A 60,000-nucleotide genomic window follows, 5' to 3' on the forward strand; every position below is an offset into this window, starting at 1 on the left:
AAAGGTTATGGTCCCGGATACGGGTGGCTGAAATGAGCTTCCTCCACAGGGTTGTTGGACTCAGCCTCAGAAATAAGATGAGGAGCCTTGGAGGAGAAGGTGGCTTGGCATCCGGTAAGGAAGCCCCCTGGGAGCCTCCCTTTGGAACTGTACCGGGCAGGGCTAACTGGAGAGACCCCGGGGCCGACCAAGGAGCGGCTAGAGGGCTTATATCTCTCAGCTGGCATGGGAACGCCTTTGGAATGCCCTGGGCTAGGGCTGCGGGAAGTTGCTCTGGAAAAGGTCGTTATTGGCCACTCTGCTAAGTCTGCTGCTTCCATGGCCCGGACCTGGATAAGTGGCAATAAATTGGACACAACAAGGGGAAACTGTTACCAGATCTTCCCCAAAGGGTTCCGTTTTGAAGCCGAAAATAATCTATCCTGCCAATAAATTCAAGGGGGAGCCAAGTGTAAGGATTTGCCGTTTTTCGGTGGAACAGAAAGTCTTTAAAGTTTGGGAGAGGAAAAAGAACATGGAACCTCGAGGGCTGCGGGGTTGGATCAGGTCAAGTTCATGCTGTCTGTGAGACTAGGAGACCCCCCCCGTCAATGTCAATGAAGGGTTGAAAGAAGGCGCATAGTTGCGCTGACGTGTAAGAGCTCAACTTCATTCTCTTGATGTGTCAGCTTGCTTTGTGGCTGCCTGACCTCTCAGCATTGCTTTCTATCAGGGAAATAAAGCATAAAAAACAGAACTAAAAGAGACGTGGGGTTCTTTTCATTGAATTTGCTCTTAATTAGACAAAGCATCTTCAGGAACAACATGAACATTTTCAGACCGTTGGCTTCAAGGACAAATGCAACACACACTCTCACACACACACACACACACACACACACACACACACAAACACACACACACACACACACACAAACACACACACACACACATGAGCAGACAAAACATCTACACAAACCCGAGAAACTCCCAAGTCAATATCTGAATACTAATCTCATTCCCAATACTAATCTAAATTTTTCTTCCAATTTATTTCCGGCTTCCAAGAGCTCAATTATTTCAGTGAAGAGGCACGCCAGAGGCCAGCCGGGGCCTATTGTTCACGGGGGCCATTCATCACAGCAAGAAGGCAATGAAAAGCCACAGGGGACTTGGAGGACAACTGTAAATCTGGTCGGACCTTGTCAGTCACTAGGATGGGTAAAATGCTGAGAAACGCATTCTGTTGCCTCAGTACTTGTACTCTGTGCAATGACAATGAGTTTAATCTAATCTTATCTAAATCAGCCTGGGCCCCTTGTCCTGACTGTCCTAGCAAAGAATGCATCGAATGGTAAAATGGACTGCATTTACATAGCGCCATTCTCGCCTCTCAGGCCACTTAAAGTGCTTTACATGTTACACGCCTCGCATCCATGGCAGCGGCAGCCATGCAAGGAGACAACCAGTTCGTCGGGAACTGATAGGGGTTCAGTTTGTTGCTCAAGGACACCTCGGCAAATCAGCCTGGAGGATTAGACCATCAACCCTCCAGTTGCCAGACAACCGCTCTACATCCGAAGCCGCTGCCGCCCTGTTCGATTTGAGAATAGGCTCGAGTTTTAGGCAAGTGGAAAAACACTCTTTAGCTATTAATCTACTCAACCCTGTTTCCTTTGAGATGCATTTTTAGAAAGTTTGTTTTGTTCTTGAAAATACAGAAACCTAAGTTGTCAAAGTGGTCTTTTCGTCAACCAATACCAGATCACCAGGTCTATATAACTTTAGATAAACATACACATATATTTTGTTTTTGTTTTATATAAAGGCCCCATCAGCGGCTGCGAACACTTGGTAGGTTAGGGTATATTTTAATGTAGCTGTTGGTGCAAGATCAGTCTTCATTTCCATTCATTTGGTGTGGCATACCTCTCCTGATTGAAATATCAGACTAACCTACAGTACAGAACGCTGAATGTTCTGCTAAGTAACTGGCAAGGGTTTCAAGTGTTTTTTCCTGGTACTTGCACTGAAACAGAGTGAAATGGAATGTTCACAGAGGAACACATTTAAAACCAATTTACCAATCTGATTATCATTTTTTTTGGTCCCGTTTCTTAGCCAATTGCGAAACGCAGATTCATTTTTGACTGAAAAAACAGTCACGATACTCGTCCCAGATTTCTGGCCAATTTTTATCCGTCAGCCAGGGCATGAACCTCACAGCGCTTTAAAATTGTGGGGTTTATAAAAAAAAAAATGTGAAGAATTAAAAGGAAAATGATCCAAACCATGTCTGGAACACTAGTGTTGCCCCTTGCTGAAAAAAGCAATAAACACGCGTTTTATTCCATGACAGCATTCCTGTTCTGCTCAACCTTTGGCATAAGAATGTTAGCACGCTGGAGTCATGTTCTGGCAAAGTGGCTCTCGAGTTGTTGATTGCAGCCCTCTTGTTTACGGCTCAAGAATCCCAAATGGTCATTATCAGACAATGGGCAGACTCTTCAAAGAAGCATTACACAGAGTCAGAATCCTGCCGCCTGCCAACTTAATGAAATAAGTGCTTGCAGGGGAGGGCGGTAGTGGATGGCTGAAATGCGGAATGCTCAAGCCCTGAACATATCAACAGACCCATGAAATAAATGTTCTTATTTTGTCCTTGTTTTAGTACTTTATTAAAAAAAACAGTTTGGAGGCCGTTCGTAGTCACTTGCAAACCAGACATACTAAGGACGCTGATCAGTTAGTAGTTTTAGATAAGGGTGTTTTGAAACAAGAAGGAATGTTTGGAAGCAGATAACTTTAAGCACCTGTTCAATATTCAGCACTCTGCTCTCCGCCTCATAAAGATATTAATTGGACCCATCCATTGGATAAAGAAGATTTGATTTGACAGCCAAATGGAACATGTAAGGGTGGCTGAATTATTTTGGAAAAACGCTATAGTCCCCTCTAACCCACCCGGCCCTTTTTTATATATTAGAACATACTGCATAGTTACAGGCTTTGTTACAATTTGTATCTGAGAACTCATGTGAACCAATATTTGGGAATCACCGACCTGAGCCGCATCCTTGTCATCTTATCGTCAGTGTCAGATACACATACCTCTGCAATATGCACAACTGGGTGCATTTTCTTACTTTGTAATCGTGTGCACGTGCGGATGGGAATTTCTTAATGCACGTAAGTCAATGCCCGTCTAACTTGTGATTGTAAAAACCCCCCGAAAGACAGCCTCCGCATACCACCCCGGAGAGAATGAAATGTTCCTACTTTGCGTGCACTGACTGACGGCGTCAAACTAGCCGATCAGATAGAGAAAAATTAGAGGACACGTAAGACCTTAGTAAACACTCTCAGAGCAAGGATGACTGGAATGCACCTCCTCTTGTCCAACAGTGGAGAAGGGTGTGGGTGTAATTATCCAAAAAATACTTGATCTCACTCCAACAAAATAACACGGTAATTACAGCTGACAGGGTTCAGTGCAGATGCGTGTGTTTGTGCAGAGGTGGTTCGAGGTTGTCCTTAAATGTTGGTTTTCATTTGCATGGGTTCAATTCTCTCTCCCAGACTTTGTGTTTGAGACCTCAAAATCTCAACTCTCAACTCATATCCTCTGATTGAGACAGCGTATCTATGTTCCGAGGGACATATATTCTGACAATGCAGGTTTGGGAAATAATGGGGCCTCCTTATGGCTCAAGCGTATACAGAAAGCGTGTGTACAATATAGGTTAAGCGCCTGCAGTGACCAGGGTTCGGATAAGGCCTGTGGTCATTTGTTGTTTGTCTCTCCTCTCTTGTCACCACATTTCCTGCTCTCTACAATAAAGAAAAAACTTCCCAAAAAATGTAAAAAAAAAAAAAAGAAAAAAAAGAAAATGACCATGTTCCCTCAATCCTATTTTCCCTCAACATAAGAAGAAGAATGGTCACACTTCTTGTATATTAACAAAATTTCATGATCGGATAGTACTAGGGTACTCACCGCTGCTACTGCCTGATATCTAAGGCAAACCATGTGCCAAATTCATCCGCTTCAACTGTGCCAAGTTTCAACCGTCAACCCTCTTGTCATCATTGGCATCAATTATCTTCAACAGACAGCTTTTGCTTCTAGTCCATTGAGCCATAAAGGCGAAATGGGTCCCGACTGGGAAAGGAATATTAAGTGCCAACGATATAATGACACACAATGTCAAAAGATTTTGCGACATTTCCTATGAGCGACTTGATCATAAAACACAACGAGTGACATCTCGGCTACTTTTGGGAGCCTCTGTGAAAATGCTCAGTGTTAAGATGTATGATATATTTGCAGGTCACGGCAGCAGGGAGACGAGTCAAAGTAAGTGGCTGACAAAGACCCAAAGCCCCAAAGCTATGAGCATTAGAACAACCTACCTGTCTTATGATCAGGGCACATGAGGGAATGCACTTTCTTTGACGGCCTCTCTAGAAGCCAAAAACCACTTACCTTTGAATTGAGATGACACAAACCAGCAAGAATAGCTGAAAACCTTTTGAATGTTGGCTGTGCATTCCATTAACTTTTTTGTACTAACGTCAACATGAAGGGCTGTAATGACGGTAGAAAAAATGGGGAAGGCGGAAGAATCTCAACTAAGGTTCTGAACAGCATCCAAAACAACAAATGTTGGAATAATTCCACACGACATGCAGCAGCTTGAGCTATTACTGCGTTTTGCTCTCTAAAACCTTGTGGCGTTCAAGAACTGAAACGCGTAGCTCTTTTTGTGAGAAGCAACTCAGAACTTTCCTCTAACGCCGCTAAACAAGGGCCCGGGAGAGGGAGAGAAAGACAGACAGACAGACAGACAGACAGACAGAGACAGAAAGAGAGAGATAAACAACGCTCTAGAAAGCTGGTTATTAGAGCATGTTGGTCTGGTTCGCTGGTGCCCAGTTCTCTTAATAACAGGCCTCTATCAGTCTGCATCTCTCTCTCTCTCTCGCTCCTCTCAACCGGTCAGTCTGGCTTTTCAGAAAACTACTGAGGTGAAACAGATATGAGCATAATTGGGAATTTACCAACACGCACAAATCTCCAGGCGGCCACACCTGTCCATCTTGCTCTTCTTTATTTGAATATAACTCAGGTTTGTTTGTGATTTCACTCTTCATGATGTCCCCGACAATGGCATCTTGGTGCCTAGACTTTTTTTGCAAAGGGATTAGACCAAAGTGTGAACAATGGGAGATTTGTTTAATAAAAACAACAGTTCACCTCAAAGAGATGAAGGCCCTGTCCACACGTATGTGGATATTTTGGGAAAACATAGTATTTTATCTGTGTTTTGACCCCCCGTCAACATGAAAACGGCAGAATGTCACTGGAAAACAAATATTTAGTTGCGTTGTGTTGTTCTCCATGTCTCCATTAAAAGTCTCTAACTTTAGGAATGGTGTCTGTGGCAGTTTTGCTTCCCCCACACCACCTGAGTGGCGTATTCAGGACCCTCCGGCACAGAGACACAGACAATGACAAAAAAAAAATGCAAGATTATTGTGAAGTGGGGCCTTGATAAAACAAGCCCCGGAGCAGATGGGCAGCATGTCATGACAAGGGCTCCTCTCCTGAGTGTGTGTGTGGAGATGGGGGTTTTACCTGTTGCTCATTAGACCAACCAAGGAGCAACAGCCACACTGATCCTGGGCCCAGTTACCTAGACCAAAGACAGGTGTGGCTGCTCAAACTGCACCACAAACCCCAACACCAAATTGAGGCCAGGGTGAATCCCTGGCCAAGAATCCCTGGCCAATGCCTACACCCCCCCCCCCCCCCCCAAGCAGAGACAAAAAAATAGATGCCTGGACTCTCACACAGGGTTTCCATTTCAAAGGATATCGACTCTGACACAGGGTGACCATACTGTACCTAAACAGGACAGACTGACACAGGGTTCCGTGACCGCAAGCCAACAAAAAGTCCAAAGAAATATAACTGGTCCCCTTCCAGGGGAACTGGTTCCCTGGACCAGCACGGTCCAGAGGCGACAATCCCCCAGTCCGACAATGCATACTTCCATCCTCCCTTTGGGATCGTGGGGCCTCAAGCTGCAGTGCTGGCTGGTGGAGGTGTAGCCGGGCGGAGGAATTTTTCTAAAATACACTGGAGGGTTTTTTCATTGTAATGTACAAGACTACAACTCTATACCAATTGCAGGGCTCAACATTAACTTTTTGAGGCACTTGTCCTTCCGACAACGAAATTCCCCTTTCACTTGGACAGGCACAAAAGTCACTTGTCCGGGGAAAAATTATCCAAACAGTGTGAACCTGTAAATGATTGCATTTATGAATTTTATTCAAGTGGCTATATGTAACGATTTCTTCAACAAATCATTTTTATATTCATTTAGATTGTATATAACAATAGGCAACCTAGAGTGATCCCAATGAATGTTCAGAAGTGACCATAAGTGACTTGCTGTAGCTATTTAATTTTTCTCATTAAGGACCGGTATTCGAAATGCCATATGGCTATTTTAGTTTCTATTTGAGCCATTTTGTTGTTCTTTAGGGCTGCCTTATCTTTAGAGCTAACTTATCACACACACATATAGTATTGGGTGATATAGCCAAAAATGTTATTACAATAAAAAAATTGCATACATGTATTCGAGTAGGAGCTAAAAAAAGTCCCTCAAAAATGGCATTTTAAGAATTACGATCGCTTCAAGTTTTTGCTGTGCGGAAACAAAGAAAATGAATGTTTCATTGGGTTAAGTCGGGTTTCATTTTGATCAATCCACAGAGGGCCTTTCCATTTAGGGTGTGTTCAAGATATTGTTGTTTAATTGAGTGTATGATTTAGAATTTTCTATTCAACAAGTTAATGACAGCAAATCATCTTTTTGGTTGAGTGCGTTTTCCTGTGTGAGTGACTGTAATTTGTAATTGGAAACATTTGCGTCCCACTGCGTGTTTCTAAAACCTCCATGTGCCGCCAAATTTGTTAAAAAAGGTTTCTGGAAGGAAAATTTGATTTTTCCAGATTCATGTTCCTTTGTGTATTTTCAAAACTGAGTTTGATTTATAAATAGTAGATAAATGTTAAACCGTCAAGTTAAATATACAGAAATATACAGTATAATATATATTGATTACATGGGGAAACACAGTTCACTTCAGCGTCTCGGTAAAGCGCCGATCGATCATTTCCTTTAAAGCGACCGTCCAGGTGAAGATCATCCCTCTATATTCCATGTGATGTGAAGTCACAAAGTTGAAACAGTTTTCATAGAGTTCCGCTTTTAAATCGTACTCGTTTTACACACACCCGGATACATTATTGTGTAGGCCGTGTAACCCACAAAGAAGAAAAACTGACGTCACTTTCGTAAAGAGAAGAAGAGAAGCCTTAGGTTTCACTTGTCTGTGAAAACTTTCATCTCTGTGTTGTTATGGATTACGAGAAGCGGGTGGCAGAAGCTCTAATTCAGATCGCGGACCTTAATCTGACCAGTGCGATAGATCCAAGTCAGTGTAAGCAGCTCATACTGGACTACATTTTCCACGATGATAGTCAGTTCTCCGACAGCGATGCCGAGAACGACAGTGATGCTGATTCTGATATCGCCGTTATCCCAGACTTGGAGAACATTTCAAACAGCGGATTTCTACCTGAATGTGGCGTTGAAACATAATATTTTCAAGAACCCCTGGAGGAGACAGACGATACGCCCGTTGTTGTTCCAACGGAAAAAAGTTGATGACGTGATGAAGTCCGTTGAGGTTGGTGATGCAGATTATGAACAAGTAGCAATGGACAAGATTCTCAAGTTTACCTGCACATGCGACCAGGGACGAAAAAAAAATGGCAGGCGTGGCCAGGAATAATGTAAAAAGAAACATTCAACGTACTCTATAAACACAAGAACAATGCAGAGATTGCCCCATTAAGGGTGTCAAGTGACCATGTGGCTTTGTTGGTCCTCCACCCATTTGCATTCTGGGAGCTGTCTGAATGAAGCCACTTTGAAGGTGATTATCTCAGAAGCACAGTTTTCCACACCCTCATCATAAACAAGCCATAGCTTTAAAAATATTTGCTTGATTCGCACAAGTGACACCTATTTTTGAAGCTCTGATTCTCCACTTTCAAATGATGTGAAAAAATAAAAAAGTCAAATGGTAGCAAATCTACCTAAAACCTGCAGTGGGTCACAATTGGTACCACTCCCAATCGAAAAGAACATCAACATACTTGCTTGCACTCACACTCACACACACACACACACACACACACACACACACACACACACACACCTCCAAAATGACATTAACACATATGGAAGTTTACTTCATTCCTGCACACAAGGAACTGAGGCCTCCATCTGTAGACTTGTATCCCCCCAAAAATGAGGGCCAATCCAAGAAGCCAGCGATCCAAGCATTGTCTTGAAATTGGAGCAATACCTTGTTTTCATTTTTATTTTATTTAATTTAAATAATCACTTTCCAGTGGCGGAGGAAGCTACTCAGAGCTTTTACATAAGGCGATATGTACAAATACACTCACAAAAAAATATGACGTTTCTACTTTAGTAAAAGTGTACTAACCCAATTAAATGTACTTGGCACATTTGCAGATGAGAACTCAACTTATCCAGATGTCTTTCCTTTGATAGATGTAAATATAAATCCTGATTTAAAGAATATACATGGATATAAATCCATATTTTCAAAACTTAATGTATATGAATATTGATCCAGTTAAAAAAAAAAACAATGTAGTAAAAAGTATAGATATTTGCATTGATATGTCATGGAGTAAAAGTCAAAAGTCCTTGAAGCTGAATAAGATTAAGTACAGATACTTGACAAATGTACTTTTAAGTACTGAAGTACTTGTACTTTACACCACTGTGCCACCACTTTACGCCATTGCTTTCCATGTCCTTTCATTGTTGATGTGTGTGGTTAGGGTTAGGGTTATCTCTAACCTTCTAGTGGCTGGCAAACAAAAGCTGGACACGGGGGAGCAGGCTGGGCAGGGTTATCAATATCAAACATAGAAGATATTATCAAGAAAGCGACCAGCGAGTTTTGGTCATATGAACCACCACCGAATAAATATTGACTTTTGATTTTCTATCTCTTCTGTCATTTCCATTTATCCATTTGACAGATTTCAAAACTCATATGCAAGGAGTCCACGTCAGCTCAAGTTGACCAAACTGACTAAATAGATACCGACACTGACCCCAACTAGCGACACTGCTTTATCAAATTCAATCATGGCTGCCTTTCACATCTTTCCGTTCTTGCCTGGAAAGGAAATAGAGAGGAGAACATGCTTTACATTGCAGATACATTGAGTGTCTGCTTCTTAAAACGTCCTGGCTAAAAAGAAGGATTTTGCGATCTTGCAGATTATCAGTATAAATGCTAAATGGGAGTAGTGCAGTACATGGATTATTACACTGATTGATTGGTTGTGCACTGTTCCAACAAGTCTGTGACAGCCACACCTGCCTTTACCAATTAATTCCCGTTCAACGATATTGGAGAATTCTCACTGTGCGGTCGGTGAGGTTAATCTGGCCACTACAGGAAAACAAACAGAGTATTAAAGATATTTATTCTGCAGAATAAAGAGAAAGATTCAGAGCTGCTTCAAAGCAGTGGTCTCGATCGGTCTGCCTCTACATCACTTGAAGAGGCTTTTATACTGATGTGAGGTTGTGTCCTATTCCGAGACTAGCCATTACAAAAATGGCCTTTTTACGAGCTAGAAAAAAAGTGATAACAAATACAATTTTCATTTACAGGACTATGCCCCCTCATCATATCCCTGGGTGTTTCTCTCAATGGTTTAAAAGTCAAACTCAGGACACAGGTACCATGTAACTATGCCATAAAACAAACCACAATGCTCTATCGAGCCCCCTTGGGGTTATCCCTAGCTCCACACCAGGTTGGGTGAAGATGGAATGTGATCTGGTAAACCCTAACTAACCTTTTTACTACAGCAGGCATTGTTGGAAAAACAGTCTCTTCATATAAACTCTGAGAGGCTCAAAAACCCCAAGGCAATGTGTTTTAAAAGCTATGTAACATACAAAAAAGTATGTATGTATGTATGTTTAATTTAAACATGAAATGCACATTAGTATGGGTGTGCACATAAGTAATGCCTATACAACAGTACTGCTCATTTAAATTAACAAAAAAAATAGTAATAGTAGATTAGTTAACACCATTCCTCATCACGTGCTGGCTCTTTAAGACCGAGGTGTAACATTAAGAACGCTCCTCCCAACAAGCCACTCCTATTGCATTGAATATTTTATAAACTTCTTACATGATCAGTTGTCCATAGACCAACACCAAACCAGAACAAAGACCCTGTGATTAAAACACATAAAACACCGGTAAGGGAAAATAATTGCATGTGTTCATTTTTAGCGGTTGAATGAGTGTGTGTTGAGTGTTGAGTGTGTTGGCTGTTGAATGAGAGTAACAAAAAGCCGGTTCCTCTGCTTTTTTTTTTAGAAAGAAAAAGGAGCTTTTGTGCTTTGGAGTATTTATCTTAGAAAATGTGTTTTCACTGTTTCACATTTTATCTCTACTTACTTACTGCTTATCATCTGATGTCAATTTCCAAAAGGCAGGACTGAACGGAGTGTATTTTTATGGCTATGTGGTGGTTTTCTCGCCCTCTCTTAATTGAATATGCCAAACAGTCCCAGGTATCTGAACAAAGAAGGAAACCCAGGCTGAGGCTTCTGCAGCCACAAATAGACACCTCTGGCTGTTGACCTTTGGATTCAAGAACGCTCTCCAACTGCTCAACCTTACACCCCCTGGGGCCCGACATGTTAGTCCCCATGTGAAAAATGCACCAGCTCAATGCGCTGCTTTTAAGCAGATGCCTTTGATCTTCACCTCGTGCTTGAAAATGAACTTCGGTTCTGGAAAAGCATGGCCTTTGATTTTGCCCTTGGCTAGCGTGAACCCAGTCAAGTTGCCCCTGTATTGTCGTTGAATTGGAACGTTTGGATCTGGAAATCTGAAGCAAGAAATAATAGTTTGGCCGACAGCGCCTTGTTGTTTATTGTTAATAAACAAAAGAGAGACCTTTGACTCAACCATTGTCACCTGTTTGTCTTGAAGGCTTCGCTGACGGTGTACGGCTGGCTTAAGTAAAAATGTTGCTTTGGAGAAAAACTTTTGCTAAATCACACAATGTAATGTAACATAATGTGAAAGAAACAAACATAATGTGAAATTCATCTCTCCATTCTAGCTTGATGTGCAATAACTCTGTCCAACATAGGTCAACAAGTCGGTCAATGACCTTGTGCACCAATTGCACCAAGCTGGTGCACAGCAGGAGAGGTAACCTCTCATTGCTGTGCTGATGTTTTTGTGTTGGGATGTGACTTTTACAGTAATAATAATAATAATAATAACAATAATAATAATATTTAAATAGCACCTTTAAAAACAGAGTTTACAAAGGGCTTTGACAGAGAAATAAAAGCAGAGTGTTGATCATGAGATTAAAAGGCAGAGGGACATTTATAAAAAGTAATTCAATTAATGAAATTGTAAAAGCAGACAAAGAGACAAAAAAAGAAATAAATAGATACAATATGATAATGAGAAATATAAATAAAATGAAAAAATGTATAAATAAATAAATAAATAAATAAATAGAAAATACAATTGTGTAGTGCAGTGAGGGGAGATCGCGGAATGACTCGGAGGAGTTGTCCCAGTGGCAAAACAAGAACGTGTTTTATTATACCAACTCTTAAACAACTCCTGACGATTTCACTTACCCATCAACCCCCGTTCCCCCTGGACCCTCACCTCATTTCCTCCCCCTTCACCCCGGGGCACCCTACGATATGCAGTCCACTATTACCCCCCCGGACGCTACACTAGATAAAGAAAGGGGGCGACATCACATGAAAGCAGATCTATAAAGATGGGTTTTGAGAAATGACTTAAAAGAAGTCACTGACTTTATTAGCCGAATCTCCCGAGGCAGGTCGTTCCAAAGTCCAGGGGCCCTGACACAAAAGGCACGGTCACCTCTAATTTTAAGTCTAGACTTTGGAACAGCCAGTAGGGTCCAGCCTGAGGATCTGAGGCTGTGCACTGGCTCATAGGGGGTCAACATATCTGTTATGTAGCTTAGAGTCAGGCCCAGACGTGCTTTAAAAGTCATCAGTAAGATCTTAAAATCGATTAAGAACCGATTAGGGAGCCAATGGACAGAAGCCTGGATTGGGGTGATGTGACGTCGTCTTTTGGAACGGGTAAGAAGCCGAGCTGCTGCGTTCTGAACTAGTTGGAGGCGAGAGAGAGAATTCTGGTTGATGCCAGAAAGCAGGGAGTTACAGTGCTCTAGTCGTGAGAAAATTAGGGTGTGGATTTATTTTTCCAGGTCGCAGTGTAATAGAATTGGTTTGATTCTTGAAATTCTTCCTAGCTGATGGAAGCAGAACTGGACGATTTTTAAAATTTGTTGTTCAAAGTTTAGATCAGAGTCAAACAGTACTCCCAAGTTTCTGCCAACAGACTTCACATTTGAGGACAGAGTGCCAAGGCTCAATTTGACTGGTAGAATTTGGGGGAGTCAACAGTATGATTTCTGATTTTGAATTATTGAGTTGAAGAAAATTCTGCGCCATCCAACGGTTGATATCATTGAGACAATCTACAACAGCAGCTAGGCTGTTAGGGTCACCAGGTCTCAGAGGAAGGTATATCTGTGTGTCGCCTGCGTAGCAATGAAAAGAGACATTGTGTCTTTGGATAATTTGGCCAAGAGGCAGCAGGTAGATTGAAAATAAAATTGGACCTAAAATGGAACCTTGCAGTACACCACAGGTAATTTGAGCTGTAGAGGATTTACCGTTAGGAGGTGAATGCGTTGCAGGAGGGCAGTGTGAATCCAATATTTATGGAAAGTAGACGGGATCCTTCATGGTTTGGATTGAGGTGATTGTCCTTAAAAAGTTCCAGTTTGTTGTAGAATTTGTCCATGTAGGGGATGCCTCTGTTGCAGCAGTAGCCCTTCAGCCAGATATGCAGCGGCCGCAATCGGCTGAACTTTTCAAGTTACATTTCGCAGACGCTTTTATCCAAAGCGACTTACAATTACTCAAACACCGATGGACGCAGCCATCAGGAGCAATTATGGGTTAAGTGTCTTGCTCAAGGACACTACAGTATTCTAGCAGGAGGAGCCTGGGATGGAACTCTCAACCTTGAGATTACTAGACGACCAGCTCTACCTCCTGAGGTATCTAGCCCCAAGTTTGCACACACAAGATAACAATAGGTTCCTTGTCACACATTCTGTAGAACGAGGAACCTAATAATAATAATAATATTATACATTTAATAATAAATAATAATAATAACATGAATATCATTAATAATAACAATAATAACAATATTAACAAGAATATGAATATGAATATGAATATGAATAGTAATATTATTGTTGTTATTACTATGATTATTATTATTATTATTATCATTATTATTATTATTATTAATAATAATAATAATAATAATAATAATAATAATAATAATAATAATAATAATAATAATAATCATAGTTGCAAGCAAGTACATTTATACTTTACTCAATGAACTGGTGCACAAATGTAAGAAAAGCATTAACCGTGTTTACTATAATTGCAACAGCATTGAGCGCAACAGACATGTGAAGTACTGTAAAGGAATAATTGTCAACCTTATGTCTATGAATTAGCCACAGTGGTGATATGTCTATAACATCCACAATACCTGACAATGTCCATTTCACTGCAGCCAGCTTTACAAGGCCAAGCATACGTTTGCCCCCCACTGACCATTTCTTGACGTCCATGAATGGCTGAAGAATTACAGGAAGCCAGGTGGGGAGCATATGAGGGATCTAAAGCTGAAAAAATGCTAATGCAATTTGTATAAGTAACAGTCATTTCATTTTCTAATCATTTCCCTGACAGGATTTGATCTACAACTGGTTATTTGTTGAGCAACTGAATACTATTTATTGTAGCATTTATAGGCTCAGTTTTCCCTATAAGTAGTACAATAAAAATGTAGTTTGTGGAAACTTTAAATCTAAAAAATCATAGTAAATTTTTAAGAAATTAGGATGTTTACATGGAATTGTCTGGTAAGTTTCGAAATCAATTAACCAGTTACGCAATCTCCTTTCTCGGAACTGATCAACAGCAATCTTGATCTTTGTTTTATAACTTTTGGCCACAGTCTAATCTTGATCCGTGCTTTTATGAGTGAGAGTACAGAGGCTTATAATCCAAAGAAGAGAGGGACAAGCCACCATGGCAGAAGGAATACAGATCCGGGGTGCTTGAAACTTTTTTTGTGGAATCCTAAAGGTTAACTGGAAGAAACCATCAAAGCTTGCGGGACTAGGAGGAGAACTGACTACAGAGTAAGTATTCCTGAGATTCCTGAGAATGGGCCCGAGGTTCCCCACCCTTGCCTTAGGCCCTTAGCTTTTGTACTTTCAGGACTGAAATTCAATATCAATTCATACGCCTGAGGTGGGGGAGTGCCAAACTGATGAAAAAAATTACTTTGTTGAAGTAATGGTCTGTCATGGTCCTGATTGGATCCTCTTCTTATTTCAATTTGGGTTGTTTTATTGTGCATCTTGGCACTTGTAATAGGTCGAAAATTGGCATGGGAAACAACATATTTAAAATATAAAATATTTGTTTCATAATGCCTGTGCGCTACTACAGGGTGATGTCATTTTTGTGACAGAATCTGTTTTTTATATGTGGTCCCTATTTAGCTACATTAAGGCTTTGTACCACATGCCAAAATTGACCACAGGTTGTTTCCAGACGGCTTTCCCTAAGTCAACTCTAGTGCTGAGGCAGCGGCTTCGATTTTGGCAAGCGCCCCTTGTGTAGTCCATCGACACCATGAAGCAGGAATTGGCAGCGTGCCACGTTTGATGGCTGTGAGGAATGTTAATAATAATAATAATAATAATAACTGGGATTTATATAGTGCCTTTCAGGAACCCAAGGACACTTTACAATGGAAAATCAAAAAACAAAAAACAAAAAACAAACAAGGCAGGGTAGATAATAAGACAAGACAGGGTAGAAAATTCGAAAAAAGATAAATAACAGAAAAAAGAAAACATAAAAGGGCAGTAGGCCTCATTGAAGAGGTTGGTTTTAGCAGGCTTTTGAAGGTGACCAGGGATGCAGGGGATGGAGAGCAGACCCGTGTCCGAGGACCGCAGCTTCGGGGACGGGGCATAGGGGTGGAGGAGGTCAGCTAGGTACTGCAGGGCGAGGGCCTGGAGGGATTTGTAGGTTAAAAGGGTTTTATAGGAGATACAGGATTTGACAGGGAGCCAGTGGAGATTGATGAGGGTGGGGGTGGTGTGCTGCCAGGGCTTGGTGCCGGTGAGAACTCTGGCAGCAGAGTTTTGAACATACTGGAGCCTGTCCATGGCATTGCTTGGAACCCCGGACAGAACTCCATTGCAGTAGTCCAGAAGGGAGGTGATGAAAGCGTGGATTAATGTTTCAGCCACGGACTCTGACAGTGTTGGGTGGAGTCTGGAGATGTTCTTGAGTTGGAAGAAGGCAGATTTGGTAATGGATTTGATGTGTGAGTGGAATGAAAGGGATGAATCGAAGATGATGCCTAGGTTGCGTACTTTAGAGGATGGGAAGATGGAGCAGCCATCAACAACCAAAACGAGATCCCCAACCTTCCTGAGCAGTGCCTTGGGAGCCACAACCATGAGTTTAGTTTTGTTATTGTTGAGTTTGAGCGTGTTGACATCCTGACTTTGATGTCGTGGAGGCAGTTTAGAAGAGAATGAGGGGGGAGGCGGGAGGATGGTTTTGTGCTGAGCTATAGCTGGGTGTCATCTGTGTAGGTATGGAGGCACAGATCGTGGTGGCGTATGATCTGACCAAGGGGGAGCATGTAAATGGTGAAGAGGAGGGGCCCAAGCATGGAGCCATGAGGCACGCCTTGGTCAACTGGGCCAGGGGAGGACCAGGAGTCTCCGATAGAGACAAACTGCTTCCTGTTGGTGAGGTAGTATTGGAACCAGGAGAGTGCAGTACCGGAGAGGCCAAGGTAGCCAGATAGACGGTTGAGCAGGATAGTGTGGGAGACTGTGTCAAAGGCAGCTGAGAGGTCAAGGAGGATGAAGATACTGATGTAGCCTGCATCAGCAGCAATGAGGGCGGTCTCTGTGCTGTGGTGGGTTCTGAATTCGGATTGAAAGGGTTTGTGAAGCTCATGGTTGGACATGTGCTGTTTGAGTTGAGTGGTTGGGGTTGTCCTGGTCATGACTAGGTTTCTATATGATTGGTGTGATTGAGGCCATTTTGAAGCTGGTGGGAACCGTGCCGGATTTCAAGGAGGCGTTAATGATGGCCACCATGACAAGGGAGAGGAAGGGAAGGCAAGCCTTGACAGGAGAGATTCATGAGTTCCAATGCAGAGTATTTTGAGAGCACCATCTCCGCAACAGGTGAGTGCCTACCTCAGGTTGCGGCGCTAGCGGTGCTAGTGGCGCTGGCTAGTGGGGAGGGCTAGCAGCGAGATGACAGGGCGGGAGCTGACAAGGCAGCAAGACGCTGATCAAGTTTCAGCTGAAAAACAATAGAATAAGTGGCCTCAGGTAGTTGCAGCAGTGGGCCAAAACAGAAGTAGCGATGGCCAAAAGTTCGGGGAGATGAGAAACAATGAAACAGACAAGTAAACACGCAGGTGAAAAGCGGCAACAAAACATGCCACTGACATCTCAACGCATGCGCAGACAAAGATGCTTTCTATTGTGCCATGTGCCATGTGTTGTCAATCAACACCATGAAGCAGGAATTGACAGCGTGCTGCATTTGATGGCTGTGGGGAATGTACTCAATTGACATTCAATCTGTCAATTCAACTATCAGCCTTGTCCTTTATTTTGTTCTCCATAAATCAACCGTGAAAGATTAAACCTATTGATACAATGATTTGAGCAGCATAACACTGTTTATATTCAGAAATACCATTACACTCAGTAATTCTACAGGTCGAAGATTATAATTATAACGAGTACGTGATGGAAGAGGACCAGGACCGTAACAATCCGGCGAAGAGGAATAAGGCAGACTTAGCTACCGATACAGATGATCTCATTGATCTAACTCCCAGCGCTGTAGAGGTTAGTGTCTTGGATGATATAAACAAGAAGCTGGACATGCTTGATCCACTCCTCCGAGACATTTCAGAGATCAAAGCCAGCCTTCATTTATCGCACTGCACGGTCTGCAAGATGCAAAAAGACAATGTAGATCTAAAAACCTCTGTGAAGAGTCTCATAAGATATGGACATAGAGATGGAGGTTGTAAAAGAAGAAAATAAAATAATGAGAGACTCTATCCTGGATATCCAATCAAGAAGTATGCGGATCATCTTTTCTGGGATCCCAGAGAACAACACTGAGACCCCAGAAAATATGTTGAAAGACTTCCTCCACACCGCCCTAAACTCCCCACGGACACCGTGAAGCAGATCACCTTTCACCGGGTTCACCACGTTGGGAACCGTCCCCACTCAATCATTGCTAAGTTTGAACACTTCAAGCACAAGGAGCTGGTTAAAAACAAAGGACGGGTCTGAAAGGAACCATGGCGGGTGTGAACGATCAATTCACCCTGGAGATCAACAACCGAAAGAAGGTGCTGTACCCCATCCTGAAGGGGAGCCGACAGAAGGGTAAACGGGTATCGCTGGTTGTTGATAAACAATAGTAAAGAGACGGTCTGTTATTCCAAGACTCCACCACCACACCCTGGTTATCCTGATAATTCTAATATGCAAATTAGCACCCTATCTTTGTCAAGATTGTAAATACTGCTCACTCTCATCATCTCATCTTCCTAATCCCTCCCTCCCTACTACTCTCATCACTCTCACCTTCTATTGACTCACTCACTACATGTACAGTATGTCTGACTCTGCAATGTTCTATGTTCATCTTTGTCTATTTGTTATTTGTTTGTGTAGATATGTATACCTACAAACTTCCTGTAATACTAGGACAGTAAAAAGGAGCGTAAAGGAGAAAAACTCAGACTTATCTGTGGGAAAACGGGAAAACATGGGCACAGTAGTATAGCTATTGCTTTGGATGCACTGTGTTGTTGCATGGGAAAACTACAAATCCATATCCAACAACCCCTAACTAACCTCAATGACACCCATTACATTTGTTAGTTGGAATATGAGAGGTTTGGGCTCACCAGCGAAACGTCGCAAAATCCTAAGTCACCTCACCAGGATGAACCCCAGTTTCTGTCTACTGCGAGAAACTCACCTCACTGCATCTGAGCATCTCAAACTCAAAGGGAAATGGGTTAATCAGATGTTTTCTGCATTGTATAACTAAAAAAAAAGAGGTATTTCTATATTGATCAATAAAAGTACCCCATGTCAGAATAAAACCACAATACCAGACACAGAAGGGCATCACATAATGATTAATGGAATATGAGGAAACATCAAATTTACCTGACACCTGGAGGGCTGGAGGGCATTGGGCCCCCTGCCGGCTGGGTTTGAGGGGTGGTTTGTGGGGCAGACAGGCGGTTCGGGCAGGGTGTTGGTCTGTCGGTGCAGGACCTGGCTCTGAACATAGGAACCAAGTTGATGATCTGTGTATGAATGGGTGAATGAACTGGAAAGGGCGCTACATCAAATGCAGTCCATTTGGTACTATTGGGAAAGATCAAAGCAAAGATGAATTATCATATGAATCTTAAAAACATGTTTTATCTGTGTTTCAGATTTTGACGATTTTTTTTTTATTTTTTTTAATTTAAACAGATAACACATTTTTTCCCATACAGACCTCATATTTTTTGGCTGATCACAGCCATAACAAAAGTGTGTAGGATAGATGCAGTGGCGTGCACAGGGCATTTTAGAGGCAGGGGCGAAAATCGGAAAAAGGCACTTTTCACCCGTTGAAGGGGGGGAAGGGATCACCTATGTGAGCTGAAGACATTTTGATCGTTTTAAACACCTGAAACACCATTTCCTGCAATCTACAGCCTTCAAATATAGTTTTGAAGCGTTGAGGGGGTTAGATGAGGGTGTAACAATCCTTTGAGGGAAAGGTTTTGACAGGATACCCGAGATTGTGATTTTCTGCTCGGAACAAGGAACCGGGGAGGTCCCGCAAGTACTAGATACCTTCAAGGAATTTGTATCTGGTTGTATTCGCATTGCACTGGAACTCTGATGTGAAGTTAGTCAACGGGGTTTCAGGGTAAGTTCCGTGTTGTATTTACTCCATAACTTTCACTGGTTTTCACATTATCAGTACACTAAAATCTGTTTCTGAACAAATTTGAGCGGAGATAAAAGCAACGCAGTTGCTGGATCTTCACTCACATTAGATCTTCATGACGTCATTTCAAAGTTCATTCCGACTTTCGTAAGGTACGGGCTCGCATCGGGACAATGCGCAAGAATTACATGACACACGTTCAATTAACGTCGGAAAAATAAAATAAATACATGTACAAAAGAAAAATACATTTTTTATTGTTTTTTATTTTTAATGGCTATTTATACATATATATACATACACAAATGTAGTTGTGCGACCAAAGGCGCACACCACTGGGTAGATGTCTCCATTAAAGCAGTTACACTTTTTACAAACTTGATGTTACTTAAGCAAAAAGAAAAAGGAAGGAAGCGTTACATACACTCTGCAGTCGTTCTGGGGGAAAGACGGCGAAAGGGGGTCCTTCCACAATAGCAACCACTGTGTGTTAGTGACCAAGTGCCCCAGATGCCAGACACCAATGAAAGTGTCCATAAAGCATGCTGCAGTGGTGCATTGCTATGCCTGGCCTGAGTTACACGCTATGGCACCTCATTTACAGCCACTATAGGTTTGTCAGTGCAGCACAATGGCCACTGTATAGGGCACCCCGAAACCTGACATTTTATTTGCCCCCCTGGAAAGCAGACAACAGTCTGTGTTTGACATAAGGATATGAGGGCTGTGTGTGTGTGTGTGTGTGTGTGTGTGTGTGTGTGTGTGTGTGTGTGTGTGTGTGTGTGTGTGTGTGTGTGTGTGTGTATGTATGTCTGTCTGTATGGTGAGGAATTTAGGCAATGTGTATGATCGCAAAAGGTTTTACTACTTCCTGACTCTTGACCCTCTTTGGACCCTATTGGCCTTTCCTGTTAAAAAATAAATCCACACTAAAACAGAATATACGTTGTTCTTGTGATAATTGACAGTCTCCTCATGAGCCAACAACCGCTACGACTAAGACTCTACCGCTAAGTTCTAACAATCAAACACAGTGTATTCTGATTCAGGGCTTCCAAGCAAACATTCCAATGAAAAATGTGTTTTGAGATATTTAAATAACCGTGTACATCAGCCCTTGGGGGGAACACAAGCCATTTCTCCATGGGACTGAATGTGATTTACGCTCCCAGAAGTGTAGTCTAATCGTGCTGTTTCTCTTTCCAACAGAATGTTATTTTCTGAATGAAGTCCATGGCGTGGCAAGGAGGAGCCTGGATTATTTTTTACTATGACCATAAAGGATCAACCAAAAGAGCCCAGGCACACCCCGTTAAACTTGTTGCAAACAGGCTATTTGGCTGAGAATTGCTCGGCTACTCAAAGGTTAGGTTCCCTATTTTTCAACCCAGGCTTTATTACAATGTTAGTTCCTATTATTGTTCATACCGCAACCTCACTCAACGCTTTACTATTGGAAAGAGTTACCACATAAATGCAGTCCGTCGTCAGAAAAGTTTAAGGCCACAGCTTTCAAAAACTGTCTGACTTCTAACTCATTCGGCTTCATGGGTTCACCAAAAGGCATTAAAGTGAAATCCACAAGATCGCCTGTGCTGGGTGGATTACTCTGCAAGTTCCAGAATCCCATTCTAAACTGCAACTTTTTTTTGTTGCCAATATCTGAGGGTGCTCTTCTTTTTTTTGTGAATGTTCATCCATACCTGACCAATCGAAGCAGCACGTGGAGCACATGCCTTTTCTTAAAAAATACTATCTTTAAAAAAGTACCAAATATTGGATTTTTTTTTCTTAAAAAAAAAATATAAACACATAAATATATTTCAATTAATAAATACAAATAAATAAATTAATTAAAATATTTGATTTTTTTTTTTTATCAAAATAATCTCATTACATATTTTCACTTCGTATTTAAGTGAAATACGTGATACGACATAAGTCGTACTTAACTTCATTTTTAACTTGTGTGCATTTCACTTTGGTAACTGCCCTTCGAAAAGCTCTCACCAAACTGACCCATCTGTAACCGAATACCTAACCATAACCATTTCTGGCATCATAACTAGACTTAACTACTTCTTATTACTTCTTCGACCACTTGGCATAAAGTTAAAGGTGGTTACATTCAGTTATGATATGCTCCCTCTTTCAACCCCCCAATTGGTGTATTATTGATGGGAAAGGCAGACCCCTCTACCAACAATGGAAAACATCATACAGAGCAAAACACAAATACATTGAAGGGCTGTTTCTTAAAAAGTCATATAGATTTGGCAATGAATTTGCAATGTGGTATTGTCAGCTGTAAAATATATCATTTCAGGTAGCGTAAGTGGCATTAGTAATGTAATAGTAGGGTTGGTTTTCTGGCGAGTGGATCACTCCTATAAATAAGGCGCCGGGCGGAAATGGACAACTTTTGAGCGGTTGGTATAACGATTTGTTGAACGTGATCGAATCAGAAAATCTGAAAGCAGAAAAGGAAATGCCTAACTAAATATTAAGATAAGCGGAGGAAATGTATTCAATAACTACGACGATTTATGCTCCAATTCCAAAACTATTTTTACACGTTGACATATCAATGATGAACTCGTCATTTTCCAAGCAGATTTTAATGCATCGACTTATCAGCAATGAAGAACTTTTTTGAATATACATGATGTTGGTTTTTGTTTTGCTGAATAATTCTCCCTACGCTGGATATATATATATATATATATATATATAAAGTACAGTATTCTCTGATCTTAACACCTTGATCTATTTTGAAGCCTGTTACAAAATGTACAAGATCGACTTTATAACACTCGACGTGTTTCGGAACACGCTCCGAGCCCGTTCCCCTCGCGTAGAGCTCCACGGGCGGCTTGGGACTCCTTCTCTTCCTCGGCTGCGTGTGGCGTTTGAACTGGCGCAAACCATTAGAGCTGCGAAACGAGGTGGGGGGGGGAGGGGGCGCGACACCAGTCAGCGGGGGACGCGGAGGAGACAACACCTTTGCCGGTCAGACGAGGTAGGCGCATCGACTTGTAATCGATTGTATTTTGGGATGGGGGGCGCGTCGGCAGAGATGCACAGTTTGGCGGAGCGCGGGTTGAGGGGCAAACACCCTCGATTTATTTATAGAGGTCTGCGTGTTTGGTGGCCACGCCTCTCTCACGACATACGCGCTACTCTAACGGAAACCTTTGTGGCAATGATGGCGTCCTGCCTCGCAATCGCCGGCCGTCGCAGAGTCCCTGGGCTTGCGTGTGTGGTGTAGCTCTACGGCGCTGCCTCGACGGCCATCCCTGCGTGGAGAGGCTGCTCCGCCGTGGACGAGTCGGCGCCCGCACCACGTGACCGTGGCGCCGTCGCGGTGCGCAGGAGCGGATGAAAGGTTCGATTCTTGTTTTCCGATTCGGCGCTCGACGAGTCGCTCGGTAAAACGTTAAAAAAGAAAGGGGGGGAAAAAAAAAAAAAAGAGCCGTTCGTTTCTTTCCGAGCGTTCGTTCGTTGGGTCGAGCTGGTATTAACACGGGGGGGGTTCGGTGAGTGATGGGAGGGTGAAGCCCCGCGCTCTCAAAATGATTTATTTGGATGGGAGGCTGTTGGTTTTTCCACTCTTGTTTTTGCGGTCACTCGTTGCGCCCAGTGAGTCGACCCCCTTCGCTCATCCGGTCACCGGATCAAGACCCGAGGAACTTGTTGCTGGGCGGTTGCCCAGAGCGTGCGTGGGGTCGCGGCGTAGCTTCTGGTTCGCCAAACTGAGATGTCGACTCGGTGATCACCTGTGTGTGTGTGTGGGGCCTGCCCTGAGTCCTGAACAAAACAAACGCAAAACGATTTTGCTGGAGTCGCTCCAGTCATTTAAAAGTTCGCGCGGAACGAATCGTTCCGCAACTGTAGCAGTAGATTGTGCAAGCAGCAAGAATAAATAGAAACACAATGAGTCCACTCTGTGTTTTCTTTTTGGTTGTTGTTTGTCCTGAAGTTGAATAAAGTGTCTTAAAATAAATATAGAGCCGCTGAGGCGCTTATACCTGAAAATCCTCCTCATCCTGTCCAAAAAAGGATATGAATGCAAACAAATATTATGTACAGAAAATCTCCATGAGACAGTTACAGTCCTGTGTGTAGCTGCAGTTATGCTGCATACAATTGCAATTGTACGGTGTATTTTTGTCATTTTTGTGCGGTAAAGCCCAGAATGCAATGAATACATCCTCACACAAGTGTTAAGTATTGAAAAATGTCTCGCAACTGCTCCGGCAAGAATAGAGGAAGCTCTAACATTCTGTTCTGGAAGTAGATGTGACCGCCCCCCATCTGCACCAACAACACTCCCAAAACGATGCAGCACTTTGAACGCACCGCCTCGTAGTCTGAGATCCGTTTGACGTGGTTCAAGACAAAGCCAGTCCCAAAATGATGAGATAGGGGAAACCGGTCTCCAAAAACAAGTCGACTGTCTCTGGCGTCGCCACGGCTGATGGGCTGCAGTGTGATATTGCAAAACATGCAACGTCACACTGCAGGCAATGTTTGTGTGTGTGTGTGTGTGTGTGTGTGTGTGTGTGTGTGTGTGTGTGTGTGTGTGTGTGTGTGTGTGTAAGTTCTGAAAAGGGATAACATAATTGTGTCCTTGTCTTCAATGGACATGTGATTCTGGCACTTAGACATTGTTCATTTAGAAAATAGACCTTGAGGGGGCTGTCCTGCCCAGATAACAGACACACTCCCACGCATTCCCGAGAACTGCATCACAGATAAGTGTGCAACCCAACTGTCAATTATGACAGTACAAGCCGAGTGAGTTCTACAGCCCCAACAGCTGAAATTTGAGCTTCATTCTTTCTCCTTGACTGGTTTGATTTGCTGTCTTTGTGCGTGTGTGTGTGTGTGTGTGTGTGCGCGCGTGCGTGTGTGTTTATTGCCTTGTCATGTCATACCGTCTCTCGCTTCCTTCAAGTCGTATGTCCTTTTCATCCATGGGTGTATTTTTGTGCCTGCCCAAACTAGACATGGCCAACGTGAGGGCTCCGGACCAGGGTGTCATGCTGCTGAATGGATCCCAGCTAAGCAAGCCTTCAGCGGGGAAGGAGGACCAGGGGGTGGGCCTGCAGGCTCGAGGTCAGTGGGCCAGCAAGGCAGAGTTCCTCCTGGCTGTCGCCGGACAGATCATTGGCTTGGGCAACGTCTGGAGGTTTCCTTACCTCTGCTACAAGAACGGGGGAGGTAAGGCTTAAAGCGGACCTATTACGCTCCCTTTCACCAAGTTAATAAAGGGTCTCTGAATTACCCAAAATGTGCTTTTGAAGTTCTTTTGTGAAAATACCACTCATCTTATGCATTTGAGCAATCCTAACATGCGTCCATTCCACCCTGTCTGAAAACGGGTGTTTCAGTGACGGGGCAACCCTCCCGAGGTCCCTAGTTCTCTGAGCCAATGGTGTTTAGCAATGCCTTCCAGATTCTGTTGTATTTACTCAGTAACTTTTACTGATTTCACTTTATCAGTCCACCACACAAACAAAATGTAAGCCCACAGTCTCCTGTTTTTCTTTTTTTCGGAGTTTACACACATATCCTCTCATTTGCTACTGTTGATTTAGCTCAAATGACATCCATTCCCCTGTGAGCTTCCATTTGTTAGATTTTGGTAAAGAAGCATTATTGTATGTGTGTGTGTGTGTGTGTGTGTGTGTGCGTGTGTGCGTGTGTGCGTGTGTGCGTGCGTGCGTGTGTGCGTGCGTGCGTGCGTGCGTGCGTGCGTGCGTGCGTGCGTGCGTGCGTGTTTTCAGGTGTGTTCTTCGTGCCCTACCTGTTGTTCCTGGTGCTCTGCGGGATTCCCCTGTTCTTGCTGGAGACCTCACTGGGACAGTTCTCCAGCTTGGGGGGCGTAAGTGCTTGGAGAGCCATTTGTCCTCTGTTTGGAGGTAAGACACCTCCAACTCCCCTCTTTATTCGACTTTTATTGCCGCTTTACTGGTTAAACGGTCTGTTCTAATACAATGCTGTTATAGTCACTACGGCCACTCAAGCTGCTTTGCAAATAAAAGGATAGTCCAGTTTTGGGGAGAATTTGCGCAGAAGCTAGGCTAGTTGATTTCCCCTGCCGCCTTGCATTTAGCTAGCGCAGTTAAAATGGCCGTCAATACTCTATCTCAAATTTCCCCCAAAATTGGATTATCCCTTTTATGACTCATTCATGTACCTCCATACACATATCATACATGCCAACAACAAAAGGCAGCCATGCAAGGCACCATCCAGCTAGTCAAGTGCAGTGACACTTACCACGACGATAGGCACACTATGGAGTCGTACGGCTTGATAAATAATATACTGGATACAGCATGATAAATTATTGTAATTGTTGAATGCTTGATTTGATGTGGCCCTGTGTGTAAACCTCATATAAAGTGTTCTACGGCATAATGCATGATACCTTGCTAATCCTGGCCTTGAGGCATGCAGCAGTGCTGAAAGAACATTTTTTGATGCCTGTGGCTGTGACGGGCCCGTAACCAATACCTTACCTGAATTACAACACTGTGAAGCAACAAGCAGCGACCCAAACTGGTTGTCGTTGTATTCCTCAAACAGTCTCTAAACCCAAAAATGCTAAGTGTAACTAAAAATCAACGGTGGCAGGACAGTCTCAAAACCTTTAAAACAAATAAAAGGGTGCTCGTTAAAGTAATAAGAAGAGATCCATGGAATTATGTATTGATTTCACCCCCGGGAAATATAACTACATACACATGCAAATCAACTCTGTTTACATGTTCCCACATCTAAGCACACATTTGCAAATCTCCTGTTTACACATTTCCAAATCGAAATTGGTCCAAATATGGCATGGTTGGTTGTGTCACGGTTGACCAGTGGAGCAGCGGGGTCAACGCACTTCATATTGAGGGCACGTATTGAGTGTTCATCGGTCTCTCCACAATGGTATGTCTCTCTGTGTCTCTAGGTCTGGGTTACGCCAGCCAGGTGATGATCCTGCATGCCTGTGTCTACTACATCGTCATCCTGGCCTGGGCGTTGTTCTACCTGGTGTACAGCTTCCAAACAACGCTGCCCTGGGCGCACTGCAACAACACGTGGAACACCGGTCAGTAAACCGCCCGGGGCAAGAAGAAGAAGAACTGAGAGCCAGTTACAGAGAACGAGTGAACTGAATGTGTGGGTTTAAGAGCAGAGTGGACCCAGCCAGGTCCTCGGTTGAAGCACAGTCTGCCGATCAAACTTCACTGAGACTGTACAAAAGACTATTTTCTAGCAATAGTCACCTCGGTTGTTGGGGGCGGTCTGGCAACGACTCTGGGAAGTGAATACAACAAATGCAAATTTTGCAGATGATTCTCATGTTTAAACTTCACGTTTTGAGTCAAACACTTTTTTTTTTTTTTAGTGGACAAAACAACCACTACAAGAAACCAGGAGGGAATGAGGGGTTAGCCTGCAGGGCTAGTTCTGTCAGACAACTCAACGGCGCCACATGCTTCCACACCCTTACGGGCCGGCCTATTCAAGCAGCCGATCCCTTTTTCTCTTCCTGCTTTGCTTGCGTTGCTTCCCTTCCTCCACCTCCCCTGCATGCACTTGACGGGCTGTACTCGTCTATCCAATGTGGGGGTTTCCAGCTCTCGCTCCAATACTTCTGGCTTATTAAGTATGTTTGCTGTACACCTCCATCGGTAGTGATGAGTAGTATAGCTCAGACGCCCAAACTCAAACTATGCTATATAAATAAATATAATTTCGAATTTAATCTAAGAGTGGTCTGTCAGAAATTCTTTTAGGTCTCGGCATGTGATAGGTATTAGCTAACAAGGCGTGGGCAAAAATATTTGCACCGTTGCACATTTAAAAAAACAACCACAAAACAAAACCATACAAATGTCTCCCTTAAATAAGTTGAGGTTGACAAAAGTAATTGGTCTCCGCAATTCTTTATTTCACTGATAATAGTACAGAAACTTTGTTTTTGATTCAGAACATATCCCTTTAAAAGATAAAATAAACAGAAATGTTGCTGACAAAATGATTGACACCCTAGATGTAACATTTGGAGAAAAAAACTGCTGTTAAGTACTTCCTGTAGACTTTAATTAGATTCCTACTCCTCTCTACTGGCAGTTTGGCCCACTCTTCTTTTGCAAACTGCTCTAGTTCTCTCAGATTTGAAGCGCGCCTTCTTCCAACTGCTGTTTTCAGATCTCTCCACGGGTGTCCAATGGGATTTTGATCTGGACTCATTGCTGGCCATTTTAGAACAGTCCAGCTCTTGGTTTTCTCGAGGACCCACAACCTTCGACAGAGACACAGCTGTGTGACACTGGGTGGAAAGTTGCGCTCCAAAACACCTTGGTAACCTCCCGATTTTGTGATGCCACGCACAGATTCGAGGCACCCAGTACCAAAGGCAGCAAAGCAACCCCATAACATCAGTGAACCTCCTCCATGTTTTGACTGTTGGGACAATTTTTGTTTCTTTGAAGGCGTTTTTGCGATTTACCCAAAGGCTCTAATTTGGTCTCATCTGTCCACAGGACATTCTCCCAGAAGGATTATTGATTGTTCAGGTGTGTTTTGGCAAACGCCATCCGCGTTTTTTTGTGTCTCTCTCTGGGCAGTGTGGTCCTCCTGGGTCTCCTACCACAGAACCCCCCCCTTTCATTGAGTTGGCGACGGGTGGTGCAAGTTGAAACGGTTGTACCTTGTGTCTGAAGGTCAGCTTGAATCTGTTTTGCAGTTGTCCGAGGTCAACTCCTCTTCCAGGGAGGTTGGCTACAGTGCCATGGGCCTTGATCCTCTTGAAAACATTGCGCACGGTGGACACGGGAACACCAACGTCTCTGGAGATGGACTTTTAGTCTTCAGATTGTCCTTGGCTACAATCTTCTGTCCGTCCACCTCAGACAATTTTCTGCTTGTTTTTCTTTTCTCCGTGTTTAGTGTGGTACACGCAGTGACACAAAGCAGCACAGTGAGTACTCTGCTCCATTTCATCTTGTATAAGTGATTATTAGATTGCAGGAGTTCACGGTGAATCACCTGCTTGAAATCCAATTATTTCTTGCAACTTCTAAAAAGGTGCCAATAATATGGTCCAGGCCATTTTTGGTTCAGTATTTTTTTCAGCTTTTTTATTTTTTTCCTCTGCACACCAAATAAATACATATTTGGATACCCAAAGATGTTGTGTTGGTTGGGGGAAAATGCAAGGGTGCCAATATTTAAGTTATTGCCACTTTTTGATGTACAGGAACTTAATGAGGAAGCATTTAGGCTAGGAACCTTCTGGAATGGGAACCTTAGCAGTCCCTACAAGAAGTCTTGGTTGCTTTCTGTTACAGGAAAACAAACTGTATTAAAGATATTTATTCTGCAGAATAAAAAGAAAGATTCAGTGCTGCTCCAAAGCAGTGTTCTGACCAGTCTGCCCCTACTACTGACGAAGAGGGCTTCATACCGATGAAAGGTTGCCCCCTCAGTTGCCGCCTCAGTCATCAATTGATCGAATCAAATCAATGATGAGAGCTCATACAATGGTTTAACAGTCAAACTCAGGTCACATGTACCATCTAACTATGCCATCAACCAAACACACAATGCTCTGTCAAGTTACCCTCATCTCCACGCAAGGTTGAGTGAAGGAGGAATGTGATCTGGTATTTTCAATACGACAATAGGCATTGTTTGGATGACAGTCTCTTCATATAAACTTAAAGAAAGTCATTAAAACCCAGAGGCAATGTGTTTTTAAAAGCTTCATAACATACAAAAGGCTATTGTCCGATATAAAACATGTAAAACATCATTCAAAGAACCAGGGAGAGCATGCAAATCATATGACGCCAAACGTGCGGCCGGTTCGAAGCTCATCTCTGCAACGCTCTGGTTGCATCGGTTGCTGTTTTCCCAACTTCTTGGCTCTCTGTATTATTCCTTTTCGGTTGTGGAGCTCGCCGATTCTCGCATAGCTTGCGTTTGACCAATTGCGTTGTTCCGTACTACGAAATGGTTTCCGTTCCCCGGAACGGTACCACATTGGGGGTGCTACTAAGGACTATCCAAGTGGAACCAATTTCAGAAACCAGGGTTCTTCTGTGGAGAAAGTTCCTAGGTACCGGGAACCAAGTTCAAGGTTCCTAAAATGGTCCCTGCAATTGAAGATGGTCTTATAGCGCGGTTCAAGTTTAAATTGTGTTGTAATCCAAATAGTCAACGCTTATTGTACTAGTGGACTATTTTGGGGCATCCAGAATAATGGTGTTATTTTGATAATGTTGTTCAGACTTTTTGAACTAAATATGTTTTTTTGGAGACATAAGATAACGCTTTAACACACTATTAATCCCTGGGCCGAAATGCAGGCGGCAAAAGCAGTGCAGTCGAGAAAGAGAAATTGAAACGAGACACAAACACAAAGTTAGCGTGAAGTGGCGCATGTTCTATAACCTGGAGAGGACTTCATCTCAAATGTAAGATTTGTTTAGATTGGTGCTTATGGCTATTTCAATAATAAAAAAATGAATATCATGTCAGTTCTTTATTTAATAGTTGACATGGCATGACTTGTGTGTGTTATCAGTGGTCACAGTCATTTGTCAGAAAAACACAACACCAGGCCATGCACTGTTTTCTGTGTGTATATTGTGTCAACTAGTGTGTGTGTGTGTGTGTGTGTGTGTGTGTGTGTGTGTGCGTGTGTGCACGTTTGTGTGTGTGTGTGTGTGTGTTGTCCAATTGCAGAAGCGTGCATCCTGTTTGACCGCCAAAACCTCACAGCCAACGGGACCGGACTGCCAGAGAATGCTACCTCTCCTGTAATAGAGTTTTGGGAGTGAGTGTAACTCTCTTGCCAGGCTTGTTCTGGTGTTTTGTTTTGGTATTTTTTATCTTTATGCTGGGTGCTCCTGTTTTTTTTTAGTTTTTTTTTGAAAATTGGCTTTTTGTCCAAAAATAGTTCCGAATGTTGCTCGAGTGAAAACAACACATATCTTATACTCACCCTTATTCTTGTACTTTTTCTCCTCGATAACAGCGTTTGAGATGCCAGAAAGTGTTATTTCCTCAATTTTCACAGGAGCTAGGCGAGTGGATCCCCTCCGCAGCCATGCATTGAGCTAACACAGATAGCAAGCAGCCTGTCAGTGTCTTGGCGCTGGACACGCAGGGGGCCAAACTGGTTTTGACCTTCTGGTCTGAATCTGGATAAGAAAGCAAATTTGTGTGTGTGTGTGTGTGTGTGTGTGTGTGTGTGTGTGTGTGTGTGTGTGTGTGTGTGTGTGTGTGTGTGTGCGTGTGCGTGTGCGTTCAGGCGCGAGGTGCTCAATCTGTCGGACAATTTGGACAAGCTCGGCCCCGTCAGCTGGAGACTGGTTCTGTGTCTGGCCGCGGTCTGGCTCGTGTGCTACTTCTGCATCTGGAAGGGAGTCAAGTCCACCGGCAAGGTGAGAGCGGGACATTTGACCTGTGAGCTACTTTAAAAATACGGGGCAGTATAACATTTATTTGCTCGTAACGTCTGACTTCTTCCCGGCGCGCCGTCAGAACAACAATTGAACAGGAAGTGCACATGACAAACACCTACCGTGCCTCTTGCTTTTGCAGTGTCGATAAAGTTTATTGCGGGTTGAACTGTCACCAGCTAGGATTGTTTTTCAACTGGGCTTTTTCCTGAATAAATGGAAGATCCGAGCGAAAATCTCAAAAGCTCATTTAGCTTAGTTAGCTTAGTTGAGGTCTCGTTGGAACCGGGACGTCACAGACATTTTGTGGTTCAAGTTTCAGCCATTTAGATCCACATACCAAGCAGGAATTACTGGGAAACAAAAATGTTATTTCTAAAACATCCGGTCGGGTGGTAGAGAGGGATGGGTTTGTGGAGTCAGACGCTTTTGTGACGCCATCTAAAAATGGATTTATAAATTATAAATCGAATCTATAAATGATTGTATAAATCATTATATGAATATATATATTGTATGAATATGTATATATTTTATAAATTACATACTGCACATATTGTCTGTGTACCATTTAAAAAACAAAAAACAAAAAAAAAAAGCCCTTGGACCGACTTTACCATAAAACACCCCCCCTCCCCCCCCCTACCCCCACCCCCACCCCCACGCTTTGTAGGTGGTGTACCTGACGGCCACCTTCCCCTACCTCATGCTCCTCGTGCTGCTGGTCCGCGGTGCCACGCTGCCAGGGGCCTCAGAGGGCATCATCTACTACCTTAAACCCAACCACACCCGCCTGGCCGACCCGCAGGTACTCAGCCTCTTAAAGCCATGTCTGATCTCACGCAAAGAAGCACCTATGTGCAACCAATAAATATACATGTTAAGCAAACCACACACACACACACACACACACACACACACACACACACACACACACACACACACACACACACACACACACACAAAGACAGAATCATTGGATACAGGTTGGAGGTCTTCAGGGGTCCAAAAGGTTTTACCTGACCCCAAAACGTTGCCCAACTGTCACCAACTGTTACCCCAACCCAAGACACACATGTCCAACGCAAATCGTCCTCAGAGCAACAAGACCCGACCCCGATCCTGAACGGGCCCAACTGGGACCCGATTCCAAAAGGACCTTAACAGCCTGATGGAGAGAGAGTTGGTGAAGCACTCGACATCTGTTTGTTTCGAGCCCTCGTCGGGGTTATTATGTCGCTGGAGTAGCATTTCTGAACGGGCGCGGCTCGATGAAAGAATTTGAAATGTGACATATTATTTCGTAAAAGCTGTCGTAGCACGCAAATACAGCACGGTAACGGAACCCGGGCCACTTACACTACTCACAAAAAGTTAGGGATATTTGGCTTTCGGGTGAAATTTATGGAAAATGTAAAAAGTTCACGCTACAGTGATATTATATCATGAGAATAGGGCTTTTAAGTAGAAGCATGCAATGGTGATTTCCTCATCTCAAACAATTTATTGAAACAAAAGCCAACAACAGTTGTGGGTTTACCACAACAAAAAATGTCAATGTCTCAATAACTTGTCATGATGCCTTGAGCATCAATTACAGATTGACAACGACGTCTCACGCTGTTCACAAGTCGACTTATTGTCTGCTGAGGCCTGGCCCCCCACTCTTCTTGAAGGGCGGCCCTCAGGTCATTGAGTTTCTGGGGTACAGAGTTACGAGCCTCTACACGGCGACTCAGCTGATCCCATAGGTTTTCTATGGGATTCAGGTCTGGAGAAAGTGCAGGCCACTCCATTTGAGGTGCCCCAGTCTCCAGCAGCCGTTCCCTAATGATGCCACCTCCATGAGCTGGAGCATTGTCGTCCATGAAGATGAAATGAGGCCTGTGTTGTTCACGCAGGGGCACAATGACTCTTCTCTGACTCTTCCAGTCTCTGTATCTCTGTCGCAAGCTGCTGATGACACTCTGTGACACTCTAAGCTCAGTGGCCACTTCCCTCTGAGAACATCCTGTTTGAAACCTCGCTATGGCGAGGTGCTGTTGATCAGTTGTTAGGTGTCGTCTTGGTCTCATGATGTCAAAATGTGAACAGCATGATGAAGAGGACTGTTTAAATACCGATTCTAATTGAACCAGGAAATGTATTGGTCGATTCATGGATCAAACACCTGTTGTGAATTTTGCCGTTCAGCTCCTTGTTAGAGAACAACAAGTTGTGCAAAAAGTACTGAAATATTGAACAGTTGGACATGTGCATTCAAAAGTTTAGAGAAGGTCAAATTAAGTTCACCTGTAAACGTTATGTGCATTTTAGGTTCATCCTGAAATTTCACCCGAAAGCCGAATATCCCTAACTTTTTATGAGTAGTGTATTTAAAAATTAACCTGCCGAGTAAATGTTTTCAGCACCGTGATGAGTCCATGGATAGATGGATAAATCGACCCGGTGGTTTTCACACTCAGCGGTTCATGAGTGTCGGCCGACAAACAGACTAGTTCCCCAAGTGGCGTGTTACAACGCATTATGTCATAATGGCGCATTGTGATTACTTGCCAAAATGTAATAAATTTGACCTTTATTATGTAATACCACGTTACGGGTTTTATAATAACTTGCCGCATTTTGTTATAAACGCCTTAAACGCAATACATAGTAAGCGTTTGTGTACTCTAACATAATGTACTGGTTTTTGCCAATCAAGTACTCAAGTGTGACACTTGATGTCAATGAAGGCATCAGTTTTGGTGTGTCATCGCATTGCTTATGAAAATATGACGTACTTTATGACAACTAAAGTTCTGACGCCCACAATACGTAATAACCACCTCGTTATGTAATTGGTTCATGTAAAGTGTGGCAAAATGTATTACTTATTGTGCGTTAGCAATGTGTGTCACATGTGTCACGCTATTACAATGTAACAACATAATTATTATTATGTTGTTACGTTGTTACACGAGTAGTTCCATGCTTTCCGTTTATTTGCGTTTTTGTGGATTACCCTCTCCCGCTCTGTCCGCCGCGGATCGGATGGCGCCGAAATTGTATTGTTCCTATTTGTTTTAACATTCCTGGAGTGCCGGATGGGTGGGGTGCCGCCACATCAGCAGAATATCAGGAATGCCGTCCATCATAAAAAGCTTGTTTGGCGATTGTTTAACGGTTGTTTAGCCGCGTACGTGGGCTAAGATGGCAGATTCCACTCACAGCCGGTGTTTGATTCGGACGAGCAAGTCTTGGCCAGGTGCTCACGTGAAGTCACATTTGTCTTCAGCGCCATCATCTTGAGCAATATTAAGTTAACCTTTGACCCCTGTGTCAGGAGGAGTAGACAGTGAAAGTCTGCCCTTTAGTTCATGAGATGACAAGTGAACTGAGATTTACAGTATATATATATATATATATATATATATATATATATATATATATATATGGTATGTATTTACTGTATATACACAAAACATCCTGTTTGCTGTTGCACCCTGCTGGAAGCGATACTGAAGGAGTTCCTTCTTTTTCTTTCTCTCATCCCTCCATCTTTCATTCCATCTGTCTCCCCCCCCACACTTTCCTCTCTCTCCGTAGGTATGGATGGACGCCGGCACCCAGATATTCTTTTCGTACGGAATCGGTCTCGGGAGTCTCACGGCCTTGGGCAGCTACAACAAGTACAACAACGACTGTTATAAGTGAGACGCCTAAACACACACACACACACACACACACACACACACACACACACACACACACACACACACACACACACACACACACACACACACACACACACACCTATTTGTCCAGGGAACCACCAACCTGCCCACGGCGCACGTCAAACGGTCCGTACTTTTTGGGGGTGGATGAAAGCTCCCACCCGCCTGATGGATTCCATAAGGAATGGCTGGAATGGAGAGAGAAAACACACGGACTGAGCCCCACCTTAAAGAAAAGCCCCCGATGCCATGTTTCCCACACTCTAGAACCTTCTCCCATCTGTCGTTCTCTCTCTGTCTTTCTCTCTCTCTCTCTCTCTCTCTCCATTCACACACACGTGCGCACACCAGGACTGTCCTGCACATCAAGGCCTTACCTGCTTTTTTTCTCTATTCAAGTGGTTTTAAATGTTTTATTTTTATTATATTCGAATGCTTGAATGCTCTTTATTTGCATTTCATTGTGATTCTTAATTTATTTTACACAGTATTTGATCTGAGTTCTTTAATTTTTGCGAAGCACCTCTGCTTTGGTAATAAAGAAAGTTATTATTATTATTGTTAATTATTATTGTTAAATATTATTATTATTATTATTATTAATATTAATTGTAATCATAGTAATTTGTGTTTATATGGCCCTTATCAAGACAGAGGTTACAACAGAGGTTGCAAAATTAAATAATAACGTGTTGAATCACAGCCTGGTTTCCAACGTTCCAAAGTTATGTTCCCTCTACGACTCTTTTATTACCTACAGAGTAAATAGAACATCATACAGAAAACAGTTGCGTGTTATGTGAAGGGATTTAGTTTGATTTTTTTGAGGCTTACCTGTGTTCACATCTACTGAACTGTATTTTGGGCAGAGCCAGAACGAATCCAGTCTTTTTGGGCATTCTCGGCTTCATGCGATTTTAACGTTTTTGGACCAATAACTCTGAGACTAAAATTTGACATTAAGCACAGATATTGAGAATCGGCCTACATTTCCATCCAGAATAAAGGAATCCGAATACTATAATAATAATAATAATAATAATAATAATAAAAATATAATAAAGTCTTAATAGTAAATGATCGTGCGTGTGTGTGTGTGTGTGTGTGTGTGTGTGTGCATGTGCGTGTGTGCACGTGTAGGGACTGCTTCCTCCTGTGTCTGCTGAACAGCGGCACCAGCTTCCTGGCGGGCTTCGCCATCTTCTCCGTGCTGGGGTTCATGGCCCAGGAGCAGGGCATCGACATATCGGAGGTGGCCCAGTCAGGTAAGGCGGGGCACGGGGGGATAGACAACCCACAGCACTAGCTCACAAAACATGAGACAACCTTTAAATCCAATAAGTACATTATTTAAAATCTATGGCATGCGTTGACAGACATAACAGTCATTTGGAGCAGGCTCTTCTTAATTAGTTGTCCTCCCACATGAGGTGCTTTGGCTGAAAAAGTAAAAAAAAAAAAAAAATGGCCGATGTGCTACGTTATGACAAGTTAGTGAATGTTGGTTGTCAAGCTGAGGCCTCTTCCGTCACGGTGTGTTTTGTCTCGTTCAGTAGGAAGTAGCGACTGTTCTTTCACGAGTAAACGCCGCTCACTTTAGGGAAAAAACTCAGACAACTTTCGATTTTCCCGCTAAGTTTGGGATTTGTTCAGCGACGTGCAGGTTCAATATCGGTCATCCACGACTTTGCTCGAGTCCAGTTCCAGAACTATTCAGAGAATTTCTCTGTCGCAATGTAGCTGAATGTTATTCTCCCTTGTAAGTCGCTTTGGATAAAAGCGTCTGCTAAATGACTAAATGTAAATGTAATTTCCTCTTCATTCTCAGTCTATTGTTGGGTGTGGTACCTGGTCAGGAGCAGAGTTTCCGTAAGAAAAAATTGCTGTCGGTCCACGTGTCGTGGAAGATTTCTATGTCCCGAACGAATGGGGGGGATGCCGGGCAAATATTATCTGTGTTTATTAAGCTTAAAAACCATTGATAAGCAGGCTATATAGAGAATGACATGATGAAGGCATGTAGATGTATCATATTTTTTATTGAATATTCAAAATAAAAAGAACTCCCATCAGCTAACGCCATTTTAAAAATAAATTAATAAAAATTAGGAATATTACGATTTGAAATCAAATGATTTCCGTTTGTGAACAGTCAGTAACAAGTGCGGCCGCTTTGATTAACATTTCGCTCAAATACCATTTGGATCAAATCAAAATAAATATGACAAGTAGTTCTTATTAAATAATAAAGTTTGTGGTGTTGTCTGTCGTCGTCGTGGCGTCCCCTCGACATATTTTAACGCAATGGATTTTTACCGTCTGCTTTTTCTGTTTCTCCTCCGAGTTCTGGACGCTGCCGTCCACGGGGGAGGGTCAGCTTCAGATCGTCCAAACTGATTGGCTTTCCGTTACAAGTCGCCCAACGCGGAAATGAACAGATCTGCGGAATTTTTTATCGAAACGACCGAGTCTGTTTTATTTTGACGTCGAGGAAAAAAAATATGCCGGTAATTATCCTTTAAAATGAATCAAAATTAGGCTTAGAGGGAAATATTTCCACCGGACATTATGACCGGAGAAATTTAAATATGTCTTCAATGTACTTCAACCGATTTCCCCCGTCAAAAGACGGTAATTCCCGGATAACGGAAACGCTGGTCAGGAGTATATCCCAGGCTGCCTTTGAAATCAGCTGAATGAAGGAACCGTAGAAGGCAGCCTGTTACGCTGAGATTGGTGTGAACTGGAGGACGTGAGTTGAGCGAGGTACGGGAAGTGAATGAGGAAGCGTTCAGGCGAGCAACTGTTTTGAGACGTCGTCCTGATACACGCTGGTCGCTGTGTTGCGGGTTCCGGCTCAACGCTCGCATTCATAAAAACAAAAGTGGAGAGGGGAAGCAAGTACTATCAACAATTGAGCTGTTTATCTGTACTTACAAATGGTGGCGGGCTTGGCGATTGTCTCGTACCTCGCCTTTGACCAAGTGGCGTTCAGTGCAACAAACTCCGCCCCAAAGGTTCGCGTTCCTCTGAAAAGTAAGCTCCCACCTCACTGGCGGGGACTTTTTACATTGTTACATTTTAAAGGTCACTACTTACACTCATTTTCAACAATTTTTAATGTAGGTCTCTGAGGTCCCCAAAACATGTCTTTGAAGTTTTCTGCTGAAAATACCACTCAGAGTATTTAAAAAACATGGGGGGCGGGGGGGGGCGGTGTTATTCTAATGAGCCTCCACTTGACGTAGGAGGGGGGGAGGCAAATCTGAACGGCTTGTTGAAACCCATGCTTTCTGACCCCTGACTGGGTTGTCTTATATCACAGTGTGTGTCAGTGGGGCCATTAGAGACCCAAATGTATGTGCACAAGAGTTTTTCATAAAATGAACATTGAAGAGTGTGTGTGTGTGTGTGTGTGTGTGTGTGTGTGTGTGTGTGTGTGTGTGTGTGTGTGTGTGTGTGTGTGTGTGTGTGTGTGTGTGTGTGTGTGTTCAAGTTCAAGAGAGTATTTGTCACATACAGTACATATTCATATGGTCATAGATACAGTGTATGCAGTGAAATATCATGTGTGTGTGACTATACTTGTGAGGACCAGAAAGACTCCCAAAAGACAATTTCTTTGTTTTAGAAGTGCACCAGGAACATTGGTCCTCACTTTTACTCGGACCTCACTGTGTGTGTGTGTGTGTGTGTGTGTGTGTGTGTGTGTGTGTGTGTGTGTGTGTGTGTGTGTGTGTGTGTGTGTGTGTGTGTGTGTGTGTGTGTGTGTGTGTGTGTGTGTGTGTGTGTGTGTGTGTGTGTGTGTGTGTGTGTGTGTGCGTGCGTGTGTGTCTCAGGGCCCGGCCTGGCCTTCATAGCCTACCCCAGAGCTGTGTCCATGATGCCTCTGCCACAACTCTGGGCAGTCTGCTTCTTCCTCATGATCATCATGCTGGGTCTGGACACTCAGGTGAGACACCCGACACACGCGCAGTCACTAAATGTTACGCACATTCCGATGTTTCCCTCTGTCTCTCTCACACCCGCACCCATTGAAGCTGTGACCTTGACCTTGAATGGCATTGATACATGAGGTGAGTAATCGCTTAATGTCTTCCACACGAAACACCGTCGTGGGGAGCCTGTCGTTGTCGACGCTTTGAGAGGAAGAATTCCGAAAGATGACGTCAAGCGATAACCAGATTGGCCTCTGACGTCCGCCCTAGCGTGCAAATCAAAAACTCTCAAGTTCATGACACGCACACACACACACACACACACGCACGCACGCACGCACGCACGCACGCACGCACAGTAGGCTCTCATGGTGGATGACCTTGCAGTGATGGTGTACACTGCTGAAATTCGAAATGGTGTTGTCGAAATTAGAAAATTGTCGGGGAACACAATTAACTTTCAATATCCACGTAGTTCAAAGCTGCAGCTGGAGGAATTAACAATGTGTAAGTAGATATTCTATACAAATTGTTTTACTATATGTGTATATCATCTGGTAAAATTCCCTGTAATTATTGTCCTTGTTGTTGACATACACACTACTCGGGCTGGGTGATATCGGCAAAATCAAACATTGCAATATTTTTTGACAAATACCTCGCTGTCCACAAATTGGGCGAGAATTTCAGTCACTGTTCACCCAAAAATCTGTCTTCGATTTTGTCACAATTTCTATTTTCTTTCAATCTTAAGTTCATTTCTCTGGTTCACTTTTTATTTCAGTTAAGTTATTGGAAGGGATAGGATTAGGATTGGATATAGGATTGGGTATATTATTATTTTTGTGAGGCCTCTTTCATTTTACCTTTTATTTTTATTGTTTTTTTTTCCCATTCTTTATAGATTATCCATTTATCCATCTATCCATGTATCCTTATGTATCTCACATATCGTACAGCCAGGTTCCTTCCAATACAATTATGCATTTTATTCCACTTGTCTCTTCACACACACACACACACACACACACACACACACACACACACACACACACACACACACACGTACGTACGTACGTACATACGAGCCCCTGACGACCTTTCACCTCTCCTGTCACCCAGTTCGTCAGCCTGGAGGCCCTGATGACGTCGCTGACCGACCTGTACCCGCAGCTGCTCCGGAGAGGGCGACGGCGAGAGCTGCTGCTGCTGCTCGTCTGCCTGGTGTGCTTCCTGATGGGCCTCTTCATGGTCACGCCGGTATGTCTGTCTGTCTGTCTGTCTGTCTGTCTTTGTGTGTGTGTGTGTGTGTGTGTGTGTGTGTGTGTGTGTGTGTGTGTGTGTGTGTGTGTGTGTGTGTGTGTGTGTGTGTGTGTGTGTGTGTGTGTGTCCAGATTCACTTGACTTCATCCACGTTCTTCTACTCCACACTAAAGTCCAGACTGCCGTCCCTCTCAGCGTAGTAAATGTGAGAATAATCCTTTTTTTTTTTTCCCCAAAAAATTCTCAATATGACCATTTCTTGTGCTGTACGGTATAATAATAATTATTTTTCCATTTTAATGTCATGTTATTAAATGCTTTGGCAGCAACTGACCTGTTGCCAGTTCAATTTAATTTGAATGTACACCACACGGCCAAAAGTATGTGGACGCCCAAACACCACACCCGTATGTGTTTGTTGAACCTTTAATTTCAAACCCATGGTCGTAAACGTGGAGTCGGTGCCCTCTTTGCCGCTGTAATAGGCTCCTCTTCCGGTTAGGCTCTCCACCGGATTTTGGAACACGGCTGCAGGGATTTGCTCCCGCTCGCCGTTCCAATTCAACCTAAAAGGTTGTTGAGTGGGGCTCACGGCTCCGCAGGCCGGTCCGCGCCTTCCACACCAGAGTCGATATCCACCCAAGAGGGCCCTGCCCAAATTTCCCAACTCTCCAGAATGTCATTCTGTGCTGTAGCGTGAGGATTTCCCCCTCACCGGAATGAAGGGGCCGAGCCCAAACCGTGAAAGACGGCCGACGCTCGGCATGGCTCGTGGGGACGTTGGGCTTGTGTGCAGCTGCTCGGCCGTAGAAGCCCAGGTCACGAAGCTCAGGTCACGAAGCTCGACGACCAACAGATTTTTTTGGGGGTTTTTTTGGGCCGACGTTGCTTCCAGAGGCCGTTTGGAGCTTGCTAGTGAGCGTCGCGCCCCGGTCCGTGATTTTCCGTCTCTCAAATTCAAAGCGCTTTATCGGCGTGAAGTCGCTGACCAATACTGCAGAGAAACAGTGGAGTAACGATGTTTGATTAATTCAAATAAGCAGTAGCTTGGAGCGAACAAAAGATGAATTAAATAAAACAATGCAGATTGCAAATTCAGGTCGCGCGCATCTCTCTCTCTCTCTCTTTCTAGGTCGGCCTGTATGTGTTCCAGATCTACGACCATTACTCGTGCAGTGGAGCCAGTCTGCTTCTCCTCTCCATCTTCGAGTCGGTGGCCATCGGCTGGGTCTACGGTAGCGATCCCACCCCCTCCCCTCCCCTCCCCTCCCCTCTCTTCTAGTCTTCTATCTCCTCCTCTCCTCCCTCTAATCTCCTCTCCTCCTCCATCCGAGCCCGTTCTCTCATCTTCTCGCCGGGACACAATGGAGTCTCCTCTGCCGTCTCGGATGGATTCCACCGCTCGTTAATCTTTGAAGTTGTGTGTGTGTGTGTGTGTGTGTGTGTGTGTGTGTGTGTGTGTGTGTGTGTGTGTGTGTGTGTGTGTGTGTGTGTGTGTGTGTGTGTGTGTGTGTGTGCGTGCGTGCGTGCGTGCGTGCGTGCGTGCGTGCGTGCGTGCGTGTGTGTGTGTAGCTGGTTGTGCATATACATCCGTGTGCATATATAATAGAACATGCACACACACGCTCCCCTCCTGCTGCATTCCAGTGGGAGCTGCAGACGGTACATTAACGTGGCTGTGGCTGCGGCTGCCTTCCGTTGTGGTGCTGCAGTCCACGCTGGCTTCAAGCCAGGACATTGTCTGGTTCCCCCAAATTCCTAAATCACCCCCGGAGGCCCCCGTCGCCCCTCAGTCTTAAGCCGGTCGGCCCCCCGGGGACTCCCTACCCCCTCCCTACCCCGCCCCGGCCGCCTGGTTTGAAATCACCGGACCTGCGCTGTAATTGTATTTACTTTTAATTTTCCCAAGGGCCAGCGCCCGCATACTGCAAACATGTCTTTTGCTGAAAATACCGCTCAGAAGACGCATTCGAGCCATTCTAACATGCCTCTTTATCCCTCTTGTTCCAAAACGGGGTTTGAGTGGGAGGAGCCTCCCTCCCCAGGCCCCGAGGTCTGTGAGCCGTGCTTACAGGCGCCTCTGGCGTTTGAGCTCGGCTTCCGGCTTTTGTTGTATTTACACCGTGACGTTCAACTATTTCACCTTATCAGGCCGCCAAAATCAGTTTCTAAAGAAATTTGAGGCGAGACATAAGTAATCCAGTTGCTGAATCTTCACTCATATTATGTCTACAAGGCCTCATTTAAAAGTTTGTTCCAACTTTTGTTGCCGTTCTCTAAGCTTGTGGGAGACACAGACACTGCACCGCAGTGGAATCAGAGCTTGATTTCGGTAGAATCAGAGCTTCAAAACAAGGTGTGACTTGTGCAGGTCAAGCAAATATTTTTAAAGCTATGACTTGTTAGGGTTCATATTATGATCATCCAACATTGTAACATTATATATCTATGACAGAAAATAAGGAAAAGTATGGTTAATAAAAAAATAAATAAAAACGAAGCTTAACAGTCCAAAACAAAATAATGACCAGTACAAATAAAATTGAAATTGTTAAAAATATATAATGCCGGAAAATACAAAAAATATATAAAACAGAAATAGTCAGATATACAAAATGCAATACTATGCACAGGATAAATTATTTTTATGGGTATATAGGGTATAAATTATAAATATGAATAACTTCTATGTACTAAGTAGATTATTACAGGATGTACAGTCTAATACCATTGTCATTGCACATATATTATTTATTATTGCATATAATATTTGCTGTGTTATAATATAACACATAATACATATGATGTGTTATTGCATATATGAAGTATATATATTTGTAGTATATTTATTCAATTAATTTGGCTAGAAGCTATTGCTGCCATGGATATACATGCGTGTGGTGCGCGCGTCTTTCACCTTCATCACAACCTTCTCACCAGCGGCACCAGAGCCATTTGGATCACTTATGTCCATTTTTCTCTGTTGAACAGGATATTTCTTCATTCAACAAGGAAGCTCAAAGAAATGCAAAGGTTCTTCAAAACCTATGTAAAAATTCCTGGCTGTGTTCCGTGATTTGAACCCCTCTCTACTTTGCTAGTGCTACTGCTACCCGCCCCCCGAATTTGCAATAACATTACCAGTTTATTACTTATCTTAACTGCCATGGAGGTAATTAACTCCATTCGATTGGTTTGCTGTAATGGTCTGAGCAGGTATAATGTGGTTTCTGCTTCCGCTCCAGTTCATTTGGAGGCGTTCGCCTGTACTATACCTTCTCTGTGCTTTTCATGGCCACAGGTCCCGAGAGATTTACCGCCAACATCCGGGCAATGATCGGCTACAGCCCCCTGCCCGTCTTCAAGGTGTGCTGGAAGTACCTGACCCCGGCTGTGTGCACTGTGAGTGACCCTTCACCCTCGACCCCGCCTGACACCGCTTGACTCTTTGGTTGGTGACTGGTTGCGCAGGTTGGGATAAGCCAAAACAAATCATTTGACTGACTCACTCAGGATTTGACCTCCTCCTCCTCAGTCCTTCAAATCTTAAAAAAAAAAAAATGTTATTTTTTTATATATATTATTATTATTATTTTTTTTTTTTTATTGTTATTATTATTGTTATTTTTTAATGGATTTGTTTATTTATCTATTTATTTATTTATTTTTTAGTCCTTCAGATCTGAATCCCTCCTCAGCGTAATTCCTTTCGTGGATCCCTTTGCGTGGTCCTTAGTTTGGTGGGGATCTTTTTTCCTCTTGCCGGCAAAGGCGGACCCTGCCACCAACCAACCAAATTAATATACAAAGTTAAGAATAAAAAAAATAAATAAAGTAAATAAAGAATAAAAAGTTAGTCTCGCTATGTTCATTGTTTAAAAATGTTCAATCCGATATCATGACGTTGTGAAGTCGATACCGGTACTTAAACAACTTCCCTTCCTTTTGTGACACTGTATACTGAGTCTATATTCATATGTTGATTTCAAATAATGACATCTCTGCCTAGCTGTTGGAAAGATAACTTTGAAAACCTAACATTTACATAAAAATGACATTTACTTTTGCTGTTTACCCCTCCAATTTGGATGCCCAGCCCTCGCCAGCAAACTTGACTGACTGGTTGTTGGGGTTTTGTGGCCATGTGGTGTTTTAGGCGCAGCGCACCTTGTTCTCCTTCTACTCCTCGTAGACACACTCCGGACCCCGCGGTGTTTTTTTTTTCCGGCAGCTCACCCTCCCGTTCCTCTTCCCCCCCGCAGGCCACCTTCATCTTCTCCCTGGTGCGCTGGGCGCCCCTCAGCCTGGTCAAAGGCCTGGTGGCTCCGGCCTGGGCCACCGCGCTGGGCTGGATGCTCACGTTGTCCTCCGTCTCCCTGCTCCCCATCTGGGCCTTGTACGCCTTGGCCACCACGCCGGGAACCCTGCACCAGGTCAGAGCGGAATAAATCCAGTCCCTAAATAAAGTTACGCGTTGCGCCGAGGTGCCGAGCGTGGAAAAGCATCGGCGATGACATTTGATGACGTAATTGAATACCTAAATGATGACTCAAGTTACGTGTTTCCTTTTATTTGGAGCCTGTGTCCTTTGCACTGTAAACAAGCAAAGCCTGCTGCTCTGAAGTTATGTCACGGTGGGAATTACTCACCTCAATTGGCCGCGTTCAATTCTAGAAATATTTTTGCTTTCAAGTGGCAAGCTGAAAGGCCGACCCTGCCAACGCTGGAAGCAGCATATAGAGGAGCCCATGCGAAACGCAATCACATTGAATGGCGGTTTCTTGCCAGCTAAATAAAATATCAAATATGGGATTTTTTTAATCCTATAATCCCACAGAATCCCACTTTATAGGTGCACTGTGTAAGATTCTTGAGTGTTAGCGCCCTAGCTGTTTACACGGTGAGTAAACAACCTGAAATTGCAATAAGGTAGATAGATACTTTATTCATCCCCAGGGGGGAAAATTGCAATTGTCTCAGCACCTCAAATAAAAACAGTAGGCAAAATAATAATAATAAAACAATACTATAAAAATCAAAAAAAGAAGAAACGACATATGCAATAATTGTTACCTGTACACAATAAGATATGGCAATATACACAAATATAACCGCCCCCCCAAAAAAAGAACAGAAAAACAATAAAAAATGAAATGTAAAAATGTCAAAATACATAAAACAAATAAATATAATAAAATAAAAAGCACTGGAATGCAAGTGTGAAAGAACAACTCATCAAACAAAATGATAATTCAAGTGAATAATGATAAAGATGCATTCTAATTGCAGTCTCAACTCCCCGTGTAAACAACAAGACCAGAGAAGACTTAACGCACAATTTACACAGCGCAACTTTAATCTCACGACTTGACATCAACAGAGGAAAACTCACGGAGCCAAATGAGTCAAGCAGGCGTCTTGGTAAAGTGCCTGTGTAAACAAGTGTCATTTCCTAGGTTTCCACTGGGAGTATAGGCTTTCCACCCCGGCTGCGGTCGGGGTAACGTGTGTTTGTTATCATGTTGTTGACTCTTAACGCGGTGACTCTACAGCGTCTCCGTCGCCTGTGCTGCCCCGCCCTGGACCCCTCGCCCGCCTGGAAATCAGCCCTGCCGCTGGACGGCGTGGCCAAGGAACCCTTCACCGCCATTAACGGACAGTAGCTTCCAACAGAAGGAAAAAGGGAAGGAGGAAAAAACAAAACAAAAAAAAAAAAACTTTCAAAACAAATCAGTCGGAACGGGTTTTTAAAAAGTTGTGCCGCACGTGGCTCACGGCCTGCTTTAGGATTAACGCTCTTAAGCAGGGATTGTACATTGCTACTGAGCTTTATTTCAATTTTCTTGATCATTTTTGGACGTGTGCCTGTAGCTATCATCAAGTGTATCCTGTCGAATATGAATATTTGCGACATTACCCTGGTGATATTTTAACGAAGTGTTCAAATATTTGCCCTTGCCTTTGCCCTTAGTTTTACGTGGATTTTGCACTGAGCGGACACTCCAGTCGGTCGCCGTCTTTGAGCGTGGATCTACGAAATAACGCCCTCTTTTGGTTATCGCCTTCATTTTGTTTGAAACAAACGGAACCAACAAAAATGTCTTTCACGCCGAGTTGCCTCTAAGATTTACACAGGTGACGCATCTCTGTAAGTCCATCACAGCCGAGTCCTTTGGTGACTCGGGTTTTATCTAAATCTCTATGCATCCGTGACAGATTTTATAAATAGATTTTCACAATGGTGTGTGTGTGTGTGTGTGTGTGTGTGTGTGTGTGTGTGTGTGTGTGTGTGTGTGCGTGTGTGTGTGTGTGTGCGTGTGCGTGTGCATGTGTGCGCACGCCTACGGCTGTGGAATTGTCTATCATCTGTCTTTGAGATATTGTCATTGAATGTCACATCTGCTGCCTTTTAACCAACCCACCATCAATACACAAATGGCTTTTCCTCGCGTTGGAGCTGGGATAGCTGCCTGGACCGGAACGCTCCAACACACCCAAGCCCGGTTCGCCTGCTGGGCCGTCTGAAGCAGGGGTGTCACGATTCCGATTTCGAAATCGAAAAAATCGTTCGATTTTGAACTTCAGAATCGCAGATCAGGTTCACGATGCTCCCCGTGTCTTTGCGGTTAATATCACCGGCACGGTCGACATATTGGGGCGGTCGAGATCGGCCGGTAAACAAAGTACAGTGTGCGTTCGGGGCCCTCGGCGGAGTCCGCTGCGGCTCCCGGCTCCGAACCGACTTGGGGTTTGGGAGCCCCGCCGCGCCGCATCCCTCAACGCACACTGCAGCCTCCCACCTCCCACCTGGCACTAGGGCTGCAGGAACGAAATTCGAGTGGAATTTGAATATTACAAAAAAATAAAAATAAAAAGTTCAATCTAAGTTCATCCAGTTTGTTGCACAGTGAACACACATTACAGAGAGATATTCCCGGTAACGGTGCAAAGTCCGTGTCGGCGGAGACGCACGACGCACCGGCGCGTCTCTCCCCCCCTCCGGTGTTTCGCTGTGTACAAGGTAGAGTGCACTTTTGACCAGAATGTGCAGTAATTCCAAATATGTGACGATGAAAGTGGGAAATAAACCCGACCATCACCGATGGGATGTCCTCTAGTGCAGAGGTTCCCAAAGACCGGCTCACGGACCGTGCCGGGCCACGGGGTATTTGCCACCAGACCGTTTTTTTCAGGAGCGATCTGCCGTCTGCTCCACAGCAAGCAGCAGCAGGAAACGGAGTAAATTAAATAAATCCAGAGTTTTTATTTGCTTTATTTGAAAAAAGGATCGCTCTGAAAGGAGCTGCAGGTGGTCATTTTCCTTTTACTACCAGCGTTCCCCTCTGGTAAAATAAGCATCTGTTTTTACAAGTAATGTAATAAGTATTTTAAGTAAGTAAGTAAATTATTGTTTATAATTCTAAAGTCTACTTTTGCTAAAGCTCTTAGCTGTTTACGTGTGTTGTTTAAATATTATAATTTTTTTTGTTATTATTTCTCATTTTTTATATTTAAATAGAAGTTACTAAATGAGAAACAAGTGTTTTTCGTTACAAAACAAGACTCGATAGTCTAACAATGGCATAGGCGTCGGTTCTGGAGAAAAAAATGTTTCAATTGGAAAATCGAATCGTGGCGTTAGAATCAAAAGTCAAATTGTATCGTGGATTTGGAGAATCGTGACACCCCTAGTCTGAACCCACTGGAACCCATTTAAAGCAGTGGTTCTCAACTGGTCCTTTGTCCTTAGTCGTTACTTTACGGCCCCCTAAATATTTTCTAATAAGAGAATAGGAAGGTCGAGTGTAGCAGATGACGATCTGATTAGATTTGTATCGCTCTAGTGTGATGACTGAACTACAGCGTTATAGGCCTTTTACACACTTTATAACCGGTATTTGTCATTTACCCATATTTCGATTTTTGAAGTGGCCATCTACGCCAGCGGTCCACTCGAAATGGACCCGGGTTTTTGTTTTTGTTTTTGTTTTTTTGACTGTGCAATCACTTAGGTCGCTCAAAATGATTGAAAAGACTGCTGTAATGTTATCTGCCGTGTTCCGAGGACGTTTTTTTTGTTATGGGGGATATTCCCCTCAATCCACTGTTTCAGTCAGAAATCTGTATATCTCAGGGCTGTTTCAACGGCCGACTGCCGCGGAGGAATGTGCGCAGCGGAATATGTGGAATAAGTATGACGACAAAGGTGGAGGTGTTCTTCAGAGCTAAATATGCGGTGGTGTTGTATATCAGGTAATACAAGGCTTTTAAATGACAGCTTTGCCTTTTCTCAACCCAAGGCCTCATTCAAATATCGGTTCCCATCATTTATAACCGTTCATAGCAAAATGTACTATAACTATAATATATATATAATTCTCGAAAGAGGAGATTGAGCGTATTTTAACATTCAACAAATGATCTGGAAGTTTTCCTCCAACGGGGGTTTATTACGTTACAGAGCCGCCGACGGTCACCGCAGGTTGTTCTCTGCCGCGCCGCTGTGAAACTGCCGCGGCAAATTATTCGCGAGCATTTATTTAATTTTTTTTGAAGAGGGGTGTCGTGCTGCGATGGGCAGTCCAAATAATCCTCGATGGGGGGGGGGGGGGGGGGGGGTGGACAAAAAAAAAAGGTATTTCATGGTATTTATTATCAGTTACTCTTCACTGAAATGGGAGTGGGTTTTACCATCTATTGTTTGAAGCAACAACATTTTTGTGTGTTGTTGAATTTGTTTATTGTCACTGGAATTTCCCTTTGAAAAAGTCTTTGAGGTCATGACAGTAGCTATGCATTCCAGAATATGCCCTTCGGTGTTCGTGAAGGCTTTTAAAAATTACAAATGTTTCCATTGACAGTTGCTCCAGTTGTTGTTTCGCCTCTGTTGACAGGGTTATGTTTGACTTTATATTTTGCCACGTATCGACTGATGCGTCTTAAACGAAGGTTTGTTCTCAATTTCACTTTGTAAATTCTTTTTACCAAAATTAAAATGGTGGAGCGGACGGATGGGTCCTGGAAAGCGGCGTGCACTGTGTTCATTTTTTGCGTCCACCCCGAGAGTGTGATGAAGATTTCTTTCCGACTTTGGCTCGGCTACGTTTCAAAGCGGAGGTCTCTTCTTTACCCGACAACAACTTCTAACGCAGTCATGTCACTTTTGTTTTTTTGTTTGTTTTTTTTACAAAATCTAGATTTATATTGGCCTCGATCAAAATCAAGGACTGGATCTCTCAAACGGAAATGAATGACTCATCAGGTTCCTATCATTGTAAAATGACGACGACACCACCTGCGCTATTTATTTGTGAATTGTAATCAGGATGTGCATGAGCGCTCACCTGCGGAAAAGAGCTTCAGTAGAACTTTAGGAAGTATTACAAGCTCTGTTGTGTCAGGAATCACAATCGCTGGATAACACAGGTAGTTTAACTTTCAATACTTCAAGTACATTTCAGAGTGACTGCTGGAAAACTGCTTTTGCTCAAGTAGAACTGGTTCCTTCATTTTTACGCGGTGTTTGTATACCCGAGTAAAAAAGGTCCGAGTGCTTCATCCACCGCTGGAAACGCACAAATTAAATCCATAGAAGAAGAAATCCAGGATGTACCGCGGTTACAAAAAGTCCAAAGTACGAAGTCACTACGACGTGGCGCAAAATGTACAGAGAAATGAAGGGGTTCGGGGGGAGGATGCGTGAGGACGAAGGGCAAAGGCGGGCCGAGGAAAAACAGGAAAGTGAAGTTCGGGAAGCGGACGGAGAGCGAGAGAATTGGGCGGTTAACAAGGCGGAGAGAGGACATTTTACACAAAGACGCGCACACACACACACACACACACACACTGAGTCGAGGAACAAGTGTTGAACAAGTCTGAACCATTGTGGTCCTGATGGGAATTAGTGGTTCGTCATGCGTGAGAGAGAGAGAGAGAGAGATGCGCGCGCTTTGGGGAATTGTAGCTCCAGCACCACTCAGAGCCAGGCTGTTATGTAAACGGCTCCAGTGTCAATTAGCCATATTGGATTCCCTCCGCCCCCATAAGGAAGGAGGTGGGGAGGGAGGCAGAGGAGAGGGGTGACTTTCACGCACGTGGCACGCCACGCGGGGGGTGTAGGCCCAAGCTGTCGTCGTGCCGACGCACAATATTGAATGTGCACGTGCGATCAGTGGCTACTATGTAATGTGTGTGTGTGTGTGTATGAATCAGGGGGGCGGCTGTGTCCATATGGTTCCCTTGGCATTCATGTCTGTTGCAGTAAATAGGGGATTAAAAAGGATCCAGTAGAGAGAGGGAGAGGGAGAGCAGAGAAGCGAGCCATAGCGTGCATCTGGGTGCTTTCACCGCCCGGGCCGCGCTGCCACGGAGGAGCTTCCTCGTCCCTGGGACAGTGCAGGTGCCCGTCGCTGGGATGCTTCTCAACGTGCGTCGAAAGGGGAGAGAGATGAAGTTGTTCACGTCCACTGTCGTTATTTCTGAGCGGAGTCATGATGATGACTCTCCTCTACCAGGCATCAGTATTACAACATCCATGAACTAGTCTTTGAGTGGTGTGTGTGTGTGTGTGTGTGTGTGTGTGTGTGTGTGTGTGTGTGTGTGTGTGTGTGTGTGTGTGTGTGTGTGTGTGTGTGTGTGTGTGTGTGTGTGTGTGTGTGTGTGTGTAAACACTGCGTCTAAAGGACAATTTGATGGGAATTATTTGAAGAACTCTCAACACACACACACACACACACACACACACACACACACACACGTCGGATGTTAAGAAAGACAAGGAGGAGTCGGCGGGGGGGCGTCCGGAGCGGCTTAGTTTACCTGGGGTTACATAACGGCGGTGTCGGTACTATACTGTACAGCGCCTTCATCACCTGGACACCGCAGGCGCCGCGTGGGTGGATGTACACCTGAGGAGATTCTGCCTTGGGTGGGCGTGGAGCTACCACGTTTCGCTTTTCACGCTTTGCTTCAGCGACCCGCTTCGCCCTCGTCTTCGCCGTGGACGGCCCAAAGTATCCCTTCTTCTGACCGACTGACTTGTTTGAGTTTCGGGGTCCCCGGAGGCCATGGGGACATCTGTCGCCATCCTCATTCGTGAATGTTCCGCAGCTAGCGACGCAACGGCGGACCCCGCCACCCAGCCATGGAGACGGTGCATAGAGGAGCACGCACGGCCGTTTGTTGGGGAACGCCAGATGAATAAAAACATGGGATTTTTTTTCTTTTTCATCCAAAACAAATCTCACGGTTTACTTCTGAGGCTTTAATTCTGAGGCGTAAGCTCCAACGCACATTTCTGACTGCTCAGCTTCCTCAGGTGACGCTTCACTTCAGTGTTTTCTTCTTGTGCCGGTGGGAAGGAGGAAAGGATCCTGGCGTGCCGCCGCTTTGGGGTTTCGGGTGCGGGTGCCGTGGAGTGGACCCCGGCACGTCGGGCTTTGAAAGAAGCTGTTCCAACTTGGCTGCGCTTCCACGCCCGCCCACACACACACACACACACGGACACACCCACGCACACACAGACGCACACACACACACAGCAGGGCGATGCTGCAACATAAACTCACATACTGTACTTAAGCCTGGGGATGACGCTGAAGGGCTGAAGGGCTGACTTTGTGTGTTATTGCGTTTTCCTCCAATCATCGACTAATGGCATGGAATTTTCAGAAGTCGCAACAAGTTGTGTATGTGTGTGTGTGTGTGTGTGTGTGTGTGTGTGTGTGTGTGTGTGTGTGTGTGTGTGTGTGTGTGTGTGTGTGTGTGTGTGTGTGGTAAACAAAGAAAAGACTTTGCAATTTCATTGAGGTGAGGTATGCACAGCTAATCCCCCTCAGCCCACGGGTATGACATCACAATGACGATGCCACACACATGAAAGCAAAGGCTCATAAACACAAACATGTCCAATACACGGACGGACGGATGGACGGATGGATGGACGGATGGATGGATGGACAGATGGAAGGATGGACGGATGGATGGATGGATGGACGGATGGACGGATGGATGGATGGATGGATGGATACTTTATTCGTCCCTAGAGGGAAAGTGTATGTCGCCGTGTCAGCAATAGCTTACATGAAAATAAATAGGCTAAATAATAATGCAACTATGGAATAAAGAATATTTGGAAAGAAAATTGAGACATATGGGAAAAATGTGGAAATATACAATTAAAAAAACAACAAAATATAACTGAAAAAGTAACAGAAATTTAAAAAAAAAAAAAATGAAGTGACCCAAAAGAATGAACTGGAAAAATGTGGTTATATACAATAACTAATGAAATAACGCAGTGAACCACAAAGATGACCCTAGAGATTGGGGGAGGGGTATGGAAACACATAAAAACACAAGCACACACACATTCCCAGAGGCATATGCACATGCATCCCAGTGATACAGGAACAACACACACACAAATGCACACAAGTCAGCATATTTCCAGTCATTTCCTACACTCACTCATGTGCAAGTTAAGACACACGCACACAAACACACACATTCTCGTACTGGCATCAAAGTGAGGTCCGTCTAAATACACCTGGTAAGTGAGGACCCATGTTTCTGGTGCACTTCTAACCAAAGAAATGGTCAATTCGGGGACCGGTCCTCACAAGTACAGTAAAACAAACACACACGCACACACACCACTGCACATGAATGATGAACTCCCTCGGTTCTTATTCGGGAACGGCCATAAATTATCTATTTTCCTCCAGTTGCACAAACTCTGCATCCAGAGAGTGTTGGACCCCGCCTTGAATTATTAAAAAAGCCAAAGTGGAAAAGTGGGGAAAATAACGGGCGGGTTTAATGGAGGGGCTTCCCAGGTGAGTGAACAGGTGTCGAACGGTTTGTTATGAGTGTGTGTTGTGAGAGTGTGTATACCCTGATCACGTGTGACCTGTGTTGACGTCTCCACTTATCTACAGATATTACCTAACCCTCACTTTGTCTGTACATACTGTATATATAAATTATATAATATTTAACGTATTTGTCATTAGGTTTATTGCACATGACCGTTTTTTTTTTTCGCATGTTCAGGTTCCGTTATGTGGTTCACGGCTTTATTTCATTAGTTGTTGAGTACGACCACATTTTTCCCCAGTTTATTTTTGTTCGGGTCATTTATATTAAAATTTTTTGTTTATTATTTTTTGTGGGTTTTCTGTTTTTTTTTGGTTAATATTTTCGTTCGTTGTATCTGTCTGTGTCTGTCTGTCTGTCGGTCTATCTATATATTTACAGTGTCTGTCTGTCTATTGATCTATCTATCTATATATCTATCTGTAAGTCTGTGTCTGTCGGTCTATACTGTATATATATCTGTCTGTCTGTCTGTCTGTCTGTCGATCTCTCTATCTATCTATCTATCTATCTATCTATCTATCTATCTATCTATCTATCTATCTGTCTGTCTGTCTGTCTGTCTGTCTGTCTATATATCCAACTGTCTGTCTGTCGGTCTATCTATCTGTCTGTCTGTCTGTCTGTCCGTCTGAGATAAGCCTTTATCATGGTTGTTATTGTCTCCAATCCATCAATGAAATCCACAGGTTCTTCCATCTGAACTGGCGTCACTTCTTTAACTTTGCCCGTCATGGGAAACGTTGGAGTGACGTCACGTTGTGTAGATCGCTCCTCTCCGCGAGATCCCACGGCGTGTCTGCGTGGGAGGGGGGGGGGGGGGAGAGAGAGAGACGGAGAGAGAGAGACGGAGAGAGAGAGAGAGAGAGAGAGAGGGAGGAGAATGGCCATGTCCACTTGACATTGCTCTGGTGTGGAAGGAGAGAAAGAGAGGGAGGGAGGGTGGAGGAGGGTGGAGTGCTTATAAAGGGGGCAGGACTTTTTTTCTCTCCGGTCCTATTAAGAGGAAACTTTGGTGTTTTGTTCTCCAAGTTCAGCTCACAGCTCTGCGCTCCTCTACCCTCTCTCTCTCTCTGCTCCGTTCTTTCTTTCTTCCTTTTCTTTCTTTCTTTATTTCTTTCATTTCCTCCTCCTCCTCCTCCTCAGATGTGTGTTTTACTTCTTGTCGCCGGCACTTTGAGAAACAACCGGAGGATGGGGCGCTCTCTTCTCTCTAAACTTTCCTCCGCGGGGTTGTGAGTCTGGATGTCCGCGTTGGAATGAGCCATGGTGCCGCGCGTCCTGTGCGCTCTGCTGCTGCTCTGCGTCCCGGACCTGGCTCCTGGAGCCGGGGCCTCCCAGACCCCGCGGACCTCCCGGTCCTCCCCGACGTCGCCGCTCTTCCCTCCACCTGCGAACGGCTCGGACCCCGCCACACCTGCCCGCCGGGCGGCGGAGGGGCCGGTGCTGGCCGTGGACCGGATCTACCACGGAGGCGGGAGGGTGGGCTACCTGCTGTACCTGGACGGGAGACGGTTCCAGCTGGACCTGGAGCGGGACGAGTCGGTGCTCGCCGCGATCGCCGGGTCGGCGGCGCCCGCGTCGCCTCTCGCCGCCCCTCGCCGGGAGTGCGCGTACCGCGGCACGGTGGACTCGAACCCGGAGTCCCTGGCCGCGTTCGACCTGTGCGGCGGCGGGCTCGAGGGCTTCTTCGCCGTGGGACGCGCGCGCTACACCGTCACGCCGCTCGTCCGGGCGGCGACGCGGCGCGGGAGCGGGGGCGAGAACGACGGCGGCGGCGGCGCCGCGCGCACGCTGCGGGACCGGGACGCGGAGCGCGCGCTGCACCGGTTCTCGCGGGAAAGCTTCAGGTTCGAGGCGGCGGCGCCGGCGCGCGACAGCTGCGGCACGCGGGAGAAGACGAGGCGCGCGAGGAGCGGGGGAGCGCGGAGGCGGGGCCGCCGCGGGCCCGAGGACGGAGACGCGGGGCGCGGCGGGAGGCGGCGGAGCCGGTGGAGTCGGCTGGCCGCGGCCGCGCCGGTGGCGGGGACCGCCGCGCGGCGCAGGAGGTCCGTCTCCCGCGCGCGGCACGTGGAGCTGCTCCTGGTGGCGGATGAGTCCATGTCCAAGAAGTACGGCGCGGACCTGCAGCACTACCTGCTCACCGTGGCCTCCATCGCTTCCCGGCTGTACGGCCACGCCAGCATCGAGAACCCCGTGCGGCTCTCCGTGGTACGGGTGGCCACGGTCACGGACGCCGAGAAAGGGCTGGAGGTGTCGCGGAACGCGGCGGCCACGCTCAAGAGCTTCTGCAAGTGGCAGAACCAGCAGAACCAGCTGGATGACCAGCACCGGCACCACCACGACGCCGCCATCCTCTTCACCAGGCAGGTAAACAAACAAACAGGCACACGCACACGCACACGCACACACACACGCACCAATAAACAGACAGAATATTGCCTTTTTCTCTGTCCAAAAGTTTTATTTTTATTTGAGAGGGAGAGAGAGAGAGAGAGAGAGAGAGAAATAAAAGAAGAGCAATAGAAACAAACCCTGACGTCACTGTTGTGCACTGGCCCCTGTACCGGTGCAGAACAGTGACGTCACGGTTTGTTTTCATTTTGACAGTGCGCGTCGCGCGCAGCCGCTTTTTGCACGTGTTTACCATCCATTCACCTCCGCACCAGTTCCCAGATTTGAGATATTTTATTTGTCACACGCAATCATGGACGTTTGGTGCAGTGAAATTAAAAAAGAGACAAACTCCAAAGGCTGTGCAACACAAAGTTAAGATAATAAAATAATATTATAAAAAAAAAAAATATATATATATATATATATAACGTGATTTAATCATATATATTAATTAATAATAGTTTTTCAATCTTGCTATTTGTGCCACGAAAAGTGTCCTTTCTTTTATTCTACCCACTCTCCGGGGGAGACAGGGCGTGTGCCCGCCCGGTGCACCGCATTTGCATTCTTCCCAGGATTAGGAGGATGTAGCTGGAGTCGGCTGCCTGGTGCATTTCAGGATCTCCCCCAACACCCTTAAAATTCAGCTTGGTTTGGCCACCCTCCCTCCTTCATTCTCTCTCTCTCTCTGGCTCTCTCACTGTCTCTCTCTCTCTCATCACTCCAGTCTGCACATTTTCTATGGTCGGTCTGCCGGGGCAGGGAGCTGTCAGAAAAACAAACACGTCCTCCTCCTCGTGTAGAGCCCTGCGTTTTACCCGGACCACACTCAAAGTCTGCCTGTTACGCCGAACCCCTCCTCCGCACCCAGCCCCGCCGCCCGCATCCGCCCGTCCTCCCTTACAACCCATTCTCTCGACTTTCTGGTGCACCGCCTCCCGGGCGGGGAGTTCCGCTTGAGGTTTTTCGGACGTTGCGCCCCGAGCCGCGCAGTCTTGTTGTGGCCTGGAGAGGGATGCCGGCGCGCAAGGGGTATTGCCCCGAATATGCCTGGCGGCGGGCCTCAGGTTGGCACCGTCGGCGGCCTTGGCACCGTAGTGCATACCTGAGGTCAGTGTGTTGGCCAGACGGGGACGGTTCGCAGTTCCCCGTTGCCAAACAGATCGCGGCTCCGCTTTGGTGATCCCGGGTCCTCCACACCTGTAGGGGCAAGTGGGCCCGGGCCAGGAGACGGGTGGTTGGGTTTGGGTTTTGGTACAGTCGACGGTTGGTGAGATACCTCCACCTGCCGCGGCACGGCACTGCCCCGAGCGTGACTTGGAGGCTGTAAAGCCACGGATCAGCAGTGTGTGCAGGTGATCCTGATATCGAATTCACACGGTCGATAAAGATCTGCCTTACAAAAACACCCGTGCTCGTCCCCAAAATGTTGCCAAAGTGTCAAAGTCGTGTTATTCATCAACCAAAATATATTGATGTTTGGTTTTGTCTATGTTGCCCGAGCCCCGGCGTGGAGTACGTTATGGTATGTCGTGTCACGTCGCGTCATGTTATCGCACGTTGACGGACGTCACAAGCCTTGGAGACGTGTCGCTGATTTTACATTTCTTTGCCGGGCGGCCTAAGGTCAACGAGGTCGCGGCGCACGGTCCGACGCCTTTGTGACCTTGCTGAAACAGGGAAAGTTTAAGTTGGAAAAGCAGCCCCCCCCCCCCCCCCCCCAGCTTTGACCTCTGAACTCTCGGGCCATTAAAGGCCATTATCAGGAGCGTGTGTTTGGGCTAAGCACTTGTGTAAACCGCCATTACTCTACTGTTATCTGTCGCCACATCAGTTGATGGGTGGGATTAAGGGTTGGTTTATATCTCGTAAACAAAGGATCAATGCAACGTCACATTGCTCCCTCCTGAGACCAGCTATTGGTGGTAAAAACCCAAAATGAGCAGCCATGAATTGTTGGCGGGGGCCGAGGTTTTGAGCGCGTGGCGTTACGTTTGCCGCTCCCTTCAAAGGGCTCCAATCAGTGTCGTGGGCATGAAGCGAATGCAAGCGCGCTGAAACTTCCCCGCGCCCAAAGTCAACTCACCTCCCCAACGCGTCTCGCGGTTGGTCGTAAATTCCAGCGGCGGTCGTTGCAGACCGGCTGAGGTAGAGCCCAAGCTCATTCGGCGCTTTCGCGAAGTCAGACGAGCCCATTGTTAACGGGGCCGAGGGGGGGGGGGGCGTTGGCCGGAGACTGAGGGAGCTCATCCCTTTGAGGCCAGGTCCAATTACCCCGGGCACACCCCCCCCCCAGCCCCCCCCAGACCCAGAGTGAGATGACCCGTGTGCCAGTGTCACCCGGTTCCACACATACCAGCACTTAACTGAACAGAACTGAACAACAGACACATTGAAGGAGTCCCGCTATGGTCTAATTGTGTGTGTGTGTGTGTGTGTGTGTGTGTGTGTGTGTGTGTGTGTGTGTGTGCGTGCGCGTGCCCGCGCGCACTTGAAGATTAGATGTTACATCATGGCTGCCGTGCTCACTCACTGTGCGCGGGGGAAAGCGGACAAAGCTCCACTGTAATCAGAAGAGTTCATTATTGAAGAGGGGAGGAGCGAGCGAAGGGGAGGGGAGCCGCGGTCGCACTGGGGGCATTTCTGGATGTGCCGACGCCGAGGGTCGAGCGCTCACGCCGCGTTTCTGTTTTCCCTTATCCCCCCGGTGCGGCGATGGCGGCAGCGGCGGTATAATATTTGAGCAGACACCGATGGCAGGTACTTGTGATGGCTGGGAAACAGCAGCTTTTGGGGGGGTGGGGGGGGCGACCTCGTCCGCTGTCTGCCCGCCAGCTCGGGTTTGGGTTTACTCTCTAATGATTCGAACGCAATTTCGAGAGGCGACGCCGCAGCTCGCGTAGGTCAGGTCATCGCTGTCGCCGACGCCTCCGTTGTCGACGGTGTTGTATTATTTAGTGTTGTGGTAGTTAGTGGCGACAAGCAGAGGGCAGGAGTCGAGGCCCAGGTGCGCGGACGGCCGCCCTGTGTCCGTAGAACAGGGGTCAGCCACTCCAGGCGCTTCAGGCTGCGTGATACCAAATTGTATTTGCTTTTGTCTCCGTATAAAGACGTTTGGCGGACACAGATTAGGCCTAATCTGAGACGAAATCACGCTTTTTAATCTGGACTAACTGAAACGCTGTTTCTCACTCGTGGTGTAAAACAGTCTCAGATTTGCCCGAATCCGGGGTTTAAAAAATTGTGATTTCCGGAAGGAAGATCAGAGGTAATCCAGGTCCAGATCTCAAATTAAACCTGACCAGAGGCAGGTTCATCGTTTGGACTAACGGGCGCGGCCTCCGGGTGGAGCAGGTTGATCTGGACTAAGATCAGCACCAAGACCAGACAGAAGGAGCTGACTAGTCCTCCATCACCTTAGTCCAGGACTTCCTGGTCCGTAACCAATTCATCTGAAATGAAGCGGCATTTTTTAAAACTGCTTTCGTTTCAATCGGATTATCTTAGTCCTGATTTCCAGTCAACCCTGTCCGCGAAAAACGCCCCGAGGTGATTCAGCTGAAGACAGGGCGGCGCTTACGGCGAGGCCTTCTGTCGAAAAACACATTTACAGACGATGGTATTTAATCCTCCCTGGAGTATTGCTGTTTCATGGAGGAGGTGTGTTTGATTTATTTGGAATTTATTTAGAACTCACCTCAATAACAAATGAAGGCTCTTTTGTTATTCGGACCGAATTTCTACGACCAAAACGAAGCTCTTGAGAGGTGACGCGGGCTCTTCGAGAAGGGAGCGCGGAGGTCGCCCGTCCCTACGCTCACATTCAAGCGTCGCAGAAACAAAACATAATTTTCTCGTGGCGAAAGCTTTTCAGATTTTCAATTTCCTTATTTTCCTCGCAAATAGCGCGGATCGCGACAGTTGTTGTTTTTTTTAATCTTTTTTTCTCAAAACAGGATTATCAAACCAAATGCCTTCGGGTGTCGGGAGGGGTCAAGGTGCACGGGGCGTAGGTCTTCTTCAACTCGGGCAAAACATGTTTTTGTGCCACCGACCCTCTACGCACGGCGAGCGGAGGAGGCATGCGGACACGTGCATATTTTCCTGTGATGGATGAGCTGCTGGCGCCCTCCACCCTCTCCCGGCGACCTTCCTTTCCTTCCCTCCTTCCTCCCTCTTCTCTCTCTCAATGCCAGTGTGCGTGCGGATGCCAGAGCTGCCAGTCATTACATATTATGGCGTCGGGGCTTCGTGCCCGATTGCAATTGTTTGAGCTGGGCGCAATCAATTTCGTGAAAACCCTGGGATCCCACGAGCGTATGTTGCCGAGCGAATTTACGGGGGAATCCTGAGGCGGTGGCAGAAATGTCGCGATCAGTACAATTGTGACCGTTTTTCAATCAGTCAGTCAGCTGAGGAAAACCAAGTGTCTTTCCAAAAATCTCGGAGAAATGTACACTATTACACTATTACAGGCTAATACTGTGATGGTGGCAGAAAATGAACACAATTGAATCTTTAATGACAATTAAACGTCAACTAAAAGGTTGCGACGGTGACGGACCTAACGTGTACACGCATGCACACATGTACGCACGAGGGCGCCTCTCTGTTTGTATTTGTGACGGTATGTATATTTGCACGCAGGTTCGACTCCATGTACTGTATATATGCATAGTGTGTACGTCTGTGTGTGTGTGTGTGTGTGTGTGTGTGTGTGTGTGTGTAGCGTGCATTTCTCAGCCCGCGCGCCCCTCGCGGCTGCCTCCTCTATTTGTTTTGACTGTTCCTGATATTTCACACATGCTCCGTTTCGTCCGCTGGCGTGTTGACGACTTGCGGAAAGATCTTGGATCCGAACCATCGACCCCGCCCCGCCCCGCCCCGCCTCTCTCCCCCACCGCCCCCCCAGACTGTCAACATACATGCCCGGCCAGAGGACCCAGTCCAGGCTGCGGCGCTCCAGTCGGCCCCTTTCACAATGCGATGCGTGACTGGCTGC

General features: G+C 45.1%; 2 protein-coding genes across 2 annotated transcripts in view; both read left to right on the top strand.

Moving 5' to 3' along the window:
* Window positions 1-22,624: 22,624 nt before the first annotated feature.
* On the top strand, window positions 22,625-45,388 carry LOC307247791 (sodium- and chloride-dependent GABA transporter 2-like; the record flags this gene model as incomplete). The annotated part of the gene is made up of 15 exons (XM_080023912.1): window positions 22,625-22,719; window positions 24,342-24,557; window positions 25,124-25,258; window positions 26,302-26,442; window positions 30,090-30,180; window positions 30,658-30,790; window positions 31,482-31,616; window positions 34,397-34,500; window positions 35,665-35,789; window positions 38,364-38,476; window positions 39,585-39,722; window positions 40,858-40,960; window positions 43,027-43,127; window positions 43,988-44,158; window positions 45,278-45,388. The coding sequence occupies exons 1-15, from the start codon at window positions 22,713-22,715 to the stop codon at window positions 45,386-45,388; spliced, it is 1,824 nt and encodes a 607-aa protein (XP_079880038.1). The 5' UTR covers window positions 22,625-22,712.
* Window positions 45,389-53,646: 8,258 nt separating this feature from the next.
* The window catches only part of adamts5 (ADAM metallopeptidase with thrombospondin type 1 motif, 5 (aggrecanase-2)), a 19,832-nt gene continuing 13,478 nt past the window's right edge, over window positions 53,647-60,000 (top strand). Inside the window, exon 1 of the mRNA XM_080022061.1 lies at window positions 53,647-54,971. Within this exon, the coding sequence (XP_079878187.1) occupies window positions 53,868-54,971 (1,104 nt within the window). The 5' untranslated portion in view covers window positions 53,647-53,867. The remainder of the gene's footprint in view (window positions 54,972-60,000) is intronic.

This window comes from Zeus faber (genome assembly GCF_960531495.2).
Source record: "Zeus faber genome assembly, chromosome: 2".
Taxonomy (NCBI): domain Eukaryota; kingdom Metazoa; phylum Chordata; class Actinopteri; order Zeiformes; family Zeidae; genus Zeus; species Zeus faber.